The sequence below is a fragment of the Megascapheus bottae genome, chromosome 1, assembly GCF_031878675.1.
Source record: "Megascapheus bottae isolate mThoBot1 chromosome 1, mThoBot2.hap1, whole genome shotgun sequence".
NCBI classification, from domain to species: domain Eukaryota; kingdom Metazoa; phylum Chordata; class Mammalia; order Rodentia; family Geomyidae; genus Megascapheus; species Megascapheus bottae.
The window spans coordinates 29,296,051-29,363,914 of record NC_143509.1 but is presented as its reverse complement, the minus strand read 5'-3'; the positions used below and the strand labels follow the sequence as shown (position 1 = coordinate 29,363,914).

The 67,864-nt window shown below is 56.3% G+C and overlaps 4 protein-coding genes across 5 annotated transcripts in view; 2 read left to right on the top strand and 2 right to left on the bottom strand.

The window, feature by feature from the left end:
• Positions 1-4,306, bottom strand: part of Gna11 (G protein subunit alpha 11) — a 13,815-nt gene extending 9,509 nt beyond the window's left edge. Inside the window, exon 1 of the mRNA XM_090341211.1 lies at positions 3,904-4,306. Coding sequence (XP_090197337.1) covers positions 3,904-4,039 — 136 coding nt within the window. The 5' untranslated portion in view covers positions 4,040-4,306. The remainder of the gene's footprint in view (positions 1-3,903) is intronic.
• Positions 4,307-18,111: 13,805 nt separating this feature from the next.
• On the top strand, positions 18,112-25,997 carry Tle5 (TLE family member 5, transcriptional modulator). Its single transcript, XM_090341178.1, has 7 exons — positions 18,112-18,376; positions 19,429-19,526; positions 23,220-23,283; positions 24,136-24,180; positions 24,647-24,709; positions 25,004-25,078; positions 25,188-25,997. Exons 1-7 carry the CDS (start codon positions 18,350-18,352, stop codon positions 25,407-25,409), a joined length of 594 nt encoding a protein of 197 aa, XP_090197304.1. The 5' UTR covers positions 18,112-18,349; the 3' UTR covers positions 25,410-25,997.
• An 11,444-nt stretch (positions 25,998-37,441) lies between these two features.
• Positions 37,442-56,781, top strand: Tle2 (TLE family member 2, transcriptional corepressor). Of its 2 annotated transcripts, none has more exons than XM_090341200.1 (20): positions 37,442-37,810; positions 37,932-38,029; positions 38,295-38,358; positions 38,774-38,818; positions 42,281-42,343; positions 43,575-43,649; positions 43,848-44,028; positions 44,620-44,639; positions 44,952-45,059; positions 47,218-47,262; positions 47,562-47,711; positions 49,627-49,765; positions 50,152-50,312; positions 50,965-51,041; positions 51,657-51,906; positions 52,638-52,885; positions 52,999-53,146; positions 54,472-54,622; positions 55,495-55,571; positions 56,501-56,781. In XM_090341200.1, the coding sequence occupies exons 1-20, from the start codon at positions 37,787-37,789 to the stop codon at positions 56,606-56,608; spliced, it is 2,232 nt and encodes a 743-aa protein (XP_090197326.1). In that variant the 5' UTR covers positions 37,442-37,786; the 3' UTR covers positions 56,609-56,781. The 2 variants fall into 2 exon arrangements, with proteins under 2 accessions (XP_090197326.1, XP_090197316.1); XM_090341190.1 differs by having other exon boundaries at positions 43,845-44,028.
• Positions 56,782-57,722: 941 nt separating this feature from the next.
• Positions 57,723-66,189, bottom strand: Tle6 (TLE family member 6, subcortical maternal complex member). The gene is made up of 16 exons (XM_090329260.1): positions 66,118-66,189; positions 65,885-65,935; positions 64,541-64,566; positions 64,153-64,210; positions 63,468-63,509; positions 62,265-62,327; positions 61,942-62,182; positions 61,808-61,827; positions 61,392-61,562; positions 61,278-61,315; positions 60,737-60,986; positions 60,221-60,489; positions 59,215-59,356; positions 58,271-58,421; positions 58,030-58,106; positions 57,723-57,934 (listed from the first exon to the last, which is right to left on the bottom strand). Exons 1-16 carry the CDS (start codon positions 66,127-66,129, stop codon positions 57,830-57,832), a joined length of 1,716 nt encoding a protein of 571 aa, XP_090185386.1. The 5' UTR covers positions 66,130-66,189; the 3' UTR covers positions 57,723-57,829.
• Between the last annotated feature and the right edge of the window lie 1,675 nt (positions 66,190-67,864).

Sequence of the window (67,864 nt, the reverse complement as noted above, 5' to 3'; positions counted from 1 at the left end):
GCGGGGACCTGTGTGACTGCCATGAGCAGGGCACTCCTGGCATCCACGGTGCCAAGGGGAGAAGTCCCACATAAATGCTCTCTGGAATTCCCCTCCCAAAAACCCGGGGTGCAGGAAAGCCACAGCAAGTCATTCCAACAATAGTGTTTCCAGGGTGCTCCCTGTGCTCTCAACCCCACCTGGGCCTGGGGAAACTGAGGCACCTGCAAGCACACTGCCAGCCATGGCAGCAGGGAGGCTGGGCACTGGTGGTTGTGAGGTGGCTGGGGTGGGGTCTGGGCAGGGGATGCAGCCAGGCCTAAGTGACAGGTGTGGTGGCTGCCAGGAGGGCAGGATGGACCAGCCAGTCACTGCTCAGAGCTCAGCCAGAACCCCACACTCACAGCAGCCCTGCTCTAGGACACCCTGGCGCCTTACTGTCCCCATTCACAGGAACACGAGCACCCCGCCGGAGACTCAGAGGGGGCCAACTGCCACCCTGCTGTCTCCCCTGAGGCCACCTGCCTGGGGCCAGCACAGCCGATGCCACAGTTGCCCTCCCAGGGCCAGCCAGGCTTCCGTCCAGGCCAGAGCGGGGCCCCACCTCGTAACTCCGCATGTGACAGCCTCTGGCGGGGAGGCGGGCACTTCCTTCCTCGGCAGCCAGCTGGGGCACGGGGCAGGAGGCCACGGGAGCAGCCACAGAGGCCCTGGGTGACCTGTGGGTGCACAGCTCAGATGCTGAGGACACCCCAAGTCCTTCACCAGGCAAACTGTCTTTTCCCAGGGGATGCCTCCAGGGGCTGGGTCTCTCTGAGACAAGCAGGGAAACTGAGGGAACAGCGGATGTTAGAGCTCAGGGCTGAGAGCTCACAGGTCCCTGGGGCGCCTCCAGGACTACGCCCTGACAGGGGTTTAGTGATTTAGCATAAACAGAGCACAGCTCAGCTTGGAGGGAAGGGGGCCAGGCCCTGGTGTGGTCTCCGGCTCCCTCCCGTGGTCTGTGGAGACTTGGCTGGAAGACCCAGGCCTCCTTCCGGGTAGGGCATGGGAGACACACCCAGCCCTCTGGCCGCCCCCTGGGCAGATCCGGCTTGGGCTGCCCAGCCAGCAGCACGGGGGACAGGAAGCCTCCAGGACTGACCACCCTGCTTTATTTAGAAAGCCGCCAGCAGCCGGCTCAGCCCTGTGCACACGCCAGGCCTTGAGAACAGGCATTCGCAGCAAGGCCTCGCCTTTCTCCAGCCAGAAACCTGGGCACCTATCGCAATAATCTCCTAGGTAGCAAGGCTAGCGAGTGACAGGAGAACTCCGAGGGCCTGTGGGGACTCCAGCAGCAACAGTGGCAATGGGGGAGGCTGGAGGGCACATCCACCAGCTACACACCCCACGTCCCTCCCAGCCCATGGCTGCTGACGGCTGCCACCGACAGGACAGAGGACACTAGCCTGGGCCAACTGGGAATAACTCTGAAGACCCTGGAGCAGGCTCACGTGGGCCACACACACCACATGCACCGCACACTGGCTGATCACTCCGTGCCAGCTTCGCGGTGGCCAGGAAATGCTGAGCTGCATCTGTGAGGAGTGGGCTCCTTGCAGGGTATGGGTGGAAGGCAGAAACCATACAAGGTCCGTTCCGTGTGGGGCATCTCTGCAGAACTCAGGACACCCCAGAGAGAACAACTGGCCCAAGGCACCATGATCGCCGGCAGCCAGGAGGACTGCATGTGCACTGAAGAGGACAAGGCCCTTTCCTAGCTGGTGGCAGACTCCGCTGTGAAAGCAAACCCCAGGAGCCTGGCTCTGCCTCCCAAAAGGGAGCAGGGACAGCAGAGCTGTACTCGCAGACGAAGGGATGGGGGGGGGGGCTAGTTCCAGAGGAGAAACAAACCCCAGCCTGGGGTTATTCCTGACCACAAGCCCTGAACACAGGGCACTGGTCCCCCTGAAGCCCTTAGCCCTCCCTACCCCCAACATGCTAGCTGCACAGGACTCTGCTTCTCTGCTGGCTGCTGCTGTGACACTGTCCCCACAAGTGACTAGATGACAAGCCCTTCTTCAGGACCAAACCCTAGCCCCTGCACACCAAGGACCCTAGCAAAACCCTCAGCATGGGACAAAGGGTCTGTGAGGTTGTACAAGGAACCCCTGGCTGACAAAAGCCCCCAAGGCCCAGGCCACCTCCTCTGTGAAGCCCTCCCAGCACACCCAGGGCCTCAGGGCCTCCTTCTCCGCATTTTCACCTGTTCTCTTTTACCCACCTGCCATGCTTACCTCCACACCACCCGCCTGAAACAGGGCAGGAGGTGAGAGACTACAGACCCAGCATCTGGGCCTCCACTCCAGTCTCTAGGCTGGTGGCCAGCCCAGCCCTACTGCAAAACTTAAGTCAAGTCAACCTAAAGCCCAGGTGCAAGACAGGAAGAGGAAACCTAAGGTCACTCCAAACAGCTCCAAGACCTGGCACAGCCCAAGCATTTCTTTTGTGTGTTGTGCTGGGACCTGGACTTGAACTCAGGATCTCATGCTTTATTTAGCTTTTTTTTTTTTTTTTAGGCTGGCATTCCACCACTTGAGCCACAGCTCCTCCTCCAACTCTTGCTGGTTAATAGAAGACAAGAGTTTCTTGAGTGGATCCACTGGGGCTGGTGAACCTACGATGCTCAGACCTCAACCTCTGGGAGAGCTGGTGTTACAGGCCTGTGCCACCAGTGCTCAGCATCACCACAATTTTCAAGGCACACAAAGTCTCCTACACTGGGCAGAAGCCAGTCCATGCCAGCCACGGGGCACTGAGGTTCCGCCAACTGTGGAGCCATCACTCCAGCCTGTCCACTGTCTTCTCCTGGGGGGACACCCAGAGCCCTTGGGAGAAATCACACCCACTTTGGGAAAAAGTAGCAGGAAACTTTTGCCACTGAGGCCAGCCCCTCTGTACCAAACCCCTCCTCACCAACACCTTCCACCTCAGCCTCTCTGCACCCAGGTTCTCTGCTCCAACCCCCTCTATACCCAAAGTCCTCTGCCCCAGCCCCTCTGCACCCAGGTCCTCTGTTAGCATGCTCAGTCACTATGTGTCTCTCACATCAAGCCTTACTCTAGATGTTGTCAGCAGACCCCTATCTCAGTACTTCTGTCACAGACCCCACTGCACCCAGTCCCCTTTCCATCAGCCCCTCCCGCCTCCAAGACAGCCCCTGCCACCCCCACTTGCTCTGCAACTCTTGGAGTCTGAGGTCTGTGCAGCCTGCCTTCCCAGCCTCCCCTGTCCAGGCGCGGGGTGACAGGGACACAGCTTCTGTTTTGTAAACCACTGCAAGGGGTGTTCCCTCCCTGCTCTCACTTGGGCCCTTATTTGGGGTGACAACACTCTGCCAGCTGGGCCTGGGTGGCCAGGCTTGGGCACCAGGTGTGCTCGAGGGGCAGCGGGAGCTTCCATAGAACGGCAGGAGGCCCAACCAGCCCAGCACACCCAGTGGAGGGAGGGGGGCAGGGGACGCCTTGGACACCCCCAGTGGCGTCCACCCAGCCTCAGTCGGTCGGCAGAGGGACCGGGTCCGAGGATGGCTTTGAAGGGACGGGAGATGGGGTGTGCGGGCGGGGGGGGGGGGGGGGTCGGGGGACACCGGACGGCCAGGTAACGGCTGAGATCCACCTGGTGCCCTGCGAGGGGAGGGATCCCGCGGGTCACAGCCCGGAGCGGCGTGGCCTGGAAGAGATCGGGTCGGGGAGGGGCAGAGGGCGGACGACCCCCCCCCAGGCCCGGGGCCGGCTCGGGCGGAGGCGCGAGGGCCGCGGCCAGGCCGCCAGGCCCCGGCCGGGCCCCGCGGGGATGGGGCTGGGGCAGCGGCGCGGGGCGGCCCCGGAGCTCCGGGCGGCGGGGTCCGGGCCCTGGCCCGCCGGGCCGGCCGCCTCCACTCACCGAGCAGCAGCAGCTTCAGCTCGCGCCGCGCGTCGCGCTTGTCCCGCCGCAGCTGCTTCTCAATCTCGGCGTTGATGCGCTTGGACTCCTTCACCTCGTCGCTCAGGCAACACGCCATCATGGACTCCAGAGTCATCGTCCCGGCCCCGGCCGCCGCCGCCGCCGGCCCCCGGCCCGGCCCGGCCCGCCGGAGCCGCCGCCGCCTCGGCTACACCGGGCCCCGCCCTCGGCTCGGGCCGCCGCTCGGCCGCCGCCGCCGCTTCTCCGCTCCAGCGGCCGCGCCGACGCGGACCCTGCCGCCGCCCGCGTTGCCTGGCTGCCGCCGGCACCGCCACCGCCACCGCCGCCACCACAGCCCGCCGCTGCCGCCGCCGCCGCTAAACCGCAGCCGCCGCGACCGAGCGACAGCGCCGGACAACCTAGCGCCCTGGACGCCCACGACGACTGGCAGGCCGCACGGCCAATGAGAGCGGCCGGCCGCCGGCGCGCGCACCGCGGGGGTGGGACTAGCGGGCCGGGCGTGGGGGCGTGGCCTCGGCGCTGGAGGGCGGGGCCAACGAAGTCGGGAGAGGGCGGGTGGGGGGGGCGCGCGTGTAGACGCGCCGACGTGGGAAGGGGCCGCGCAGCCGGGAGCCGGGCGGAGCCGCCCGGGATTGTGGGAATGTGGAGGACTCGGCCAGGGCTCAGAGGTGCTGGGCCGGGCGGCACGCACCTGGCCTCTCCGTGCACCGCCGCCTTCCTGCACAACGCCAGCCAGGACCTGCCGGTCCTGCAGGAACGAAGTGTCTACTGCGTACTGCACCGGAGCTGAGCATTAATGCATCGCCTGCTGTCTACCAGGCATCGGTGCACAATGCATTGCACACTTGCAGTGTGCAGCCGGCACGGGGCCAGCCATGGAAAAGTCGCTGGCTGTGTACCACACATAAAACTCAGTGTGCACGCAGTGTGTGCACAGCAGAGCAGCCATGGAGGAAGTGCCTTCTGTATACGAGGCATAAACGCACAGCCTGCTCCCGCTGGGCTGGAAAAAAACATTCCTAGAGTGCCTTCTGTATACCAGTACTGCCACATCGATGTATTGGCCTTTACTCTCCCCCGACTCTACACTCCAAAGTCGGGTGTGAATGTGTGCGTTTGTATACAGCAGGCTCACAACCAGTGGCCTGTCTGGCATGGGTGTTCCTATGTTCTGGGTGACTCAGTTTCTCTGCCCCTTTCCACCCCGGGGCTCTCTAAATCAGACAGCAGGACTGAGGCTGTCTGATTTCACAACAGGAACTGGCCGCTGATCAAATCTCACCTATTATGGCCAGGCCATAAATTGGATTTATTGGGATACAACCCCATCTGGGTTTGGAAGCCCAGGCCTCACTCACGGTAGGCCACCAGCGCCCACCACAGCACTACATCAGACCCCTAAAATACTTTCTCTGGTGCCCCTTAACCCTACAGGGAGGGGGGCAATGGAGATAAAGGGGTCAATTCCAGATAACTCAGTAATCTAGAATATTCTTGGCAGAGGAAACCAAGATGCATTGTACTTTGTGGAGCATGAACCCTGCCCTGCCCCACCCGGCTGTGCCCAGATTCCTGACCCTGCCCTCCACTATACCTCACCCCATCACCCTCCCTCCCAGCTACCCCTGGATGTGGCTCTTGGCCTCTAGATAAGGGGCGAGGGGAGGGCCAAACTTTCCCTAAGCCGAATGGGGGCTGGGTGCACTGTCTTCCCTGAATCCTCTGACTGTGCCTCAGTTGGACATAGCCAGGGTAGGGGCTCCCTGCGTCCCCCACAAAGAAGTCCAGGCTGGCTTTCCAGATGGAATACATGACAGGGGAATCTAACAGGGTGAAAACATTTCCACTTAAGTATTAGCTAAGGGATGCCAGGGTCACCCCTGTAAATGTCACCCCATTTCATCCCTTACCCCCACTCAGACCTGCTAATCCTACTCTGCCACCAATGCACAGTGCTGATTCTTTTCTTTGGGGTGCAAAGACCCCTTGTCTTCACTCCGTGTCTGGATCACAGGCTAGTACATAGTAGTTGCTCAATAAATAACAAAGAGAGCTGGATGCCAATGGCTAACTCCTGGCCTCATGTGGCTGGCCTCAAAATACACCCACCACCACTGTGTGATGACCTTGGGCATTTTTGTCCCCTTAGAAGAAGGGAGGCCTCTTCCCTCCTCTGACTACACCCCTCTAGCCTCCTTAATTCTGTCTACCTGCCAGGCACCAATGCTTGGCACTTGTATTCTCTTAGTTATTCAGGAGGCCAAGACCTCAAGGATTGAGATTCAAGGCCAACTCCAGCAGAAAAGTCCTCAAGACTCCACCTCCAAAACAATCAGCAAAAAGCAGGGCTTAGCCAGGCACAGTGGTTCACACCTATAATCCTAGCTACTCAGGAGGCTGAGATCTGAAGATCAAGGTTCAAAGCCAGCCAGCAAATAAAAGGACCTGAGACTCTGATCTCCAAGTTACCCTTAGAAAACAGGAAATGGGGCTTGGCTCAATGGTAGGGTATTAGGCCTGGAGTTTGACCTAGTGGTGGAGTGCTTGCCTAGCATGCATGAAGACCAGGGTTCGATTCCTTAGTACCACATACATAGAAAAAGCCAGAAGTGGTGCTGTGGCTCAAGTAGTAGAGCTCTAGCCTTGAGAAAACCCAGGGACAATGCTCAGGCCCTGAGTTCAAGCCCCAAGACTGGCAAACAAACAAACAAAAAAGGGAGGGTGTTAGCCTTGAGCTGAAGAGCTCAGGGACAACGCCCAGGCCGAGCTCAAGCCCCATGGCTTCTCCCGTCCCTGCCACACACACACACACACACACACACACACACACACACACACACACACACAATCTGTCCTAACCAGAGGAGGTAGTGCATGCTTGTAATGCAAGCTACACAAAAGGCTGAGACTGGAGGATCTTGGTTCAAAGCCAGCCAAGGTGGAAAAGTCCGTGTGACTCTTGTCTCCCATTAAGCAGCAAAAAGCAGGAAGTGGAGTAGTGACTCAAGTGGTAGAGCACCAGCATTGAGTGACAAATATTCAGGGACATTGCCCAGGCCCTGAGTTCGGAGCCCAGGACCAGCACATACAGTAAAGAAAGCTTCTGTGATAAAAAAGGGAAGCTGAGGCCAGGAAAGAGGGGTCGGCCTAGCATAAGGGCCCATCTGGGAGGAGAACTTGAACTATGTACCCCCGATCCCATCTCAAGAGACAAAGTGCAGGCCCAGCCCTCCCTCTTCCCAGCCTCTGGCCTTGGCCTGCAGGCTTGAAGATCAGGGGGTTTTATGACACAGTGCAAGGTGGGGACAAGCCAGGTCCTGGCATGGAGCCCCAAGGGAGCCCAAAGGTAACTGGGGAGGAGAGGGCAAAGATTTGGGGGGGGTGATACCAACTTGTGTCCACTCCTGTCCTCCTAGAGAGCTAGGCCTGTGGGACTGGCAATAAGTGAGCTGTAGGATTTTTGCTGCTGTTTGTTTGTCAGTTGTGAATGTGAACTCAGAGCCTGGGTGCTCTATCACTTAAGCCACAGTGCCACTCCCGGTGACAGTGCTCAGGACCTGAGTTCAAGCCCCAGGTCTGTCGAAAGAAGGAAAGAAAGAAAGAAAGAAAGAAGGAAAGAAAGAAAGAAAGAAAGAAAGAAAGAATCTCTTAGATTTTTCCTGGCCAGGTTGGCTTTGAACCGTGATCCTCAGATCTCCCTCCTGAGAGGCTGGGATGACGGGTGGCCGCTGGCACCAGCTTGCACTGTGGTTCTGTTTGGGGGGGTGCAGACCAGGGCCTGGCGTGTGTTAGACAAATGCTGTGCCTGTGCTGCACCCCTCCGCTTGTTAGCTCGGACAATTAACGAAGCTGGGGTCGGGTGGCCCAGGAGGCAGCAGGAAGAGGCCGGGCAGCTCAGGTACACACCTTCCAGCCTCCTCCCTTGCTTGAGGCTCCCAGAGCACTTTAGGGGCCTCTGGGGATGGGTGGCTCGCAGGCGCAATCAGACAGAAACTCTCTCCCTATCCTGCCATGAGCCCCACCCAGCTCTCAACCAATGGTCCCAGGCTGCTGATTTCCACCCCCCCTACACTCCTTCTCCAGGTCACTCAGTGCACCCAAGAGGACTGAGTGGGTCCCTGGGGGTCTCCTGGCCCTTCTGTGCTACACCCACCATGTGACACTCTGCACCCTGATCCTCTGGGGAGCGTGTGAGCTAACCAGCACACACCACTGGGCAGGGTGGGGGAGCACACGCCTGCAATCCTAGCTAGCTGCTCTGGGGGTCCAAGACCGAGAATTGCCACCCCAAGCCCAGTTTGAGTCACACTGTGGGAGTGGGCTCCGAAAATCAGGGACTGGGGCTGAGAGGTGAGTGCTTGTCTAGTGTAGACAAAGCCTTGAGTTTGTCCCTAACAGCCCAAACAAAAAGAGTGAGGGCAGGGGTGGGTTTGGGGGTGCGGGCAGGGAGCAGTTCCAGCTTTAAGGGGGGTAAAATACCCGTCTAGCAACTGGGAGGTCGTGAGTTCAAATCCCAGTACTGTCAGAAGGAAAGCCGGGCACCAGTGGCGCAGGGTGAGAACCACCCAGAATCCGGCAGCAGAGGCAGGGTTGGTAAAACGTGCTCTGTCGGTGTGGTGAGGTGGTACTTGGCCATCAAGATGGGCGGCCCTTTGCGCTGTGAGAGAAGCAGACACGGAAGGCCCCACAGGCCGCGCCTCCACACACCGGAACCTTCCGGAACAAGTGGATCCAGACAGGACATGCATTTGGGGGTGTGGGGATGGGGAAGGGGGCAGGTTGGGGCTCATGAGGACTGGACTTCTTTAGGCGTGATGGAATGTTCTAGCACTAGGCAGAGTGGAAGCTGTGCACCCTGTGCGTATACTAAACTATAGATCAGTGACTAAAACCAAACTGGACACTGGGTTGGTTTTCCGTTTTGTTTTGTTTATTTATGCTTTTGGTCTGTCCTGAGACTTGAGCTCTGTTCCTGGGCGCTGTCCCTGAGATTCTCAGCCACTTGAGCCACAGCAGCACTCTTTCCATTTTCTGGTGGTTCATTGGAGCAAAAAGCCTCACAGACTTTCCTGCCGAAGCTGGCTTTGAACTGCAGATGTCGGATCTCAGCCTCCTGAGCAGTTTGGATTACAGGCCTGAGCCACAGGCTAACAGGACATTCTGACCTGGCCCAGCACACAGATGGCGTTCCAGCATTGCTCAGGATAATGACTATGGATAGAGTAGACCCAAGAGAACCAGATTTGTATTTAGTAAACATTTATTTATTTTTGGCCAGTCCTGGGCTTTGAACTCAAGGCCTGAGCACTGTCCTTGGACTTTCTCAAGGCTAGAGCTCTACCACTTGAGCCACAGCACCACTTCCAGCTTTTATCTATGTATGTGGAACTGAGGAATCGAACCCGGGGCTGCATGCATGCTAGGTAAGCACTCTACCATTAGGCCAAACTCCCAGTTCTCAGCAAGCATTTATTGAGCACCTACTGAGTGCCAGACAGGCTTTAAAAAGTCCTGCCTTATCGAGCTGACATTCTAAACTGGACTAGAGAGAAAAAAGAGGCAAATACCAAACAATTAGAATCTGTTAGGTGCTCTAGAGACTGAGAGAAGCGAAATAAGAAACAAGCCAGAGCTGGGTGCCAGTGGTGGTTCCTGCCACTGGGGGTTGAAGTTCAAAGCCAGCCCGGGCAGGAAAGTCCCCACAAAACTCTTATCTCCAATGAACCACCAGAAACCCAGCAGTGGTACTGTGACTCAAGGTAGTGGAGCACTAGCCTTGAACAAAAGAGCTCAGAGACAGCGCCCAGGCCACAAATTCAAGCTCCACAACAGGAAGGAAGGAAGGAAGGAAGGAAGGAAGGAAGAGAGGGAGGGAGGGAGGGAGGAAAGAAAGGGAGAGAGAAAGTGAGAAAGAGAAAAGAAAGAAGGTAGGGGAGGAAGGGAGGGAGGAAGGAAGGAAGGGAGGGGACAGTCTTAGAAGTGAGACAGCACAGCCTGTGCAAAGGCCCTGAGGCAGAATGAAGCTGGGCATGTTGGAAGAACAGTGTCTGGAGTAGAGAGAGTGATAGGGAGAAAGGGAGAAGGGTGACGGGGTGGGTCGGGGCAGGCTCTATAAGTAGGACCACAGTTTAAAGCCAAGCTGAGACAACAAGATCCATAAGCTTCCACCTCCAGAATAGCAGGAAAAAGGAGGGCTGGAGGCACAGCTCAAGAGGTAGAGCACCAGTCTAGCAAGCACAGATGGCAAACACACAAATGACTGCTTATTTTCTTCTTATTTGTACAAGTTATTTTGCCAAGGGCCAGCCTAGCACTGGAGGATGCTGGGGCGACACTGCCCCGTGTGGACATACCTAGAACTGCATGTCACTGCCATTTCCTCCAGGAACCACGCCCCCCCTCCCTCCCAGGGGCCTGGGCCCAGCTCACTGTAATCTGTGGGGCTCACACCAGGAATCTCAGCTGCCTGGGAGGGAGACTAAGGTCCAAGGGTAGCAGTTCATAGCCAGCTTGAGCAAGAAAGTCTGTGAGATGGCTTATCTCCACTAAACTACCAAAAAAAAAAGGGGAGGAACTGGAGAGCTGTGGCTCCAGTGGTCAAGCAGCCAGCCTTCAGCTTAAAAGGCTCAGGAGCAGCACCCAGGCCCAGAGTTCAAGGCCCACAACCCACTCAAGCCTGTAATGGTAGCTACTAAGAAGGTAAAGATACAGGGAATTGGGGGTTCCAGTCCAGATCTGAGAAGCACTAGCTTTGAGCACATAGGCCCTGAGTTCAAGCCCCACGACCTACAACAATGAAAGTAACTAATTGGCTTTATTTCAGGCTACCATTGCACAATACCATAGCCCAGATGGTTTCTACTTCAGAACTTTTCCCAGTGGGGTGGTGCTTGCTTGTAATCCCAGCTCCTCAAGGAGTAGAGTTCAGTGGGACTGATCTGAAGCAGGCCCTGGATTATGTCTGCAAAATAATAAAGGGCTGGAGGAGGGGACCATACAATACAACTGTCTAGCAAAAGGTCTGAGTTCAAACCCCAGGGCTGCAAAAAAAAAAAAAATCAACAAAACAAAACAAATATGGCTGGGAATGTGGCTTAGCGCTCGAGTGCTTGCCTAGCATGCATGAAGCCCTGGGTTCCTCGATTCCTCAGTATCACATATACAGAAAAAGCTGGAAGTGGCTGAAGTGGTAGAGCTGTAGCCTTGAGCAAAAGAAGCTCAGGGACAGTGTCTCCAGGCCCTGAGTTCAAGCCCTGGGCATGGCAATAAATATCTAAACAAACAAACAAATAATAAAAATAAACACAAAACAGAAACCTAAATTAAACACACACCTAAATTAAAACCAAAAGCCCTGTAATGTATCAATGTCACAGTTCTGGAGACTGGGCCCCCCCCCCATCTCCCCAACACACACCTGAATTGCTTTGTCCCCTATGGTGTTTTGAAGGAACATTCCCCCCCAAGCCTGTGTGTTGAGTGCTCGGTCCCTAGGTGGCGCTGTTGAGAAGCAATGGAGCCTCTTCAAAGAGGCGTGGCCTAGCAGGAGGAAGTTAGCTCATTTGAGGGCGGGTCCTCGAGATGGTTTTATGGGTCCCGCCCCTTCCTGTGGTCTTTCTCACTCCCCCCCACACACACACACACCCTTCCAAGTTTTTCCTGTTCACAAGCCCAAAGCCACAGCACCAATCATTCTGGAACCAAACCTCCAAACCATGAACTAAATTAACATTAAATCTTCCCCCCCCATCTCCCCTTTGAGAGAATGTATCATATCCATGTGGTCCAGGCTGAAAGTGGCCATCCTTTTGTCACCACCTCCTGATGGACTGGGATTATAGATGAGTGCCACAGCCCCTGCTCAACCTTTCCTTTTCCTAAGCTAATGGGAGGGGGGGGGATCAGGGTGTGACTCAGTGGGCCTTGCCTAGCCTGTCTGAGGCCCTCCCTTCATCCCTGGCATGAAGAAATAAAGAGACAAACAGAGGGAGGAGGAAGGCAAGGAAAATGATTTGTCCTAGGCACTTGAGCTGAGTGCTGGATGTTAACAGATCTCCCGGCAGCCTCAGCTCCAGAGGCCGCCGTCCATTTAGGAGATGAGGTTTCTCCATCTGTGAATGCGGGGACACACAACACTGCCCTACCGTTTGTGCAAAACACAGAATCACGGGCCTCGGTGTCATTCTATTGTGTGGTTGTTATTATTGTTGTTGCTATAACAACATGTCTGCTATCAGGAAATTCATAAAGAATAAAAAATATCTCAGCTTGGAGGTGAGGGGAGTGTGACTTCTATGGTAAGGGACATTGCTCAAGGGGTAGAATCATGGCTTGGGGGTAGATCCAGAGTTCAAACTTCAGGATTGCTGGAAAAGGTTAAAAAAAAAAAAAGAATAGAAATTACAAGTGGATTCTAATGTAGACCTAGAATCCCAGCATAGGGAAGCTGAAGCAGAAGGGTTTCAAATTCTAAGTCAGCCAGAGCTGCATAAAAGGCCCCCCTTTGGGGCTGGGAGTTTGGCCTAGTGGTAGAGTGCTTGCCTAGCATGCATGAAGACCTGGGTTTGATTCCTCAGTACCACATACATAGAAAAAAAGCCAGAAATGGTGCTGAGGCTCAAGTGGTAGAGCTCTAGCCTTGAGAAAGTCCAAGGACAGTGCTCATCTCCTGAGCTCAAGCCCAGGACTGGCAAAAAAAAAAAAGTCCCTCTTTTTTGTTTTATTTATTTATTTTTGTTGATTGTGGAGCTTGAACTCTGAGCGTGAGCATTGTCCCTGAGCTCTAGCTAGCATTCTACCACTTGAGCCACAGCATCACCACCGGTTTTCTGCTGGTTAATTGGCGATAAGCACAAGCTTTTTGTGTCCAGGTTAGCTTTGAACCATGATCCTCAGATCTCAGCCTTCTGAATAGCTGGGATTATAGGTGTGAGTACCTGGAATAAAAGATCTTTTCTATTCTTTTTTTCTTTTCTTTTTGCCAGTCCTGGGGCTTGAACTCAGGGCCTGGGCATTGCCGTTGAGCTTTCTCAAGGTTAGTGCACTACCACTTGAGCCACAGCACCACTTCTGGCTTTTTCTGTGTATGTGGTACCAAGGAATTGAACCTAGGGCTTCGTGCATGCTAGGCAAGCACTCCACCCCTAGGCCACACTCCTGGCCCCTTTTCTTTCTTTTTTCTTTGGTGTGTGTGTGGAGCCGTGGGGTGTGTGTGTGGGGGAACAGGTGCCAGCCCTGGGGCTTAAACTCAGAGCCTAGGCACTGTTTTCTCACTCAAGGCTGGTGCTCTACCACTTGAGCCACATGTCTACTGTAGGTTTTTTGGTGGTTACTTGGAACTAAGAGTCTCATGGACTTTCCTGCCCAGGCTGGCTTCAAACCACAATCCTCAGATCTCAGTCTCCTGATTAGCTATGATGACCGGTGTGAGCTGGAGGCAGCCAGCTCCAACCTTGCCTTAAAAAATGAACAAACAGGGACCGGGAGTGAGGCCTAGTGGTAGAGTGCTTGCCTAGCATGCACGAAGACCCAGGTTCGATTCCTCAGTACCACATACATAGAAAAAAAGCCGGAAATGGTGCTGTGGCTCAACTGGTAGAGCTCTAGCCTTGAGAAAGTTCAAGGACAGTGCTCAGGCCCTGAGCTCAAGCCCAGGACTGGCAAAAAAAAAAAAAAAAAAAAAAGAACAAATAGGGTCGGAAGCGTGGCCTAGTGGTAGAGTGCTTGCTTAGCACACACCAAGCCCTGGGTTTTATTCCCTGCAACCACATACACAGAAAAAGCCAGAACTGGCACTGTACCTCAAATGGCAGAGTGCTAGCCTTGAACAAAAAAATATCCAAGGACAGTGCCCAGGCCTTGAGTTCAAGCCCCAGGACTGGGGGAAAAAAAAAAAAGTGGGCAGACTCCGGAAGAGAGTCCAAGACTGGCAAACAAAACAAAACAGAAAGGAGTTTCAGCGGATACTGCTGGTGATTTTACAGGGGACTGGGGTGTTTTGAGGGTACTACTTGGGACCAGGGAACCAAGACAGAACTGCAGTTTTGGGGGGTGCTGAGGTTCCTTTGCATGTGTCCATTAGACAGGTGGGAAAGCAGAGGCCCAGAGAAGAACTGCCACTAGGTCAGTGACACGCAGCCAGCCAGAGTCCAGAGCTGGGGCAGGCCTGGGTGTCTGCATGGAGTCCACCCGGGTCTCTAGAGGACAGGCAGGTAGCAGCCATGTCTCCTGGCTCCCTAAAGCCCCCAAGTATTTCCCCAGACACATGCCCAGATGGAAGCAGTCTCCTAATTACCACCCAGCTCCAGGAATTCGAGGCCCCCACTTTAAAAGCATTAACTATCCACCCCAGGGACCCCAGCCTGAGGATACCAAGTTCCCTGGGGTACAGCTGAGGCTTAGGGAAGGAAAGCGCTGGAACAAAACAGTCCTCCTTTGGAGGCCCCTGGGTGTGGTACCAGCACTGAGTTATATTCTCTCTCTCTCCCACTCTCTCTCTCCCTCTCTCTCTCTCTCTCTCTCTCTCTCTCTCTCTCTCTCTCTCTCTCTCTCTCTCTTCTCTCTCTCTCCTTTGTTGGTCATGGGACTTGAACTCTGGGCGCCGTGTCTGAGCTCTTCAGCTCAAGGCTAGAGAAGCACTCTCCCACGTTAGCCACAGTGCCACTTTTGGTTTTCTGGTCGTTAATTGGAGATTAGAGTCCCATAGATGGGGCTGGGAGTGTGGCCTAGTGGTAGAGTGCTTGCCTAGCATACATGAAGACCTAGGTTCGATTCCTTGGTACCACATAGATAACTGTCCTTCCCCAGAGACCTTCTCTGCCTGGGGGACTCTCATGTACCAAGGTTGGCGAAAGGAAATAAAAATAGAGTGATCCAATTTACATCCCCAGCCTGCCTGGGCTGGGCTTAGTGACTGGAGTTGGTGTTGGCGTAGCAGGTACTGGGGACCTCAGTCCTCCACTGGGAAAGGCCATTAGCCCAAGCCATCAGAGACATACAATGGTCAGCTGACTGGGTCATCACCCTGCAAAATTGAGTCAACTCTCCTAGCTGTGATGCTGTGGAGCCCAGGCGGGCTGGACTTGCTGAAGGAAGGGTGCTGCTTCCCTGTCAATGAGCTGGGGTGGAAGGCATCCTGCAATAACAAGCCTGACTGGAACCCAGGAGAGGCAAACACACAGAGCCAGTGGGGCAGGGCCTGGGGTTGGGCCTCCAGGCTTCTAATGCGTCTCATACCTTCAGCCATCATCTTCCTCCTTTCAGTTTTCCTTCTTTCTGGTTTTTTTTTTTTTTTTTTGCCAGTCCTGGGGTTTGAGCTCAGGGCCTGAGCACTGTCCTTGGGCTTTCTCAAAGCTAGAGCTCTACCACTTGAGCCACAGCACCATTTCCAGCTTTTTCTATGTATGTGGTACCAAGGAGTCGAACCTGGGTCTTTGTGCACGCTAGGCAAGCACTCTACCCTAAGCCACACTCCCAATCTCTGATGACCATCATCTTAACTATTAACCCCACGTACCCCTGAGCCAAAAATCCCCCTCTCTTGTCCCTTTTTCTATCTAGCCAGATATCTAACTAGCACAACACCCCCTGTCTTTTTATTACCCCTTCAGGGTCTCAAATGATGGGAACTCTGTGGTCCTGAGATGCATTCTTTGGGTAAAAACCCCAGTCCTGACCTTTTCTCAGAACAGGATGTGCAGTTCAGACCCATCAGGGCGTGATGAACGAACACCCCCTGCCCTGGCTTGCCAACAGCAAGTTTCCTGCTCCTGGCTTCCATTTTAACCTGCTGCTCTCTATTCAGGTTATATTTGACGACCCTCTTCAAAGCTAAATAAAGGTTCATCTCATCTGTTCAAGTTGGGTTCTTTTTTTTTTTCCCCCTCAGTCTCCACCCCGCCCTCCTTCATAAATCCTAACAGCTAATGTTCTAGCACCTGAGCACAACTCCCCTTCCAGTTTGTTGGGTTTTTTTGGTGGTTCACTGGAGGTGAGAGCCTCCTAGGCTTTCCTCCGTGGGCTGGATTCCAAACTTGATCCTGTAGATAGCAGCTTCCCGAGTAGCTAGGATGATGGGCAGAAGGGCTCCGAGTTCCAGGGCAGCAGAGTTAGATCCTGTCTCAAAAAGAAAATAGAAAAAAGCCAGGAGTGGTACTATAGCTCAAGTGGTAGAGCCCTAGCCTTGAGAAAGCTCAAGGACAGTGCTCAGGCCCTGAGTTCAAGCCCCTGGACTGGCAAAAAATAAAATAAAGGGCCGGGAATATAGCCTAGTGGTAGAGTGATTGCCTAGCATACACAAAGCCCTGAGATCGATTCCTGGGTACCACATACACAGAAAGTGTATGCTGTGGCTCAAGTGGCAGAGCGCTAGCTTTGAGCAAAAAAGTGTCCAAGACCAGTGCCCAGGCCTAGCGTTCAAGGCCCATGACTGACAAAATAAATAAGTAAATAAGCTTAAGGGATTGCACCTAGGCCCTGTGTTTATGCCCCAAAACATTCACACACACACACACACACACACACACACACACACACACACACAATTAAAGAAAATAAACCTTCATTTAGAATAGGCACATAGTAGGTAGGACGTCAGGGTGGGTGCAGAGATAGCCAAGTACCTGACCTAGTGCCTACTGTCAGGTGCTCAAAACCCCATCCTGACAGCCAAGGCCCAGGCTCCACCAGGCCCCACCCCTCTCCCTAGCCCTGGGAGGGCTGGCCTGCACTGCCCTGCTTGGTAAGTGGGCAGATTGGAGACCAGGGTGAGGCTGAGATGGAGCTTGCCCTGAGAAGGTGTGTGCGGACTTGAATTCAGGGCCTAGGCACTGTTCCTGAGTGTGTGTGTGTGGGGGGGATTGTGGGGCTTGAACTCTGGGCCTGGGTGCTGTCCCTGAGCTCTACAGCTCAAGGCTAGCACTCTATCACTTGAGCCATAGCGCACTTTCTGTTTTCTAGAGGTTAATTGGAAGTAAGCGTCTCACAGACTTTCATGCCCAGGCTGGCTTTGAACCTCCATCCTCAGATCTCAGCCTCCTGTGTAGCTAGGATTACAGGTATGAGTTACCCTGACTGTTTTTTTTTTTTTTTCTTGAGGTGATGTGTCCACATGCAACCCCAGCAGGCCTAGAATCTGAGATCTTGCTTCCTCAGGCTCCTGAGTGCTGGGGTTAGAGGCAGGAGCCACAATGCCTAGCAGCATGGAGCTTTTTTTTTTTTTTTTTTTTTTTTGCCAGTCCTGGGCTTGAGCTCGGGGCCTGAGCACTGTCCTTGGACTTTCTCAAGGCTAGAGCTCTACCACTTGAGCCTCAGCACCACTTCCGGCTTTTTTCTATGTATGTGGTACCGAGGAATCGAAACCGGGTCTTCGTGCATGCTAGGCAAGCACTTTAACCACTAGGCCAAACTCCCGGCCCAGCATGGAGCTTTTGAAAATGAAGTTGCATTTTCAAAAGTATTAGCCAAGTATAGTGGCACAGGTCTCTAATTCCAGCCCTGGGCAGGAAGATATTGAATTTCAGTAGTGGTGGGGGGTGCACAGCAAAAAAAAAAAAAGGAAAATGAAAGGATGACCTTGTCCTAAAATAACTGTACTCTTTACCTGATTTATGTAACTGTAACCTCTTTGTATATCACCTTTAAAATGACAATATAAACCAAAGAAGAGGAGGAGGAGGAGGAGGAAGAGGAGGAGAGAAAACATTTTATTTGTACCAGTACTGAGGCTTGAACTCAGGGCCTGGGCTCCAGGCCAGCTCTCCACCACTCTGAGCCACAGTGTGGGAGAGTCCCACGGACTTTCCTGCCCCGGCTGGCTTCGAACCGCTGTCCTCAGATCCCGGCCTGGGCAGTAGCTGGAATGTCAAGCATTCCTCCAAGGCCGGAACCCCAGGGGCCTGGCTCGGTGGGTGTGGGGGTTCGGGTGGGGCATCCCGCGGCAGGGGCAGGGGGTCCCCACCCCCCTCCTGCTCCAGGGGCGGGGCGCGCCAAGGTCACCGCGAGGGCGGGGTGGGAGGGTGGCGAGGCCGCGCACGCGCGTCCCCCCTCCCGGCGGCGCGCACGCGCATCCTCCCGCGGCGGCGCGCGGCGCGTCCCCCTGGCCCGGCGGCGCGCACGCGCGTCCCACGTCCCCTTGGGTGGCGCGCGCGCGCGCGGCGGCGGCAGCGGCGGCAGGTGGAGCCCGAGCGTCCGCAGCAGCCGAGCCGCGGCCTCCGCCGGCGTCGCCGCCATTAGACAATAGGAGCGGGCGGGCGGGCGGCGGGCGGGGCGCGGGGCGCGCCGGGGCCGGGCGCGGGAGGGGGCGCAGCGAGCGGCCCCCGGAGTTGCCGATCGGCGCCGGGACAAAGGCGCGGCCGCCCGGCGCCCCGAACAGCCCGAGTCGGGGCGCGCAGTCGGGGCGCAACCCGCGCCCCCCGCCGCGACTGACATGATGTTTCCACAAAGCAGGCATTCGGTAAGCGGGGCCCCGGGCCTGTCCCCCGACCCCCGGCCTGCCTGCGCCGCCGGCCCTGCGCCCCGATCCTGGGCCCAGAACGCCCGTCCCAGGCCCTGCAGCCCTGTCCCGAGCCCTGCGCCTCCAATCCGGGTCTGCACCTCCGTCCCGGGCCCTGAACCCCAATCCGGCCTGCGCCTCTGTCCCGGCCCTGCGTCCCCGATTCCGGCCGCGCGCCCCCATTTCGGGCCCTGCGCCCCCCATGCCAGCCACGCACACGGATCCCCGCCGTACACCCTGTGTGTTCCCCTCCCCACCTCCAGCCCCCCAGTCCCGGGCCTGCCCCCTCATCGCGCTCCGGGCCCCGCGCCCGTCCCCTCCCGAGAACCCCCTCCCAGCTCGGCGTCCTGAACCCGGCGGCCCCCAAACTCCCAGGCCCCGCGCCGGCTCCCCGACACCCCAGCACCCCGTCTTCCGGGCCCGGCGTCCCCAGCAGCTCCCCTTACAGGCCGGGTCTCCCCCGGACCGGGCCTCGCAGCGCCCCCAGCCGCGGCCGGGCTTGGGCGGCCTTGGCCTCGGCCTGGGCGCCCCGGAGCCCCGCAGGCCCTTCGCGGGGCGGAGCAGGTCGGGGTGGGGGGAGGCGATCCGAGGGGTGCGCGCCCTCCCTTTCCCGGACGAGCCCATGCGGAAGAAGGGCGCTGGAACCCCGGGATGGGACACCCCCTCCCCGCCCCGGAAGATTTGGGGTGCTGGGCCAGGCGCTTATTGCCCGGGGCTTCGCAGGGCCTAGGTTCCCCCCCTACACGCCCGCAGACCCCTCCGGAGGTTGTGGGATGCTGGTGCGTGGACTCCCCGGGGGGCTCCCTAAGGGGGTCACCCCCCACCGCGGCCTACGGCGCACCCCCAGCCTGGAGGCCGGGCCGGCGCGGTGGGAGGGCGAGGCGGGCGGGGCGCCCCGGGCGGTAAACAGCGGCCCAGGAAGTGGGGCGCGGGGGAGGGGCGGCAGGCAGCTGCGGGGGGGAGGGGAGCGGGGGGAGGGGAAGGGGCCGCGCTGACCCCCCCTCCCGCCGCAGGGCTCCTCGCACCTCCCCCAGCAGCTCAAGTTCACCACCTCCGACTCCTGCGACCGCATCAAGGACGAGTTCCAGCTGCTGCAGGCTCAGTACCACAGGTGAGCCCGGGCCTGGGCGCGGGGAGACCGGGGTGACCGGGGGGGGGGGGGGGGGGGGGGGGACACCGTCCCAGGATCTGGGCCGCAAGCGCACCTCGGGTAATCCCAGGTAGGAAAGGTGAAGGTGGTGGCTCCCACCTGTAATCCCAGCTGTAGGGGGGCAGAGAGACCCCCGAGGTCAGAGGCCAGCCCTGGGCACCAAGGTGCAGAGACGGCAGCTCAAGCCGCAGGAGGAGTTGAGACAGAGAAGGGGCCCAGAGCAGGGAGGGTTGGCAGCCGGCCACCCTGCCAAAAGGCAAGACGGTAAATAGAGCAGGGGCCCCCAAAGTTAATCCTTTCCCAGAGCCGCAGCCCAGCTTTGGGGGAAGGGCTCCCTGGCATTCCACAGACTTTCCGGGCACAGGACCACAAAGGGAGGAAAAACTATCCCTGACTCAGAGAGGTTGGGGAATTCACACAGGTGCCCAGCAAGACGGCCAAGCTGGGGCTCCCACGTGGTCCCCTCTTCAGAAGGCAAATCCCCACAGCAGGGGTGTGGGGAAGGGGTTGGCCTAGGTTTTGTTTTGTTTTTTGCCAGTTCCGGGCCTTGAACTCAGGGCCTGAGCACTGTCCTTGGATTTTTTTTTTTTTTTTCTCCAGTCCTGGGCTTGGGCTCAGGGCCTGAACACTGTCCCTGGATTTTCTCAAGGCTAGGGCTCTACCACTTGAGCCACAGCACCACTTCCGGCTTTTTGCTACATAGGTGGTACCGAGGAATCGAACCCAGGTCTTTGTGCATGCTAGGCAAGCACTCTGCCACTAGGCCAAACTCCGGGCCCTATCCTTGGATTTTGAAGGCTAGAGCTCTACCACTTGAGCCTCAGCACCACTTCCAACTTCTTTTTTTTCTGTGTATGTACTGTCAAGGAATCGAACCCGGGTCTTCTTCCATGCTACCACTAGGCCAAACTCCCGCCCTGGCCTGGGTTTTATCTCAAGGAGAAAGGGAAGATTAATTAGACATCCATGGCCTTTTGGAATATCTGGCCTGTTTTTTCATGTACCAAGAAGTACTTTGGTCTCCTGTGCTTAATATTTGAGGACCTTATTTATTTTGTCATTTATTTTGTGCAGGTTCCTGGGCCTTGAACTCAGGGCGTGGGTGCTGTGTCTGAGTTTTTTGTTTTTGTTTTGTTTTGCTCACGATTGGGGCTCTATCATTCTATCTTCCACTTGAGCCACAGCACCCCTTCTTGGCCTTTTGGTGACACATTGGAGATAAGAGTCTCACAGGAATTTTCTTGTTCAGCTGGTTTCGAACCAGGGTCCTCAGATCTCATTTTCCTGAGGAGCTGGGATGACAGGCATGAGCCACCAGCGCCCTGGTCATTGAGACTCTTTTAAAGATGAAAAAGCTTAGAGATTGATAAATGAGGCCCCTGGACCCTGACTTACCGTCTGCTGTGGAAGCTTCTAGGCTTTGCCCAGCAGATCTCTGGCTCCTTGCCCACTTCCTGCTAAGCCCTAAGCTTGTCCTGTCCCACTGACCACACACTGCTTTGTGACCTCCAGGGAACAAATCACCTCTGATCTCTGAGCCTTGTTGTGAAACCCCCCCCCCCTTGCTTGTGTGAGAAAAGGGATCCTAAAGATTTGGGAGCACAGAGAGGGGACCTCGAGAGAGAGAGAGGCCCAGGGCAGTCAGAGTCTTGTTAAAACAAGACCAGAATTATAGGATGGTGGAGTGAAATGGTCTGATTTTGTGTTCCCCCTTCCGTTTTCTGGTAGTAAGACATGATGTGTGTGTATATCCATGTACATGTGTGTATGTGTGCTTGCCTGTGCCCCCCTCACACACCCCACACCCCTATGTGCACGCGCGCGTGCACACACACACGCGCACACACACACATATATATACATATATATATATATATATATATGTATATATATATATATACACGGACAAGCCCAGGAAGCATTCAACAGTGGTTTTTTGTTTTTTGGAGAAGGACTGTCAGTCTTGTGGCTTGAACTCAGGTCCTAGGTGCAGTCTCTGAGCTTTTGTCCTCAAGGAAGGGCACTCTACCACTTAAGCCACAGCTCGCCTTCCAGTTTGTTTTTTGTTGTTGTTGTTGTTGTTTTTTGCCAGTCCTGGGCTTGAGCTCAGGGCCTCAGCACTGTCCTTGGACTTTCTCAAGGCTAGAGCTCTACCACTTGAGCCTCAGCACCGCTTCCAGCTTTTCTTATATATGTGGTACCGAGGAATCGAACCTGGGTCTTCGTGCATGCTAGACAAGCACTCTACCACTAGGCCAAACTCCCAGCCCCCAATTTTTTTCTTAATGATAGTAGATGGAAAAAAAACTATGGGGGCCTCCCACACCCAAGGTGTGGAGCCTTCCATTGTGGCCTGGCTAAGCACAGGCCATCACCCATCTTTTAATCTTGCTTTCTTGTTACGCTTTATATAAATGTACTCCAAAATCCAGTCCGGAGGACAGTTTCCAATCCTGCAGGAAGATCTGTACCGCTCGCTGTTTCTCAATCCTTGCCTATAAAAAAAAAAAAAAGAAAATTAGGCCGGGAGTTCGGCCTAGTGGTAGAGTGCTAGCCTAGCATGTACCAAGTCCAGGTTCCACTCCTTGGTACCAGCGTAAACAGAAAAGCCAGGAGTGGCACTGTGGCTCAAGTGGTAGAGCTCTCGCCTTAAGAAAGCCCAAGGACAGTGCTCAGGCCCTGAGTTCAAGCCCCAGGGCTGGCAAAAACAAATAAACAAAAAAAACTATGGGGACCAAAAAGGACCCCAGCTCTAGCTCCCCGCTGTGCGGTGCAGAGGATGGGCAGGCTTCTGGGGTGTTGCTCACCTCAGAGGTGGTTGGGGCCACGCTGCATAGAAGAAATAGCAACTGGAGCTTTGAACCCCTAGAGCTGGGGGCCGGGAGTTGCCTCTCCCCGATTTTAAACTCCTCCAGGGAAATCAGGCACCACCCCCTCTCTCCCCCAGTGAAGCCGTACTCCTCCTCCAGGGAGTCCAGCCCAGAGGTGAACTCACCAACCCGGCCGCTTCTATTTATGTCTGAGCACTGTGTGCCCTTGAGTCACCTGCTCTCCCTCTCTGAGCACCGCTTGCGTCATCCGGGAATGAGAGCATGACTACAGTAACTCCCATTACCTATTTCTATGCTTTTTCCACTGACAGATCTCCGAGGGTGTTCCCTCCTTCCCCCCTCCGCCCGTCCCCTTCTCCACTGTGTGGGTCTTGAACTCAGGGCCTGAGCTCTATCATGTTGAGCCACAGTGCCACTTCAGTTTTCTAGTGGTTCACTGGAGATAAGTCTCATGGACTTTCCTACCCAGGTGGGCTTTGAACTGTGATCCTTAGACCTCAGCCTCCTGGATAGCTAGGGTGACAGGTGCGAGCCACTGGTGCTCCGTTATTCCCTAGTTTTCTGAACTAGATCCCCAATGCTGGTACAAAAAAAGAAAAAGAGGAGAGGCAAAAAGTTGTGCTGGAGGCATGACTCAGTTAGTGGAGTGCCAGCCACAAGCAAGAACGCCCAGCAAGTGCTAGGCCCTGAGTTCAAACTTCAACACCATAAAAGCAAAGAGTGTGAAAGTCTCAACTCTGTAAGAGGTGGGGTGACTGGGCTTGGAGGAGGGGAGCGGAAGAGATGGGACCCCCCCCAACTTTCTGATCTGTGTCTTCCCTAGCCTGAAGCTGGAATGTGACAAGCTGGCCAGCGAGAAGTCGGAGATGCAGCGACACTATGTCATGGTGAGGCCCTGGGGTCCAAGGTGGGGGGGCTTGGCTGCCGCTGCCTCCCCCAGCTGTGTGCACTGTGCCACCCCTGGCCCCTTGCCAGGCCTGGCCCCACGCCCAGGCAGTGGTTGAGGTACCAAACCGCCAAACCTGGGCTGTTGGCTGCCTGGCTGGCCTTGGTGGCCGAGGGGGAGGGGCAGGGATGTCACAGCCAGGAAGTGATGTGGGGAGGGCAGGGGAGGCATGGGGAGGGGCAGGGCCACCCCCCCACACACACTCATCCAGCCTGCTTGCTGCTTAGCCCCGTGGGCCCCTCAGAGGCCCAGTGGGACTCCGTGTCTCCCTTTGCCAGTCCTGGGGCTTGAACTTGAGTCCTGGGTGCTGTCCAGTTTTCAGTCATGGCTAGCACTAGCCAGTGGCAATGGGACTGGGGTCCCTCAGAGGGACCTGCAACCCCAGGATGAGGGTGGGGGAGCACTATCTTAAGGAAGGTTTTGTTAAGCACATGGGACATGGCAGCTGAAGCTTTAGGGTATAAGTAGGAGCCTGCTTGGGTGGAGCCTAAAGAAACCACGTACAACAAATTGCTGGGAAGGAGGGTGACTTTCTGTCCCAGGAGTCCTGAGGAACCATGATTGGAGGGGGACAGGACCAGAGCTGGGGTTGAGGCTTGGTTCCTGCCTTGTTGGTAAGAAAGGGGAAGGCAGTTTATGCTCCAGCAGCAGACAAGACATGGCTAGCAGATCAGGTGGCTGGAATGTGAGCAGGCCCAGCCTGTACCATTGTATCTGTGTTTCTCCCCACTGCCCCCCGCCCGTCCCCCCTCTCCTGCCCTTACACACCCCTTCATCTGTCTCTCCAACACAGTACTACGAGATGTCCTATGGCTTGAACATTGAGATGCACAAACAGGTATGGCTAGTTTCCTGTCCCACCTCTTTCTCCCTCTCCGCCCCTCCTGAGCATGGAGCACCTGCATCGTCCATCCTGTTAGCCTCTGAGCTGGCCAGGCCCTCTCCTCCCCTCTCTTACTCTGTGCAGTGCTGGGGTGTAGCCTAGAACTGCGATTCTCCTGTTCCAGCTCTCTCCATGCAGGCCCTACAGGCCTGTGCCACTGTGCTGGGCTCCCCTGGGCTGGGGGGGGAGGGCTTTCCCCCCCCACTGAGACCCCACTTTTGTTTGCCTTGTTCGCTTTATGGTACTGGGGCTGCTAAACCTGTGGCCACTTGCTGAATGACCCCCCCAAAAGCCCTCCTCCGCCCTGTGGCCTTGTGTCTGCCCTCGATCCTGACCTGGCCCTGCAGACTGGATGGTGACTCCCTCTCCCCACCCCGAGCACCCGTGTGCTCTGTTCCCACGGGATCCTTCTGTATTTCAGGCCGAAATTGTAAAGCGGCTTAACGGCATCTGTGCCCAGGTCCTTCCTTACCTGTCCCAGGAGGTAAGCAGAGCCCCCCCCCCCCCCCAGTATCACAGGACTGGCCCACCCCCTTCCCATTTTGGCTTTCCTTTGAGAACGAGCTTCCTGGTAGCCAAAGCCAAAAGGGGAGGTCAGTGGATCCTGTTCAGAGAAAACTATACAAGGGGAAAAAAAAAATCTCTTGAACCTAGATGCATACCCCAGATCGTGGTAGCGTTCCCTGCAGGGGGGCAGATGTGGGGAGCTGAGAGAGAGATCTAGCCTCAGAACTTTCAGTCCCCCCCCCCACACACACACACTTCTTTCCCACATCAGCATCAGCAGCAGGTTTTGGGAGCCATTGAGAGGGCCAAACAGGTCACAGCCCCGGAGCTGAACTCGATTATCCGGGTAAGTGCCAGGGAGAGATGGGCGGGCAGGGGGAAGCCAGGGGAGGGGAGTGGTGCCCCAACAGCGCTGAGGTGCCTGTCCTCCCCTCCATCCCCCCACCCCTGAGCAGCAGCAGCTCCAGGCACACCAGCTGTCACAGCTCCAGGCCCTGGCCCTGCCCCTGACGCCGCTGCCCGTGGGGCTGCAGCCCCCGTCCCTGCCTGCCGTGAGCGCGGGCACCGGGCTGCTGTCGCTGTCCGCGCTGGGCTCGCAGGCACACCTGTCAAAGGAGGACAAGAACGGCCACGACGGAGACGCCCACCCCGAGGACGACGGGGACAAATCTGACTAGCAGCAGCCCCCGGGGGCAGGGGGGGAAGGGGAGGGGAGAGTGGGCGGGGAAACTGAGGCACAGGCGGGGAGCACGGCCAGCTCTGATGGGCTCCAACCTCCGGTTTCGTATTTATGGTCATTGTCATGTTCACCTGGCACCCCGGCTCCCCTGTCCTTCCCTCCCCTTTCAGCCCCCCTCCCCTTCTCCCCCATCCCTGGAGCACCTGGCCAGCCCATGGGCAAATGGGGGGGATCAGGGTCTCAAAAAATCCCTCGACGCTCAGCACCCCCACTCATGTTCAGTCCTGGCACACTGTTGGGGGATAGTTGGCCACGGCGCCCCCACGCTGGCCCTGCATGTACATGATGGTAGCTGCCCACGCCCCCCTCCCACACGCACCCAGGCACCCCAGATCTGCCATCCCCGCCCCCACCCCCTCCTGCACCCCTCCCTCACTTCTTCTGCTAGCTTCAGATGCAGCGCCCCTCCCCCCAGCCCACCTGGTTCTCCTCCTCACCCGCATAAAAGAGAAAAAGATGGGGGGCTGGAGTCCAGCACCCCACCTTGTCCCTGCTCCCCTTCCCCAATAAAAATGAGGGTTCTAAAGTTGTCTTGGTTTTATTTTGCTATTTTGTTTTGTTTTCTTGCTTGCCTGCCACCCTTTCTCAGCACTCTAGGTTGTCTTCTAAGAAGAGATGGGTTTTTTGTTTCATTTTGAAGTGATCCCTGCGTCCCCACTCATGTCTGTATTTCCACCCCTGCCGCGTGGAAGTCTGTACTGGCTGGCGGGGCTTAGCTGTGCCTTGCAAATAAACATCCCAGAAGGTTGGCCAATGTGAGTGTCTGTGTTGAGGGGACCCCTTTCTCCAGGGGTGGGGGGGCTCCCACTGTGAGGCAGCCTTCAGGACAGGGCACCCCCAGCCTTGGCATGTTGTGTCTCCTTTGCCTTTCCATACCTTGCTCCTAGAAGGTGTTGTGGAGACCAGAGGTCACACAGCAGGAAGTTCAGTGGAACTTTTGTGTGTGTGCCTGGTTTTTTGTTATTTCATCTTTTTGCTCGAGGTTGACGCTATATCACTTGAGCCACAGCTCTGCTTTTCTTTTTATGGGGATTTGTTGGAAATCAGTCTCACAGATTTTTTTTTCTGGGCTTTGAACTGTGGTCTTCGAGTCTCAGCCTCCTGAGTAGCTAAGATTTCAGGTGTAAATCACCAGTTTCTGGTTCCAGCCTGGCTTTTTCTTGTTCTTTTCTGCTTGATTAATTGGGGATGACGGAGTCCTCAGGATTCTCCTGCCTAGGTTGGCTTCCAATCTCAATCTTGCAGCTCTCAGCCTCCTGAGTCTGATAAGAGATGTAAGACTGACTCAAAACACAGCCCAGGCTGATGGCAAAGGCAAGGCATCTGCCTCAGTCCTCAGACAAGGACTCATGAATCTTCCCCTCTAAGGGCACAGCCTTCAGAATACCCACTTGTCTACCTGGGCCTGGACCACTGGACCTGGGGCTGGCCACCCAGGAAACAGGCAAGGGTTGCAGGTCTAGGAGCCCCCATCTTGGTGCTTGGGCACTGTGAGAGTGAACAGCTGGCCAAAGCACCTGTGAACTGTGATCCCACGAAGGTGGGGGAGGGCGAGGGAAGTCCATGGTGGAGATTCATCTCCAGTGACCCATCAGAAAACCTGAAGTGGCACGGTGGCTCAGTGCTGGAGTGCTAGCCTTGAGCAAAAGAGCTCAGGGACAGTGCCCAGGCCCTGAGTTCAAGCCCCAGGACCCACAACAGAAAGAATCACAGAATTCAGGCATGATGCCATCATGAAGAAGCTGGTCACTTTCTCATAATGCAATTTGCTCATTTTTTTTTTCCCCCCAAGTTTGAGTCCTAGGCCTGGCTGTCCCTTCCATTCCTTCACTCAAGGCTGGCACTCAACCACTTCCGCCACAGTTCCACTTCCAGTTTTTGGGCCGTTCACTGGAGATGAGAGCCCCATGGACTTTTTGTGCCCTGCCTGGCTTTGAACGGCAATTCTCAGCCTCCTGAATAGCTGGGATGATGGCTACTCAGCTAGGTGGAGACCCCAGCCTCCGCCCTGCATCCAAACGCTTGCTGTCCGGGCCTCTGTGCTGGGCCTGGGGACCTGCAGGGCAGGGTCTGGCCTGCCAGCGTGGGTTCAAATCCTGCCTCTGCCTCTTCACAGGGCAGCGCTGTGGGCGCCCATGGCGTTGTGCTGAGCTCTTCTTCCTGTGGAGGTCGGTTTGATGTGGATGCAGGGCTGAGCCCGACTGGGGACCCTCAGCCCAGCCTCAGGGCCTAGGCCCCGCTGCGGGGTTCAGCGGGAGGGGGCGTGGCTTGCCCCCACTGCCCTCCCCTTCCCCCTCTGCGCCCCCCTTCCCCCCCCATAGGCCCTGCGGGGACAGCGGCTAATTGATCCACTAATGAGCCCGGTAGTGCAGCCTAATGAGGTGTGGAAGGAGGGGAGGGGAGAGGAGGCTTGGGAGGGTGGGAAGGGGGAGGGCTGGGCAGGTGGGAGAGGGGAGGAGTGGGGCTGGGGAGAAGGGGAGGGGAGGAGGCAGGAGCTGCGTCCCGGCTCTCAGGGGAGGGGCCGGGAGTTTGGCCTAGTGGTTAAAGTGCTTGCCTAGCACGCATGAAGACCCGGGTTCGATTCCTCGGTACCACATACATAGACAAAAGCCGGAAGTGGTGCTGAGGCTCAAGTGGTAGAGCTCTAGCCTTGAGAAAGTCCAAGGACAGTGCTCAGGTCCACAACTGGCGAGGAGTGAGGACACCCCTGGGCCCCGCCCACTCCGCACCAGACCCCGCCCAACTCGCCAAGCCACGCCCCTTCCGGATGCCTGGGCTGTAGAGGCTCCGCCCTAACTCCCAGTCCCCGCCCCTTCCTGGTGCCTGCTTTGTGAGAGGCCCCGCCTCCTCCTCTCCCTCTTCGGATGGAGGGGTGTCTAGCCACCCCCCAGCTCCGGGTCCCCCGGTCCCTTACCTATTCCCAGCCAGGTAGGGGATCACCAGGCAGGTGAGACTTAGCATGGGCCCGGATCTCAGGGCATGTCCGCCCTCCTGGGCTGGGGCTGAGAGCTGACCCAGCCCTTCCTTCCCATTGTGCAGATGGGAAACTGAGGCCCCACTGGGCATCAAGGCCTCAGCGGGGTGCCTGCTTTCTGCTAGGGGACTGCTGTCCTCTTGTGAGCTGCCAGACAAATTGGGGTGTCTAGGCCAATCCTGAGAAAAAAACCAACCCACTATGGACTGAGCATGGCCCCATCAGCTTGGGCTCAATTGTTATTAATAATCATTTATCATGACTGTTCTTATTATTTTGTACTAGTACTGGGGCTTAAACTCAGAGCCTGGGTGCTGTCCTTTAGCTTTTTCACTCTGCCACTTGAGCCACAGCTCCACTTCTGGCTTTTTGCTACTTAACAGGAGAGAACAGTCTTAGATATTCTTGCATGGGCTGGCTTGGAGCTCCCATCCTGAGCTCAGCAACCGCATATTTTCATTCCATTCCCACAATGTAGGTGAAGGGAGGAAAGGAAGCTCAGAGACATGAAGCAACTTGTGACTGGTCACACAGCAATCGAGGTCCAGTGAAGATAAAACCATTTGGTGAACAAGAACAAAAGAGGAGTTTCTGAACCCAGTGTTGGGTGGATAAGGGAGGAGGGAGGTCCTGAATGTTAAGGCCCCAGCCTGATTGTAGGAAGCCAGCTGAAGCAGGGGTGAAGATGGGAGCCCTGTCCTGCCTTCCTGGCTTCTTTGTTCCAGCGTGTGATCCAGTAACCTTGTGCGGGCTGAGCTGAGCTTCTGACCTTGCCCTCTGGCTGGAACACACTATTCCTGCAGCCCTGATCCTCCCCGCCAATCTCTGTCCTGCTGTCTCCATCTCCCAGCCTGGGTCTCCCTCTGCACAAAACAGCCTAACAAAAGTTCATGGCTGCTCACGCCTTTCATCCTAACTCCTCTGGAGGCTGAGATCAGAGGATGAGGACTGCAGTTCAAAGTCAGCAGAGGCAGGAAAAGTCTGAGACTCTTATCTCCAGTAAATCACAGGAAAAAAAAAAAAAAAGCTAGAAGGGGCGCTGTGGCTCAAGTGGTAGAGCACTAGCTTTGAGCAAATGGAGCTCAGGGACAGTGCCCAGGCCCTGAATTCAAGCCCCAGGACTGGCAACACAGGAAGTGCCTGGCTCTAGATTTCTCCTCTGGTAGACTCTGCCTTCCCCTCCCCCCCCCCCCCCCCCCCGCCCCGCCTTTGCCCCCATTGGCCTCTACTGTCTTAGGGTTGTGTCTCTGTCTTCCCCCCTTCTCCCCAGCCTGTCTCTCTCTCTCCCTCTGCCCTTCATTGAAGGGCTGTTTCTCCCTCTGGTCTCTTTGCTCCCTGGCTGCCCTTCCTGTGTCTCCGCCCACCCCAGTGCCCCAGGCCCCCCTGTGCCCTGTTTGCTGGCTGCTGGCCAGGCCAGATTGTGCCCTTGAACTTGTGCCATGGCCTCCTCCTCCCCCATCTTTCCCATCAGTACCCATCACCCCCCATTCTCTCCTCCCGGCCTGGCTCCCTCCCCCGAGTCCTCTGTCAGGCACACCCAGGGCCGTTGGTAACTCAATGAGCCAGCGGCATCCTCGTGGTTAATGCTGGGCTCCCCAGCTATGGTTTAGAAGTGGCCTGGTGACTTGGCACTAGGCCTGGGATGTGGCAAGAATGGCTTTTGAACCACAGGCACAAAGCAACCACCCCCAGGGCTTTGCTGGGTGACTTCTGGCAGCCCGCTAGGTGTCTCTGGGCCTGGAAAGACGGACTGGCTACTGGTGGACCTACCTGGGAGAGGCAGGAGGGAAAAGCTCAATATTTTATTTTGTTTTATTTTTTGCCAGTCCTGGAGATTGAGCTTCAGGGCCTGTGCACTGTCCTTGGACACTTTTTGCTAAAGGCTGGCTCCCTGCCACTTGAGCCACAGTGCCACTTGCAGCTTTTTCTGTGTATATAATACCAAGGAGGGCTGGGTGGTGGATGGGGGGAGGGTAATGGGGACCAAGACATGTGAAAGGGTATCAATGTATGTGAATTAATGCACCTTCTATCTGGCAAATATCATGTAACCCTTCTATTAATTACAATAAAAATTAATAATACCAAGGAATCGAACCAAGGGCTTTGCATGCTATGCAAGCACTGTACACTAGTCCAAACTCCTGGCCCCTCAATATTTTATTATCAGGCTGCTGTGTGTTACGTTAAAGTTGGGTGCCAGGGGATCCCCAAACCCACTGACCTTTGGAGAGAAGAAAGGTTGGAAAGCAAAACAAAAGAAATGAACACAGCAAATGAGACCAGCCCTGATGGCTCATGCCTTTAATTCCAGCAACTAAGGTGGCTGAGATCTGAGAATTATGGTTCAAAGTCAGCCAGGGCAGAAAAGTCTGTAAGAGTCATACCACTGAAAAAGCAGAAAGTAGAGTCTGAGAATGAGGCTTAGTGGGGGAGTGCTTACCTAGCATACATGAAGCCCTGGGTTAGATTCCTTAGTACCACATAAACAGAAAAAGATGGCAGTGGCACCTTGGCTCAAGTGGTAGAATGCTAGCCTTGAGTAAAAGAAGCCCTGGGACAGAGCTGAGTTCAAGCCTCAGGACTGGCAAAGAAAAAAAAGCAGGAAGTGGAACTGTGGTTCAAGTGGTAGAGCACCAACTTTTAGTGAAAAAGTCAGTGAGAGTGAAACCCTAAATTCTAGTCCCAGTATTTGCACTCTCTATCTACACACACACACACACCCTGAGCAGAGGGGACAGCTTGTGCAAAGGCCCTGGGATTAGACCTAGATCAAGGCCAGACAATAGAGAACTTGGGATGTCGTTGAGGTGGAGAGGAATGGGATCTGGTTCACATTATAAGTGGATGAGCAAAGATGTGGGGAGAGCCAGAGTGTGGTAATCACACCTGCAATCCCAGCACTTTAGCTCGACGACAGCCTGAGCTTGAAGCCCGTGAGGTCAGCTACCCATTATGAACAGTTACCAGGAACGGTTGTGAGCATTTTCTGGGCCCTCACTTGGGGGAGAATTCTATTCCAGCCTTGTTTTCCAGGTGAGATGACCCAGCTGTGTGAGCACACTTGGCATCTGGCCCCTAGGTTCACATGAGGCCCCTTTGCTTTGCCCAGGTGCCCCGTTTCTGTCCAGCAGGACTCTGGTACCCTAACAATCCTCAGGGTTCCCATCAGCCATTGGCTGTGGATTCCGACACCTGTGAATTTAGGACGAAAGGCAGAGAGGCTTGGTCACTCATGTGTCCAAATCTCCCACATTCCTAGCCCAAGAATGCTCACGGACCGCCCCCCCCCAAGCAAAATCAAGGGGTCAGTTCAGTTCACTGCACCCCTTCTCAGACCAGGACCTAAACTTACCCCCTCATCTTCCTCTCCTTGGGACGATATAAATGCTTGAATGGCTCAAACAAAACCGAGGCAACTCCTGTGGGATCTGTAGAATCCCAGCTGAAACACCCACCAGGACCCAACGTCTAGGGGATGTTAACATGGCTTCCCTGGCAGGGCTGTCACTTCAGGTTCAGCTAGCATCTGGGTCTGTCCCTCCTTCCTTCCCTCCCCCCAGGCATGACCTCAGGAGGTTTATTCTGCCCTCTCCCCACCCCACCTCCCAGAATTGGGGCCCCTCTTGGCCTGGTCCCTCCAATGTGACCTGGCCTTGAACTGCTCAGGCCAGGCGCCCAAGCCAGTATTGATTTAGTTTGGGAAATGAGTCTTCACCCACCATCATCCGGTACAGGTGAGTAAACTGAGTCTCCAGTTTGGGGGGGATGGGGTGGAGCACAGGGGACTCCCTCTGTTCTGAGGCAGGTATGTGGGGGCCCCCTGCCAGGCCTGGAAGGGGAACTGAGGCCCAGCGGTCACCCGTGAGCCCCCGGGCCAGCAGGAGGGGGGGACAGGCCTGGCTGGTGGCCCAGCAAGCTCGGTTGGGGGGCGCGGGAGGCCGAGGTTGGCGGTGTCGGAAGCCAAAGGCTTGGCCTCCCCGAGGGAGCCGCTTTCCCGGCCCGGGTCGGATCAATGGGCTGTAATTATACCGCGCCGGGCCCGGAGCCGGCGGGGAGGGAGCGGGAGCTGGCAGCCGGGCCGCGCGGGCGGGCGGGCGGCGGGCGGGGGCGCTGGCTGCGCAGACCCCACGTTACTTTGATTGACAGCCCGCGCCGAGGCTGCGCGCGGGCTGCTGGGACTCGTAGTCCACAGCGGAGAGGCTCCGTTCCGGGGTCCCCAGGCCCACGCGCTGGGGAAACTGAGGCACACCCTTCAACCACCCACCCCTCGTCCCGTCACCCCTCCCCTCCCATCTCCATGGAGACCGAATCCTCGCGCAACATCCCCAGCCCAATCTGTGCCCGGGACCTCGGGGAAGAATCTCAAGCTCTTAGGCGTGCGGCGATAGTGTGGCTCCTGCCTCAGTTTACCTATCTGTAAAACAAGGCGCAAGTGGGGGGGCCTCTTCTTGTTCTTGAGGGGCGACCCGGCAGGCTGTGGCTCCCTCAACCCCCGCCCTCTGTGGACAGATAACGACCGGGCCGCAACGCCCCCCCACCCTCGCTCCTATCCAACCAGGCTGGGTGTCCACGAGGGTCCGAGTTACTCCCAGGGAGGGGGGAGCGGCCCCCTCGTTTTCCGCCCGCGCCGGGAGCCGAGAGCTGCCTTCCCATTGGCTTGGCTGAGCTCAATGGCCTCACGCCATTGGTTGCCTCTATCTTGATTCTGATTGGTCAGTTGCCTTCGTGACGTCACGGACCCATGTGGGAGCTCGGCGAGCGGATTGGCTGGCACCCCCAGCCAACCACCGCGGAGAAAGGAATTTCCACAGTAGCAGGGGCGGCGAGGCTGATTTAAGGTGGTCTGAGCAATCCCGAGTCCCAGCGCTGCTTCTCGGCTTTTTCTTTCTCTCTCTCTCACTCTCTCTCTCTCTCTTTTTTTTTTAAACCCACATGCACATCATAAAAACTCAGCCAGAAACCAGAGTCTGAGCCTTTTCTGTAGAGTTGGAAGGAGAGATTGGAAGGAGCTAAGCCTCTCATTTTTCCCAAAAACCCCTTTCCCCATTTTGCAAATGGGAAACTGACATTCCCAGCCATCCAGTTGTGATGTGCATTTCAGGGAGGGGGGGTTTAGGCTGGGAAACCTCTCCTGACATCTCAGCTGCATCCTTCCCCTCCCCCAAATCCCAGCTCACTGTTGGGGGTGCCATAGTTGAGAGTAAGAAATGTACCACCTTCTCCCAGGCAGCTCTAGTGCACCCCAGTCTGGGTTTGTGGGGTGTGAGTGTGTGGTCTTGTGGCTTCCCAGATTGTCTGGCTGGGAAAAGACCCCCGCCTCTAGGAAGACTCCTTGGGGACTCCCACAGCCCTGGCTTCCTCCTTTTGTCTTGCAATGCATGGGGCCTGGCAAATGTGTTCTTCGGGTGTCCTTCCTTCCGCCCAGCCATCCAGGAAACCCCTTCCAGGCCTGGGCCCAGCTCCCCACATCCTCTTAACAGAAGGTGGATCTAGAAGTATTTGCATTCAGGGTGCTGGTGCTGGAAGGCGACCTGAAGGCCCTGGAGAATTGGGGCTGGGCCTTGAATGCCAGGCTAAAAAGGAGGAGGAATTCCCGTAAGAGAGCGATAAGACACCGAAGAAAAGCCCTCCCCACCCCCGTGGGAAAGAATATAAATTAGATCATCTAGTGAAGGCAGCAGGAGGGGGGGTTCCAGGGGGTGTGGGGAAGTTGGCTGGGCCCAATAGGACTGTCACCCCCATTCCCCCCCTCCACTACACTGCACTAAGCTGCTAATGCAGCCCCCCCCCGCCCCTCCCCGCAGTGGGGGAAACCATGGGAGAATTTAAAAAGAGGGACTAAACTAAATTAAAGGGGGAAATCATCTCCTAGAGATGAAATGGTTTTTGGCCTGGTTAGAAGAAGAGGAAGGGAGGGAGGGAGGTGGCTTGCCAAGCTAAGGCCCAAACTTGGTGAGGAAAACTTATCCCTTTGTCCAGGTGAGCAGAGCCTGGAGAAGGGGCCCTGAGTTTGAGGTCAGGGGCTTTGGCAAGAGAAGATCCGGAGAAGTGAGGGATTTAGTGGTGAACCAAATAGAGATGTCATTATTTGACCCAAGGAGGAGTGATATTGGGGTCCCTGGTGGTAGTTTGGAATGAGGATTTCCCAGACACAAAGGGCCTGGAACTACAAACTTGTTATTGGGGATTCAAGTGGGAAACCCCATTTCCTAGATTGACAGGAGTTCTGGAGGAGAGAGCTGTGACTGGGCATTTCTGGTTTTAGCTAAAGAAGTTAGGGTCATGTTCAATCTCTGGGTTCACACCCTACAGAGTTTGGAGTGAGGGGAAAGAAACAATTTGTAAGTAAATGTAACTAAAATATCTTTTTTCTTTTCTTTCTTTCTTTTTTTTTTTTTTGCCAGTCCTGGGATTGAGCTCAGGGCCTGAGCACTGTCCTTGGATTTCTCAGAGCTAGAGCTCTACCACTTGAGCCTCAGCACCACTTCCACCTTTTTTTTTTTCTATGTATGTGGTACCGAGAGATCAAACCCAGGTTTCATGCATGCTAGGCAAGCACTCTACCACTTGGCCAAACTCTCAGCCCCAGCTAAAATATCTTTTAAAAAAAGATAGGAACCAGGAAGAGAGCAGGGCAAGAATCTGTGTTTAAGCCAGGTGCTGGAGGCTTACTTCTGACATCCTAGCTACTCAAAAGGTTGAGATTTGAGTAATGAAGTTCAAAGCCAGCCTAGGAGGAAAGTCTATGAGCCTCTTTCCTTCAGTGAACCACCAAAAAGCCAGAAGTGGAGCTGTGGCTCAAGTGGTAGAGTGCAGCCTTGAGCAAAAGAAGCTCAAGTGCCCAGGCCCTGCCTTCAGTCAAGCTCCAGGACCTGAACCAAAACAGGAAAAGAGATAGCTGGATGTCGGGGCTCACATCTGTCATCCTTGCTACTAAGCCAGCCTGGGCAGGAAGTTCTGGGAGACTCTTATCTCCAATGAACTACCTAAAAACCAGATGTAGGGGCTGGGAGTGTGGCCTAGTGGTAGCGTGCTTGCCTAGCATGCACAAAGACCTGGGTTCAATTCCTCGGTACTGCATACATAGAAAAAGCTGGAAGTGGTGCTGTGGCTCAAGCGGCAGAGTTGCTACCCTTGAGAAAGACCAAGGACAGTGCTCAGGCCCTGATTTCAAGCCCTACGACTAGGGAAAAAAAATATGTATTTAATATGAATAGGGTGAAGGGTGCAAGTTGATTAAAGGGATGATCAGGAAGGGAGCAAGAAACAAGGGACAAGAGATCCAGGAACAAGAGCGAAGGCTGGACCCAATCTGAGAGAGTAGAGTCTATCTGTGACTCCGATAACTACAAGTAGGCATTAGGAGAGGAAGAAAAAAGGATGAAGGTTCAGGGTTCCTTTTCTTTTTGTCGGTCAATCCCGGGATTTGAACACTAGGCCTGGGCACTGTTTCTGAGCACTTCAGCCTGAGGCTGTGGCCCTACCCCTTGAGCCACCATGCCCCTTCCAGTTTTCTAGTGGATAATTGGAGCTAAGAGTCTCACGGACTTTAGTGTCCGGGCTGGCTTTGAACCTCGATCCTCAGGTCTCAGCCTCCTGACTAGCTGGGATTCCAGGCGTGAGCCATCAGGGCCAGGCTTTAGATGTGATTTCTGTGGCAAGAAGGAGCCATTGAATACTTAGCACACCCTCCTGTGACAAACCTCAGCGTCTTTCTTCCTCTTCTCACAGCTGCCCATCTCCAACCTGCTCAAGAACAACCTTCTCCTCCATGCACCAAAATGCAGTCCCCATTTGGGCAAGCTCTAGAGAAACTCCCTAAATTCTTTGTGCACAAATAACTGTAAGCCTGGGACTCTTCTCTGCTGAGCCTAATCATCTGGGATCAGTTTCCCAGCTATCCTGAACCCCCTGGGACCCAGAAGACTGGCATATGTGTATATGTGTGTTAACAGCCTTGTACCTTTTGACTTGCCTACCTGGTGATATCTAATTGTGGCCACGGTGGCTGAAATTGCCCTGCTTTTTCTTTGCCTGGTGCTCAGTCCTGATCCCAGCCATTCCCAGTGTTCGCTGATTGGCTTGACGAATGACTCTTGGGTTTCTCATTGCAAGACAGGAACAAGAACTGCCCGGCCCATGAGGGCTGCTCTGGCTTTCAAAAGCTGGGCTATCCTCTAGCCAGCCTGTACTTGTAGATATTCAGGAGGCTGAGGTCTAAGGATTGAAGTTCAGAGCCAGTTCGAGCAGGAAAATCTGTGAGAGTTTTATCTCCACTTCACCAGCAGTGGAAAAGTCCAAAGTGGAGCTGTGGCTCAATTGATAAAGAAATGAAAAAGTTCAGAGGAAGGAACACCCAGGTCCTGAGTTCAAGTCCCAGGACTGGAACACACACAAAGCCCACAGCCTGAAAGAGGAGGCTGTCCAGTCCGATGGTGGTGGTGGCCACAGCAGCTGACCCACGTCTGTCAGGGGACACTTACTGAACGGAATGGCTGACCACTGAGGCCCACAAGCAAAAGCCAGAAAGGACGTGGGAGGTGGGGGGGGCTGGACTTGGCGCACCGGAGGGAGCCTGGCTGTGTCCCCAGCACTGTCCCTTGCCTGGCAGATGGCCCTGTTTGCAGTTTGGCAAAAGCCACTACCTCCTGACCCTTCCATGCCGCCCAATGTCGAGGGAAAAGCCATGGCTGACCCCTCCACCCGCAGGCCGTCCCGCAGGCCCGGGTGTTGGTTAAGTTGCGGTGGTTCCGGGGCGGGGGTAGGGGGTGGGGGAGAAGAGTGGGCGCCCGCGGGCCGGGCGCAAGCCTCAGTTTCCCCGGGGGGGGGGCGCAGCGCGGGGGCGCGCGCGGGGGGCGGGGCGGGGGCGGCGGCGCCACCTTAAGGCGGCTCAGCCCGCGGCTCCCGGCCGAGCCCCGCCGGAGGGAGGCGGCTCCGCGCGGGGTCCGCCGCCCGCCCGCCCGCGCGCGCCCGAGCGCCCGCCCGCACCCAGCCCCAGCCGGGCCGCGGCCGCCCCCGCCGCGCCGCGCCCCGCGCCTGCGCCTCCCGGCCCGGGGAAGGGGACCCCGCGACCTGGGCGCGCTCGCCCGCCGGGGGTGCGGCGGGAACGGCCGGGGACCCCCGGGGCTGCTGCCCCGCGCCCGCCCGCCCGCCTGCCTCTTTCTTCGGGTGAAATCCGCCCCCTCCCGCCCGGTTCTCCCTCCTCTGACCCCCCTCTTCTACTTCCAGCGTCCCCGGCCTCCGCGCCGCCCCCTCCCAGCTCCTCTCCCCAATTCCACCTCCCCGCTCCCAGCCCCCCCCGCCCCGGGCGTGGGGCGCCGCTCGCTGGGATCGGCAGGATGTACCCCCAAGGAAGGCACCCGGTGAGTAGGGCGCCCGGGGCTGCACGGGGACTGGCCGGGGCGCCACACTTTCTCGCAGCATCTTGGGGCACTCACCCCCCCGGTGTGCCCGCACCCCGCACCCCGCACCCCGCACCCGCAGGCCCCGCTTCAGTCGGGCCAGCCCTTCAAGTTCTCGATCTTAGAGATCTGCGACCGCATCAAAGAAGAATTCCAGTTTCTCCAGGCTCAGTACCACAGGTGAGGGGGTGCGGGGGGGGGGGGGGACCCCGCCCTGGGAGCGGGCTCACCTGGAGCCGGGAGGGGGCGGGGCCTGGCCGAGGGGCGGGGCCTCGGGGGCCGCGTTCCCGGGAGACCCAGCGAGGTAAGTGGGGAGTCTGGGGGGACCCCTCAGTGAACCCCGGAAATGTGGATGGCGTTGTTGGGTGGGTGGAAGAAGGAGCAGAGACCCCAGCCTGTCACTTTGTACACCCCCTTGTCCCCCACCCTCGCTGCTCCTGCCCAGCCTGAAGCTGGAATGTGAGAAGCTGGCCAGCGAGAAGACGGAGATGCAGCGACACTATGTCATGGTGAGGGCCGGGAGGGGCTGCCCCTGCTCAGGTTCACTTGGACCCCCCCCACACACACACATAAATACACATATACCTTGAACCTCACTATTCCTGCCTGGAAGCTGGGCAGGCTGGGATTCCAGACTCTCTCTGTCCTGTCCCCGTCACCCAAGCCCCATCCCTCCCTGGAGACCACTGTGTGGTGTGTCCACCCAGGTCCCTGGGCCTGGTCTGTCTGGGGGGTTGGGAAAACCATGTAAGACCCTGTCCTGGCCCATCCTGTTACCCTTGCTGGATTCTCTTTCCCTGGACCACAGAGCTGGGGAGTTGTTCTTTGTCTTGCTGAGATCCCCCCAGCCTCGGTGCTCTTAGAAGACCCCATCACTTAAGCATATACCTGCTGGTCAGACGTTCTAATGTTCTTTCTTTCCAGTACTACGAGATGTCCTATGGACTGAACATTGAGATGCACAAACAGGTAACCAGGAGAGGGGCGTTGGGGTGTTTGTGTTGGAAGCTGTGAAGGGGCTGAGCGTGAGCGTCTGGAGGCTATGCAGGCTTGGGTAGGCAGTCTTGGGTCTTGGAGGTCCCTTCCAGCCTAGAGACTGAGAGGTTTGATGATGGAGGCCTGAGGTTCTCTTGTAGTTTTGGTTTTGTTTTTGTGTGGGTATTGTGGCTTGAACTCAGGAACTGGGCCTTTTGGCTCATGGCTAGCACTCTGACCGCTTGAGCCACCGTGCTACTTCTGGGATTTTTGGTGGTTAATTGGAGAGGAGAGTCTCACATGTTCCCACCCAGGCTGGCTTTGAACTGCAGTCCTCAGATCTCAGCCGCCTGAGTAGCTAGGATGACAGGCGTGAGCCAACAGCATCCAGCTGTCTTAGTTTTGAGGGTTTTGGAGATTGGTCCTGGTGGGACCGGCCAGTTTGTGAATCTGTTGCTGTGATTCAGACGGTTCAGACCGCAAGCTTCTGAGCCTGTTCCCAGGCTCTGAGTTTAATCTCAAGGCTGGATATTTCTGAAGTTCTCCTGAGTTCGCTCTCTGTCTCTCTGTCTCTGTCTCCGTCTTCCCTGCTCCTGCCAGTAATGGAGCTTGAATTCAGGGTCTGGTATTATCCATTAACCTTTTCACTCAAGTCTGGTACTCTACCACTTGAGCCCCAGCTCCCCTTCCTGCTTCTTATTGGTTCATTGCAGCTGAGTCTCACTGACTTTGCTGCCCTGGCTGGCTTGGAGCTGTGATCCTCAGATCTCAGCCTCCTGAGTAGCTAGGAATACAGGCGTGAGTGACTGGATACTCCTAGCTTTTTGAAATAGATCCTCAGGGCTCTGAGATTGACCAGAAGGCTGGGTGACCCCCAGGCCAGTCCTAGGGTTCTGAGTAACACCTCAGGTTCTGAGATAAACCCCTATCAGACTCTTAGATTCTTCTCTCTGGAATATTAGAACCAATGGCAGAGTCTCATCCTGAGGGTCCCTGGGGGTGTGGAGAAGAGGGGTGGGCTAAGAGTATGGGTACTTGGGGTGCCTGCTCCGGCATGCTTTCCAGGTATGTGTGGAGGATATCCCCTCCTCCTTTCCTCCCTTCTTCCTTTCCTCCCTTCCTTCCTTCCTTTTTCCTTCTTTCCTTCCTTCCTTTTTGTTGGTTGTAGGGCTTGAACTCAGGGCCTGAGTGCTGTCCCCAAGCTCTTGCTCAAGGCTGGCACTCTAACATTTTTGAGCCACAGCACCACTTCTGGTTTTCTGAGGGTTAACTAGAGATAAAGAATCTTACATGATGGCGCCGGGAGTTTGGCCTAGTGGGAGAGTGCTTGCCTTGTATGCACGAAGACCCAGGTTCGATTCCTCGGTACCACATACATAGAAAAAAGCTGGAAGTGGTGCTGAGGCTCAAGTGGTAGAGCTCTAGCCTTGAGAAAGTCCAAGGTCAGTGCTCAGGCCCTGAGCTCAAGCCCAGAACTGGCAAAAAAAGAATCTTACATGACTTTCCTGCTTGTGCTGATTTTGAGTAGCTAAGGCCTGGGGGATGTCCCTTAGCTTTTTTGCTCAAGGCTCTATCACTTGAGCCATAGCTCTACTTCCAACGTTTTGGTGGTTACTTGTCTCAACAGACTTAGCTGCTGGAGTTGGCTTTGAGCTGCAGTCCTCTGATCTCAGCCTCCTGAGTAGCTAGGGTTGCAGGTGGGAGCCACAGAGCCCAGACCAGATCCTTCTGTTTTTCTTCAGTTGTTACTTTTTTTTTCTTTTTCTTGTTCCAATCCTGGGGCTTGAACTCAGGGCCTAGCACTGTCCTTGGGCATTCTCAAGGTTAGGACTCTAGCTCTGAAGCCACAGCACCGCTTCCAGCTTTTCCCTATGTAGGATCTACTGAGGAATCGAACCTGGGTCTTGTGCATGCTAGGCAAACACTCTACCACTAGGCCAAACTCCCGGCCCTGTCCTTGAGCTTATATTAGAGATAAGACAGTCTTGTGGACTTTTCCTGTGTAATCCTCAGATCTCACCCTCCTGAATAGCTAGGATGACAGAAGTGAGCCAGGGGTGCCAAGCTTACAGGGAGAATGTTCTGGGTGGAGCGTGGTTTGGTATCATGGATGCAGGTGATAGACTGCTGATGGGATCGAGGACACAGGTCAGGGCCTAGGCCCTGAGAGCCTGGCTACATGGCTTGCATATGTCCATGCAAACCCCTACGCATGTGCAGAGTGTGCCTGTAACAGGCAGAGACCAAGTGCCAGGCCCTTCACAATGTGTGGTTTCTGCTCTAATTGTGTGGGGTACCCAACACAGACCCCTCATTGTCTGGAATGGCCCCTTGCTTCTGCACGTAGGGTCTGCACCTGCGTCCTGCATCCTGTCTCCCAGGCTCCAAGCCTTTCCCTGGGCATTCAGCGAAGGCAAAGACTCCCTGGTCTCAGTTTCCCCATACCCTTAGATTTTCAAATGCTTCTTTAAAAAAAAAAAAAAAATCTAGGTTTGGAAAGTAGGGCTTAGTTCAAGGGTAGGGCGGGTAGCCTTAAGCTGAAGAGCTCAGGGACAGCGCCTAGGCCAAGATCAAGCCCCATGACCCACTAAATAAATAAATAAATAAATAAATAAATAAATAAATAAATAGGGCCGGGAGTTTGGCCTAGTGGTAGAGTGCTTGCCTAGCATGCACAAAGACCCGGGTTCAATTCCTCGGTACCACATACATAGGGGGAAAAAAAAGCTGGAAATGGTGCTGTGGCTCAAGTGGTAGAGCTCTAGCCTTGAGAAAAGTCCAAGGACAGTGCTCAGGCCCTGAGCTCAAGCCCCACGAGTGGCAAAAATAAATAAGTAAATAAAATAAATCTCAAGGGCTATGGGTTTGGCCTAGAGGAAGAGTGCTTGCCTAGCAATGCATGAAGACCCAGATTCGATTCCTCAGTACCATATGCATAGAAAAAGCCAGAAGTGGTGCTGAGAAAGTCTAATGACAGTGCTCAGGCCCTGAACTCAAGCAAAAAAAACCCCCAAAACAAAAAACTATCTATCAAACCTTTAAGTTGTTGTACATTCAACAACTCAGTTTATAATAAATACAGTGAGCTAGATGCCTATGGCTCACACCTGTCATCCCAGCTACTCAGGAGGCTGAGCTCTGAGGATGGAAGTTCAAAGCCAGCCTGGGGCAGGGAAGTCCTTGAAATTCTTATCTCCAATGAACCACCAGAAAACCGGAAGTGGCGCTGTGGCTCGAAGTGGTAGAGTGCTAGCCTTGAACGGAAAAAGCACAGGGACAGGGCCCAGGCCCTGAGTTCAAGCCCCATGACCGACAAAAATAAATACAGATTCATTTTGATCCATGTCACCTGTTTCATCATTCTCTTCTTGCAGACGCTTCTTACGTTTGGGGTGAGGGTGGAGGGTCTTCTGTTCTCTCTTCAGCTCCTGACTCATCTCCTTGCTTCCCCGCCAGGCTGAGATTGTGAAGCGGCTCAGTGGAATTTGCGCGCAGATGATTCCCTTCCTCACCCAGGAGGTGAGTGGCTTGGCGAGGGGGGGTGGGGGGAACCTGGGTGATCCTTGGGTAGAGGGGGCGGAGTGTCCATGTACCTGGCATGGCATAAGTGGAGAGTAGGCGGAGCATTATGCAGTGGGCAGGGGTATGTGGAGAGAGGGCGGGCATTGCGCAGTGGGTGTGGAGAGTAGGCAGGGCATGTTTTCTGGGTAGCTGGGCACTGTGGCCAGGGATGAGGTAAAGGGAGATGGCTGCCCCGGGGATGAGGCCTTGAGGTTTTTCCTCTTGGGTCTTGGGTAGAGCTGACCCTTCAGCGTGATAATACAAACGCTGGCTTCCTGGCCTGAGGCAGGAAGTGTGTCTGTGTGCTGGCTTCCTTATCTGTAGTGCTGAGGTCTCAGTGAGCTCACAGGAGCCTTTGGCTGCTGTGCTGGCAGCCAGGTACTGAATCTCAGGTACTCGCCCAGGGCAAAGGAAAGAGCGGGTATTGCAGAGGACTGGGTGACTCAGAGGACACAAGGGGTGTGCCCTGTGGGATGCACTCTCACTCCTGAGCTCCTGGATCCTCAGATCCACAGGGACAGGGCTGGCCTGACCCTGGATCCCCAGATCTCAGCCTCCTGAGTAGCTAGGATTACAGGTGCCAGCCACCGATGCCAGTCCCAGCCTATTTTTTAGGTTTATATTCAGCAGGTCCAAATAAGGGGGGAATGCTTGCCTAGAATGTAGGAAGCTCTGGGTTACAACCCAAGTACCGACAGAGAGAAGTGGGGAGAGGAGGAAGAGGGGGAAGAGGGGGAGGGAGAGGGTGGGAGAAGGTACCAATGGCTAGTCTTATAATCCTAGTCACTCAAGAGGCTGGGATAGGACGATCATAGTTCAAAGCCTGCCCAGGGCAGGAAATTCCCCGACACTTTATCTCCAACGAACCAGCAAAAAGCCAGAAGTAGAGCCTTGGCTCAAGTGATAGAGCATCTGCCTTGAGCAAGAAAAACTCAGGGACAGCAGCACCCAGGCCTTGAGTTCAAGCTCGAATATTGCCACAGAAAGAAAAGGAGACCTGGAGCAGGGATTAGAGTGAGGACCCGGATGGACCAGGAAGTGGGGGCTCCTGCGGAGGGCCAGTGCCCAGCCCCAGGGATTAACCTCAAGACTAGCAAAGAACAAACAAACACACATTTAAAAAGACAGGAGCAGAGCATCATGCGGGGTGCCTGGCTGGGCCCCCCCTAGCCTGGGCTTTGTGTTTTAGCACCAACAACAGGTGCTGCAGGCTGTGGAGCGGGCCAAGCAGGTGACGGTGGGTGAGCTGAACAGCCTTATTGGGGTGAGTGGCCTGGCACCCAGCAAGCACAGGCTGGACAGGGCAGGTGGGTGGGTGGGCAGCCTTGACCTTGGCAACTCTGCAGACCCCCAAGTGGGCAGACCCTCCGCTCAACGTGATCCCCGGCGATCCATGGGTCAGCTTGGGGTGCGTGGATGCCTGGCCCGCCCGCCCTGGCCCATCCTTTCTGCCCTCTAGCAGCAGCAGTTCCAGCCCTTATCCCACCATGCCCCGCCCGTGCCCCTCACCCCGAGGCCAGCCGGGCTGGTGGGGAGCAGTGCCACTGGACTGCTTGCTCTATCGGGAGCGCTGGCTGCACAGGCCCAGCTGGCGGTAGCAGCGAAAGAGGATCGTACAGGCCTGGATTCGGAAGGATCCAGAGGTGTGTGGGGGGACCGCTTCCCAGGGGGGCTTTGCTAGAGGGCCGGGGGGGGGGCATGAGACGTGTAAGGGATGAAGGGACCAGGTGGGGCTGCACTTAACCCGCAGTGCTGTGTGTCCCTGGGGAGATTGCTGACCGTATCTGTGCACGCATGGGTTCAGGACACTCCTTGCAGGGTTGTGGGGGGTGGATATGGGAGTTTTGGGGGGTTTTGTATTGGTCCTGGAGCTTGAATTCAAGGCCCAGGCACTGTTGCACTTGAGCCGCAGCTCCACTTCTGGCCTTTTTGGGGGTTCACTGGAGATAGGAGTCTCGTGGATTTTCCTTCCCTGGGCTGGCATGGAACTGTGATCCTCAGATCTCAGCCTCCCGAGTAGCTGGGATGAGAGGCGGGAGCCACAGGTGCCTGGGCTTGGATAATGGAGACTCTAAGCTGGGAAGAAGGTTCAGTCAACTGGCTTGTACCGTACATTCCAGCATTGTGGAGTATGAAACTCATATTCAACCTCTCTCTCTCTCTCTCTCTCTCTCTCTCTCTCTCTCTCTCTCTCTCTCTCTCTCTCTCTCTCTATGCTTCCTACTATCCTCTAGTGGAGAGAGCTGCAAGCAGGGTAAGTTGAGGCCTGGAGTGAAAGCCTAGTTGTCCTGAGCCTAGGGGTGAGGAGGGGGAGAGCCTAGAATGAGACTGGAAGTGTCACCTTCACCCCGTGAACTTCCAGTGAGCGAGATGCCCAAGGCATGGACTCTTCTTTCCTTAAAATGTCCAATCTGGAGTCAGATGCCGGGGGCTCACACCTATCATGCTACCTACTCAGGAGGCTGAGATCCAAGGACCACTGTTCTGAGCCAGCCTGGGCTGGGATACAGTCAGGGAGCCTGGGGCTCTCACCCCTCGTCCCCACCCATCCCTTTTCTTCCTGCAGAGTGTGTCCCCTTCGCCCCCTGAGAGCCTGGTGGAAGAGGAGCGACCCAGTGGCCCAGGAGGCAATGGAAAGCAGAGGGCCGAGGACAAGGAACTGACTGGACCTTATGTGAGTGGGGTACCAGGCCTGGCCCCTGGGGAGCCTTCCTTAGTCCAGGGCAGCCTGTGACCCTCACTCTAGAACCTTGCATAGCTTCCCATTAAGCACAGAGCTTGGGCCAATCAGGAGAGACTCTGTCTTGCATTCTGGATTCTCATTGTCCCTGGACCAATCATTGGCTCAACCTTCCTTCCTCCCTCCCTCCCTCCCTCCCTCCCTCCCTCCTCCCCACCCCTTTTTTTCTTTTTTTTTTTTTTTTTGCCAGTCTTAGGGCTTGAGCTCAGGGCCTGAGCACTGTCCTTGGATTTTCTCAAGGCTAGAGCTCTACCACTTGAGCCTCAGCACCACTTCTGGCATTTTTCCATGTATGTGGTACCAAGGAATCGAACCTAGGTCTTCGTGCATGCTAGGCAAGCAATCTACTACTAGTCCAAATTCCCGGCCCCCTAAGACCAAACTTTTTTTTTTTTTTTTGCCAGTCCTGGCTTGAGCTCAGGGCCTGAGCACTATCCCTGGACTTTCTCAAGGCTAGAGCTCTACCACTTGAGCCTCAGCACCACTTCTGGCTTTTTTCTATGTATGTGGTACCGAGGAATCGAACCCGGGTCTTCATGCATGCTAGGCAAGCACTTTAACCACTAGGCCAAACTCCCGGCCCCCTTTTTTTCTTTTGTGCTGGTTTTGAGGCCTGAACTCAGGACTGTGGTGCTGTCCCTTAGCTTTTTTTTTTTTTTTTTAACTCAGTCTGGGCTCTGTCCCTGAGCTCTTCAGCTCAAGGCTACTGCCTTACCCTGGAGCCCAGCCCAACTTCCCATTTTCTAGAGGTTAATTGGAGAGGACCTTTTGTGCCCAGGCTGGCTTTGAACCTTGATCCTCAGATCTCAAGCCTCCTGACTAGCTATGATTACAGGCATGAGCTCCCTGAGCTTTTTTTTTTTTTTTTTTTTTTTTTTTGCCAGTCCTGGGCTTGAACTCAGGGCCTGAACACTGTCCTTAGACTTTCTCAAGGATAGAGCTCTACCACTTGAGCCTCAGCACCACTTCCAGAATCGAATCCAGGTCTTCCTGCATGCAAGGCTAGCACTCTACCACCAGGCCAAACTCCCAGCCCTCCCTTAGCTTTTTTGCTCGACTAGATCTCTATCTGTTGAGCCACAGGCCTTTTGGGTGGCTAGTTGGAGATAAGAATCTCACAGATGGGCTGGGAATGTGGCCTAGTGATACAGTGCTTGCTCAGCATGCATGAAGCCCTGGGTTCAGTTCCTCAGTATCACATACACAGAAAAAGCCAGAAAGTGGTACTGTGGCTTAAGTGGTAGAATGCTCGCCTTGAGCAAAAGAGGCTCAGGGACAGTGCCAAGGCCCTGAGGTCAAACTCAGGACTGTCGAAAAAAACAAAAAGTCTCACAGACTTTCCTGCCTGTGCTAGCTTTGAACTGCGACTCAGATCTCAGCCTTGTGAGTGTGGCTGGGATAACAAGTGTGAGGCACTGGTGCCCGGCTTGCATTTTGATTTTCTGTCTCCCACACTGAGCTGGGCTGAGTTGTCGCTCAGGAGTCGGGGGCACGGCTAGTGTCTTTGAAGCCCTGGGGTTATCCATAATCCCGCCCGATCAAAACCAAAACTGAAACAACAACAGAAGTGAAGCCAATCCCCTGCCTTGGCCAGAGGCCCTAAGAAGGCATGGCACACATGGAGCTTGTGGCCTGGGCACTGTCCCTGAGCTCTTTGTTCAAGACCAGTGTTCTACCACTTTGAGCCACAGCACCACTTCTGGTTTTCCAGTGCCTCACTGGAGGTAAGCCTAGGTTGGCTTTGAACCATGATCCTCGTATATATATCTCAGCCTCCTGAGTAGCTGGGATTACAGGCCTGGATCTCTGGTTCCCAGGTGAGCTTGGTCTTTCGTCCCAGCGTAAGGGAACCATAGAGAGGCCTTAGGGTAGCTTTCCCTGGATAGCCGGGTTGGAGGCCAGGAGCCCAGGGGAAGGTGGGGAGACTGACCAGCTCCATAGAAGAGGGAGAAAGGAGATAGGGAAGACTCCCATCTCTCTTTCTCACTTCCCCTCCCAAAACAGAGGGGTACACTGAGGCTCGGAATGGGTGTTGAGGGGCAGGAGGCCGGGCATGCCCACGGTGGCTTCCCCTGCCCCGTGTTTCTTGCAGGAGAGCGATGAGGACAAAAGCGACTATAACCTGGTGGTGGATGAGGTAAGTGTGGGGGTTCCGCCCCTCCCGGCATAGAGAAGACGGATAGGACTGTGGAGGGGGAGCCCAGGAAGTGGATCCTGAGCCCTCCTCTATGGCCCCACATGGGCCAGGAAGAGTGGGAGACCCCAGGCTAATTTCTCTTAGGGCACAAGTGGGGAAACTGAGGCGTTGCCCTTGCGTAGCTGTCTTGATACTTCCGGGACTTGTATCTGAGGAACCTGGAGGTTCATTCCAGGTCCCCAGGGCCAGCACGGGGTCCCCAGCTAGAGGATGACCACTCCCCACCTCCTCGAACCCAGGACCAGCCCTCAGAGCCCCCAAGTCCGGCCACCACCCCATGTGCGAAGATGCCCACTGCCGTCCCTGCACGGAGGGACCTTGTGGACAGTCCAGCCTCCCTGGCCTCTAGCCTTGGCTCACCGCTCCCCAGAGGCAAAGAGATTGGCCTGGTAAGGAGGTTGGTGGGGGTGAGGGAGACTTGAAACTCACTTTATCCATCCTGCAGAGGGGGGCCTGGAAACTGACACAGGACAATAAGAATTCCAGCTAGGCTGGAGCACTGTACATTTTTTTTTTCTTCCCTTCCTGATTCTTTTGCCCCTTGATTTTTCCCTGCGCTCTTTGGAATGTCAGTAAATATTAAAAAGGTAACTTTGTCACAAAGCTTAGGAAACACATAGGAAGCCAGCTCACTGCCTTACATGGAAACCAAAGAGCTCTTGAAATAAATAGGAAATAAACACAGGGAAGGAGATAGAGAGAAAAGCTCAAGAATGCAAGGCTAGTGGGACTGGATTTGAGAGACCCAGCAGGCTGGCCAGAGATGACACCCCATCATCTGAAAAGCACCCTTGATGCAGCTCCACTGGGAACCCCTCCCCTCCCCAAGGCTCCCCCAGACCCCTGCCTGGCACTCACCAGCAGAGACCTTCAGCTTCCAGCCCTCCCTCCCTCGCTCCCTCCCACCACAGCACCGTTGCCATGGCAACTGCCAGAGGTTAGAGCTCAGGCTGTAGTGGATTTTGTTGTTGTTGTTGCTTTCAATTTTACTTTAAAGGGCTTTTATTTTTTTTCCTATCCTGAGGCTTGAACTCAGGTCCTGGGTGCTGCTCCTGAGCTCTTTGGCTCAAGGCTAGTGCTCCACCACTTAAGCTACGAGCACCACTTCCAGTTTTCTGGTGGTGCGTCAGAGATAAGAGTCTCACAGACTTTTGTGCCCAGGCTGGCTTTGAACCACAATCCTTAGATCTCAGCCTCCTGAATAGCCGGGATGACAGGCGTGAGCCCTTGGCATCCAGGCTTTTGTTGGTTTTGGAACCAGACTCTGGCTCTGCAGCCCAGGCTGATCCAGAACTATGGCTCCTCCTCCTCCTCCTCCTCCTGCTCCTGCTCCTCCTCCTCCTCCTCCTCCTCCTCCTCCTCCTCCTCCTGCTGCTGCTGCCTCACAAGTGCTGGGATGACAGACACGTGCTACCATGCTTGGCTTCCATGTCTTTTCTTTTTTTTTTTGCCAGTCCTGGGCTTGAGCTCAGGGCCTGAGCACTGTCCTTGGACTTTCTCAAGGCTAGAGCTCTACCACTTGAGCCTCAGCACCACTTCCGACTTTTTTTTCTATGTATGTGGTACGGAGGAATCGAACCCGGGTCTTCATGCATGCTAGACAAACACTTTAACCACTAGGCCAAACTCCCGGCCCCCATGTCTTTTCTTAAAAGCTCTTCTCCCTCCCTCCAGGGATCTTCTGGGGGAAGGCACGCTGGGTGGGTTTGTTCTGAAGCACCCAGAGGTCTCCCAGACTCTCCCTGGGGTGCCTTCCAATCTCTTTTGAGCACAGGACTCTGATAAGATGGTGACACACATGGGGCCGAGAGCATGGCCTAGTGGTTAAAGTGCTTGCCTAGCATGCATGAAGCCCCGAGTTTGATTCCTTGGTACCACATACACAGAAAAAAGCTGGAAGTGGTGCTGTGGCTCAAGTGGTAGAGTGCTAGCCTTGAGAAAAACCCAAGGACAGTGCCCAGGCCCTGATTTCAAGCCTAGGACTGGCTAAATAAATAAAAATAAAAGATGGTGACCCACAGAGAAAAAAATGTGTGTATGGGGAGGGTGGGGGGAATTGTGCTTGCCCTGGGGCTTGAACCCAGGGCCTAGGTGTTATCTCTTGGCTGTTTTCTCTCTCAAAGCTAGAGCTCAACCACTTGAGCCTTGACTCCAGGCCAGCATCTTGCTGGTTAATTGGAGATAAGAATCTCCTCAAGGACTTTTTCTGTCCTGGCTGGCTTCAGAAACGGTCTGGTTTCTGAGCCCCTAGCAGCTGAGCGCCAGGTGCCGAGGGCCTGGCTTTCAGTCCTTGCCTTTCCACAGAATGACCTTCCCACCAGTACTTCTGCCTGCAAGTCCTCTGACTCCTCCCCACCCCAGGACGCCTCTACGCCTGGGCCCAGCTCCGCCAGCCACCTCTGCCAGCTGGCCGCCAAGCCTGCGCCGTCCACAGACAGCATCTGTGAGCCCCTGTGCATCCTTCTTTCTTGGAGCTTCCAGAAAATGGTGGGGAAACTGAGGCCCTCTGCCTAGTGCCCAGAAAGGACAGGCTCCAACTTGGCTGTGTCACCTCTCTGAGCTTCACTGCACTTCCTTCCTTGCAAATCTGAATTGGGGTTCTGTGATTGGCTTTAGGACCCTTACAGCCCCGTAGATCAGGACTCAAAGAGGAGAGGGACTCAACATGTGAGTGTGGGTTTTGAAGTATGTGTAAGAGATCGCAAGGCAAAGGTGTGTTAGTCGCAGGACCGCAATGTGGTGGGGTGGTGTCCCTGGGTGTGGCTGATGTGTATGAACTGGACAGGGGGTACGGAGCGCCTGAGGCCCTGTCCTCCCCATGTCGCTTAGCCTTGAGGAGCCCCCTGACTCTGTCCAGCCCCTTCACCGCCTCCTTCAGCGTGGGCTCTCATAGCACCCTCAACGGGGACCTCTCCATGCCCAGCTCCTACGTCAGCCTCCACCTGTCCCCCCAAGTCAGCAGCTCTGTGGTCTATGGACGGTCACCCATGGTGAGTGCCCGGGGCCAGGGGGCCCCTAGCCGGAGCCTAGGGAGGTGGGGGAGACCAGGAGGGGTGGGATTAGGAAAGGTCAGGACACCCTGGCTTCCCAAGGCAGACGGGAAGACCATCTGAGGGTCCCAGCCCCCCTCTTCCCAGAGCTTAATCCTTCATGAGAGTCACCTGGTGAGGAGGCTGTTTGAGGAGGGAGGCGGGACATGGCCTCGCACTCCTGTTATCCCAGCACTGGGGAGGCTGAGGCAGGAAGATCTCAAGTATCAGGTCAGGCCTGGCGCCCGTGGCTCACACCTGGCATCCTAGCTACTCAGGAGGCTGAGATCGGAGGATTGCAGTTCAAAGCCAGCCTGGGTAGGGAAGCCTGATAGACTCTTCTCTCCAGTGAACTACCAGAAAACCAGGAGTGGAGGCTGGATTTGTTCTGGGGGCTTTGCAAACCCCAGGTCTGCAGTAAAGTCTGGGGTTCTAGACTCACTGGATAGACACTTGGCGGGGTCCCCTGGGACAGAAACCTCCGTGCTCTTATCTCTGCTTCCTGGCAGATAGGTCTAGGGTCTTCTGATGCGAGAGTGCTGGGGCCCAGTGAGCCTGGGAGGGGACAGGACAGGGGCCGCTAGGGTCCTCACGTTTTTGTCATTTTTGGCAGATGGTGTTTGAGTCCCACCCCCACCTCCGGGGGTCATCCATTTCCTCTTCCCTGCCCAGCATCCCCGGCGGCAAGCCGTGAGTACCAGGGTCGTCTCCCCACTTGGGGGTCACAGCTGTCTCCTCTCCTCCTGAGGGGTTGGTGTGGGGTGGACATTAGGGGTTCCCCAGCACTTCTCCTTCCAGAAAGTCCCTTCTATGATGCAATCAGGTAATTCCTTGCTAAGTTTCTGGAAGAAAAATAGCAAAATCCAGACTTATACTTTCATGGAGGGGGAGCAGATACTGTCCTGAGGAGAGAGTTGGCTGTCTCTGGGGACTTGTGTGACTGTCAGAACTGGGGGGCTCCTGGCATGGGGTGGGCAGAAGCCAAGGATGACCCCAGAAAACGACCGAGTGGGAAGAATCACTCCAACTTTCTGCAGTCTGAGAGTATTTGGTTGTTGTTGGTTGTGGGGTTTGAACTCAGAGCCTGGGCGCTGCCATCTGAGCTCTTTTACTCAAGGCTAGCACTCTACCACTTTGAGCCACAGGGCCACTTCCAGTTTTCTGGTACTTCATTGGGGATGAGAGTACCCAGCTGCTTGCCCAGGCCCTTGGCCACCTCCCCCTGGTGATCAGAGGCACCCACGGGAGGGAAGGAGGCAGGGAGGGAGGCCTCCAGTCCGCCTGGGTCAGCCCCCCACCTTGCAGGGCCTACTCCTTCCACGTGTCCGCCGATGGCCAGATGCAGCCGGTACCCTTCCCCTCGGACGCGCTGGTGGGCACGGGCATCCCACGACACGCTCGCCAGCTTCACACGCTGGCGCATGGCGAGGTCGTCTGTGCCGTCACCATCAGCGGCTCCACGCAGCACGTGTACACGGGCGGCAAGGGCTGCGTGAAGGTGTGGGACGTGGGCCAGCCTGGCACCAAGACGCCCGTGGCTCAGCTGGACTGCCTGGTGAGGGCGGGGTTTGATGCGTAGGGGGCGGGGCACGCACCCAGCTTGGAGCCAACCAGGAGAGTTACATGGCGGCAGGGGTGGGGCTTATGGTAGGAATGTGGGAGGAGCTTGCGTGTACGCCAGTCAGTGGGGCCTGTATCCCTAGAGGGGTGGGGCTTAATGAGTGGCCTGCCTTTCAGGCCAAAGGGGTCGGGTTACAGCCAAACTGGGGCAGAAATGACTGTATGTAAATCAAGGTGAGACTTGCAGGCCGAGGGGGTGGGGTTTCCAGGCCATGGGGGCGGGATTTTCAGGCTGGTGGGTGGGGCTTATAGGTTGGGCGGGGCTTGCAGACTGATGGATGGATTTATAGGCCAGTAGGAAGGGCTTGAAAGTTGGTGGGTGGAGTTATGTAGCCATAGGGCAGGACTTACAGGTCAGTGGGCGTGGGTGAAGGCTGATGGGGCCAGGCTTGTTGGCCATTGACGTCGTGGGTTTGCAGGATATAGGAAGGGGGTTGCACAGCCACGGGGCAGCAGTTCTCAGGGCCCCAGGATAAGGCTTCCAAGCCCATAGGGCTGGACTTGAAGGTCAGTGGGCAGACTTGATGCGGCTGGGTGGAATTTGCAGGCCCATGGGGTGAGGTTCCGGCCCTGGGAAGATGCCACCACTTTAGAGGAGGCCCCCTCCACCCAGGGCTGGGGCCCAGGCCCAGTGCTGCCCTTACTTCTGTCCTCTGCCCGCTGCAGAACCGGGACAACTACATTCGCTCCTGCAAACTGCTGCCTGATGGCCGCAGCCTGATTGTGGGCGGCGAGGCCAGCACGCTGTCCATCTGGGACCTGGCAGCGCCCACTCCCCGCATCAAGGCCGAGCTGACCTCTTCTGCCCCGGCCTGCTACGCCCTGGCTGTCAGCCCCGACGCCAAGGTCTGCTTTTCCTGCTGCAGCGACGGCAACATTGTAGTGTGGGACCTGCAGAACCAGACCATGGTCAGGTGGGTGGACCGTGCCCTGGACAGCCCCTTCCAGTTCTCGGGTGTCCACCCGATGGTGGACTGGAACTCCGCAGTGGACACCAGGCCCGTCCTCCCCCCACCCCATACCCTAGGCAGTTCCAGGGCCACACGGACGGGGCCAGCTGCATCGACATTTCTGACTATGGCACCCGGCTGTGGACAGGAGGCCTGGATAGCACCGTTCGTTGCTGGGACCTGCGGGAGGGCCGCCAGCTTCAACAGCACAACTTTAGTTCCCAGGTGCGGGCTGGGGGGCTTCCAGGGGCGGGAGGGTCTGAGGGGGGAGGTGCAGGAGTCCAGCTAGGATACACCTCAGTGCCAAAGTCAAGGGTCGATCTTCAGGTATTATACATGGGGTTTATCAACTCTTGGATGTCCCGTTCAGTGTTTCTGCAGGCTAATCTCTTTCTGTCACACACACATACCGTCGCTCTGTTGTACCTTGAGATTTCTGCTTGTACTGTTCTTCAGAAAAAAGAATGTTTTTCCTTTGTTCCCTCCCTTTCTTTTTGGCAAACTTCTACTCAACCTTTAAGGCCCACCTGCATGTGTCCTTCCTCCTGAGAACCTGAAGGCCAGCCATTCTCTTAAGCTCCGTGTCTCCTCTCTGCTCTTATTTTTGGCGTGAAGATTTCTTCCATAGGGAAATAGAGGTGCAGGTCTCCATCGCCCATCCCTCAAGGTTTAACTGGGCTGAGAGTCCCACTGCCTGTTCCCATTTTATATGGGACCATTGCCTAGCGGTGCATACTTGTTTTTTCTTTCTTTTTCATTCCTTCTTTCGGTCAGCTTAAACTCTGAGCCTGGGCACTGTTGCTGAGCTCTTCAGCTCCAGGCTAGCGCTCTACAGCTTTGAGCCGCAGCACTTCTGGTTTTCTGGTGGTCCATTGGGGAGTTAACAGTCTCACAGAGTTTCTGGCCAGGCTGGCTTTGAATCACAGTCCTTAGATCTCAGCCTCCTGAGTGGCTAGGATGACAGATGTGAGCCACCAGCACCTGGGTCTGCGGGACTCTCTTGGCTTCCACTCGTCCATCATCGAGACTAGCAGAGGTTGGCTGGGAGTGGGGTGTCCTTCCTCGGGGTGCCTGATGTGGAGAGGTTCAGCACAGAGCCATGATGAGAACCATTTGTGCTTTTCCAATACAAACAAACCCAGAGCCCTAGCAGAGCTCCAAGCTGGGTCTCCCAAGTTCTGGCTCCCAGACCTGCTCTTCCATAGTCTCCTGTGACCTTGAGTGTGCACAATGACCTTGAGCCCAGCCTCTGCCAGGGTGGGGGGGCAATCCACTGCCCTCCCCCCGCTCCTCTCCTCCTTCCCTTTCACCCCTTTCCACAGCAGAAAATGGATGTATAGCCCCGGGGTTCTGTGTCGTTCTGATTCATATTAATGACGCGACACGTACAGGGCCCCGCTGCGCACCCGGCCTCGAGCCAGCTGTCCGTCTCCTGACTCCACAGGGGCGGGCATGGAGGAGTGGGGGAATGCCACTGTGGTTTCTGAGGATCCCCCCTCCCGGTGCCCCCCAAAAGGGTACAGAAAGGCCACTCTTCTCTCTTCTCTCAGATCTTCTCCCTGGGCCATTGTCCCAACCAGGACTGGCTGGCCGTGGGGATGGAGAGTAGCAGCGTGGAGGTCCTGCACGTGCGCAAGCCGGAGAAGTACCAGCTGCACCTGCACGACAGCTGCGTGCTCTCGCTCAAGTTCGCCTCCTGTGGTATGGTGGGCCCGCCCCCTCCCGCCTCCCCCACCCCCTCCCTCCTCCCCTGCCTCCCCCCAAAAAAACAGTGACATTTGGTGACTAGCAAGTGGTTTGCTGGCCTGAGTAGATCAAGTATCATCTGCCTGGTGCCGTGGCTCATGCCGTCATCCGAGCTACCCAGGAGGCTGAGATCTAAGCCTCATGGTTTGAAGCCAGCCCAGGCAAGGAAATCCATGAGACTCTACCTCCACTTAACTGGGGAAAGGAAAAAAAAAAAAGTGGAGCTGTGGCTCCAGCAGTTGAGTGCTTTTTTTCTCCCCCCACCCAGTCCTGGGCTTGGACTCAGGGCCTAGGCACTGTCCTTGTGCTTTCTCAAGGCTAGAGCTCCACCACTTGAATCACAGCAGCACTTCTGGCTTTTTCTATGTATGAGGTACCGAGGAATTGAGCCCGGGTCTTCATGCATGCAAGGCAAGCACTCTACCACTAGGCCAAACTCCTGGTGATAGAGTGCTAGCTTTTTTTTTTTTTTTTAAGAGTGCTAGCTTTTAATTAAAAAAAAAAAAGTCGGGGCGGGACTAGTGGTAGAGTACTTGCCTAGCATGCACGAAGACCCGGGTTTGATTCCTCGGTACCACATACATAGAAAAAGCTGGAAGTGGTGCTGAGGCTCAAGTGGTAGAGCTCCAGCCTTGAGAAAGTGCAAGGACAGTGCTCAGGCCCTGAGCTCAAGCCCAGGACTGACAAAAAGTCCTTGATTCTTAGAACCCCAGCTGGGCCACCTACATTTGGCTCAGTGAGGCGTGCCGGGGGCTCCCTTTTCTCAAGAGCCAGGAGCCCCATAGAATGTCACCTCTTACACTTCGTCCCTCTGCCTGCCCCAACAGGGCGCTGGTTTGTGAGTACTGGCAAGGACAACCTGCTAAACGCCTGGAGAACGCCCTACGGAGCCAGCATCTTTCAGGTACTGGGCTTTGGGACATCTGGAGGGGGTGGGGCAGAGGGGGCACCCTCCTGTGTTTGACCCCCTCCAAGGCTCTCAGCTCCCAGCCCCTTGGGCCCTCCTCTGGATGTGCCTGTTCTAGATGTTTCCTGTCTCTAAGTACGGTGTTCTCCATGTAGTACGGGTCAAAGCTTGCTTTTTCTTGGTTAAGTTACACTCCAGTGTGAGGATAGACCAGGCTGGGTGTCCACTTGTCTGTCCGTGTCCACTCATTAGCCACACGTTTCCTGTGGACTGGTTTTCTTTCTACTCCAGAGACACCTTGGAGGGTGGGGTGAGGTAAACCTGTTAGACTAGTGAAGCACAGGCTACTCTGGAGGCTGAGATCTGAGAATCACAGTTGGAGGCCAGCTCGGGCAGGAAAAATCTGTGAAACTTTTTCAATGGACAGCCAAAAAGCCAAAATGGAGAGAACCAGTCTTGAGCCAAAAAGCCAAATTAAGAGCACGAAGCCCTGAGGTCAAGCCATAGTACTAGTGTATGCTTGTGTGTGCTTGTGTATGCGCGCACACGCACACACAGGTACCACCAATATGTACTCATCCCATCTCCCACACATCACGCTCACATTAATCACGTCCTGCAACCTGTTTTACTCTGAAGTGTTCTAGCAGGCACAAAACGTGTGCACTATCTTTTCATTTCCCCAGCCCCTGGGTCTTGAACTCAGGGCCTCAGCACTATCTCTGAACTTCTTTTGCTCAAGGCTGGCGTTCTAGTGCTTGAACCACACAGCGCCACTTCCAGCTCTTTTTGTAAATTTGAGTCCTACAGACTGGCTTTGAACCGCGATCCTCAGATCACACTAGTTGAACTGTTGTAAGTGGAGCCGTTGTAAACTGGAAGTCACTGACGGTCCATTCCTCCCCCTCTTCACTTCCCCGTGGCAGTCTAAGGAGTCCTCCTCGGTCCTGAGCTGTGACATCTCCAAAAATAACAAATACATCGTGACGGGCTCCGGAGACAAGAAAGCCACCGTGTACGAGGTGGTGTACTGAGACCGCCTCCAGCCTGATTCCCTGGTATCAGGAGATGGGGACCCGGGCATCCCCTCCCCAGCCAGGGGGTGTCCCCTCCCCAGCCAGGGGGCCTGGAAGCACCAAGTGCCCTGCGCTGACTGTCGTCGCTGCTGGGGTGGGGCAGAGCTTGTGGCTCGGGGAATAAACGTTCTTCTCACATCTGCCTCTCTGTCTTGGGTGGGGAATGGCAGTGTGGTTTACCCTCCTCGGTCACTGCTAGCGGACATAGCTGAGTGCTGGCCCTGTAATAACTTCTATATAAATGGGTGCTGGCTGCTCACCCCTGCCATGCCAGCTACTCAGGAGGCTGAGATCTGAGAATCACAGTTCAAAGCCAGCCTGGGCACAAACATCTGTGAGCCTTATGTCCTATGAACCACCAGAAAACCAAAGCAGAGCTGTGCTCAACGTGGCAGAGTGCTAGCCTTGAGCAAAAGCAGCTCAGGGACAGCGCCCAGACCGGCCCAGAGTTGAACCCCAGGACTGGCAAAAGGAAAGATTTATTGTGATGAGGGGCAGAGGGGGAGCTGCAGGTTCCAGCCTGTGGCTGACTGTTCCTGTTACTTGGTGTAGGGGGTCACTGCAACCACATCCCAACAGGAGCATGAGGCCACATGTGGCAGCAGTCCACGTGCTGGGCTGTTGAGATGGGTCCCCCTCGCCATACCACTGGTGGCTCCTGGGCCCAGTCCACACCAAGCATCTTTACATTAACCCAATGTCTCCCAGGTTGGGAGATGAGAAATAAGTCAGTCGTTCCGGGAGATAAAGGGCTGGGCCCAGGGGAGCAGTGGCCCGTCTCCACACAGGAATTCTGTCCCCTCCCAGGCGCCCCACTGTATTCTAATGGCCGCAGGGCTGGGGCCTCCTCTGGGGGAATCCCAGGAGGGCAAAGCCCAAGGACCTCAACTTCCAATTCCGGCCTCAAGACTCCACACCCAAATTCAGCTGGAAAGCGGGAAACCTGCATACCCCACCCAACCGCAGGTGTGCGCGTGTGTGGCACGCGCGGGTCTGTGCTTCTGACAGTGGCTGTCGGAGCCACGTGCGCACTCAGCCCTCTCCCCGGAGGGCGGGCACCCACACAGCCTTTTCCACATGCTTTATTACCTGTGACAATGGTGGACCCCCCCCCCCACGAACCCCTCCGAAGGGACCCCAAGCTGGAGTTGGGCGGGCGTCCACTGTGGCGGTGGCTGCTCAGTAGGTGATCTGGTACACCGTGGCCTGGTCCTGGGAGCCGGTGACCACCAGACGGTTATTGGAGGACACCGTGCAGCAGTTGATGCAGGAAGTCTCAAGGACCTGGGAAGGCATGGGTCATGGAAGAGTTGGGGACACCCCAGGGAAAATGAGTCCCCCACTGGGGAGCGAGTCCCCTCCAGGAGACACCGTGGTACCTGGAAGGCCTTGGTGCCCGTGGGCAGGGTGTGGATGGTCACCATATCATCGGTGCCGACGCTGACCCACCACTGGCCTGCAGCAGAGATGAGGTCATGGCGGCAGCCCCTCCCCCTTTCCACACCTGCAAAGGCCCTGGGGTGCCCACAGGGCTGGGCAGGGTCTGGTGCTGCTCCAGTAGGAGATTCCCAGGGGTCTGGGGCCCCTAGAGTGGATTCCCACCTTCTGCTGGCCACTCACCATATGGGGAGAACTTCACCCCGAGAATGGTGCCCCCCTTGCTCCCCACCATGTGTGCGGGGCCTCCGGTGGAGGGCTGCAGCCAGTGCTGACCATTGGCCAGGCCCAGGATTATCTGGTCTCCCTGGGGGTTCAGGCTCAGGCTCATGATCTGGAGGAGGGCAGAGAGGACTGATCAGAGCCAGGGGGTCCAAGGGGGGGCCGAGGGGGCACAGGGTGCGGCCCTGAGGCCGGCTGCCTGGGCACTTCTGGTCACCATGGTTTGTGGAACACACTGTATTTACAGCAGGGGCAACAAACAGAAGCACCTGAAACTTGTGCGTCAGTACCAGGGCTTGAACTCAGGACTTGGGAGCTGTCCCTGAGCTTTGTCACTCCAGACTGGCACCCTACCGCTTGAGCCATAGCCTCATTTCTACCTTTTTTTTTTTTTGGTGGGCTGCGGGACTTGAACTCTAAGCCTGGGTGTTGTCCTTGAGCTCTTCAGCTCAAGGCTACTGCTCTACCACTTTGAGCCACAGCTCCACTTCCGATTTTCTGGCAGTTAGAGATAAGAGTCTCAGATTTGACTGCCGGGCTGATTTTGCACGGTGATCCTCAGATCTCTGCCTGAGGAGCTAGGATTACAGATGGAGTCACCGCACCTGGCTCCCATTTCTAACTTTTTGTTGGTGACTTGGAGATAAAGATTCTCATGGACTTTCTTCCCCGGGCTGGCTTCTAACTGCTGGATTTACAAGGGGGAGCCACCAGTACTGGGTTTGAGGACATTGTGCTGTAGAAGCCAGGGAGGCCTGGTACTAGCTGCCCTTCCCTCTCCCTCCTCCCCCACTCAGATCTGGCATGACAGGCCACACACACAGCAAGGCCAATGTCCCCATCCCTTTGGGAGGACGCGGTCACCCCAGGCAGCTGGCGAAGCCAAGCCCAGCCCCATCTCCCACCTGAGAGTTGAACTGCAAACTCCTCACTTCCCCCGGCACCCTCAGGTCCCAGCAGTGCAGGTTGGCATCCATGCCCCCAGCCCACAGCCTGTGGTTCATCAGCGCCAGGCTCCGGGCTCCGTTGGGGTGGCAGGAGATGTCCCTAGAGGGAGACACAGGGGAGGAGGAGAACTAGACCCCAAGAATGTGCCCCAGGCATTCACTGCCCTCATGAAGGGTCAAGTCCCATAATGGGAGTGCCTGGCAAGAAGCCTTGACTCCAGCCACCTCCAGCAGGCTCCCTGCGAGCCCCAGCCTCTGCTACCTGTGCTGCCAAATGGGCCCACAGAAATCTCCCACAGCCAGGTCAGGCCGCCATCTTCCAGTGACATCTACGCAAGCATGTGCCTCAGAACAAACTGCACCTTCTGGGAGTTCAAATCCCAGTACTGCCCCCAAGCCCACCCCCCTCATCTCAGCAGGGCACCGATGCCTCCCACCTGTCATCTTACTCAGGAGACAGATCTGAGCTGCGGCTCAAAGCCGGCCCAGGCAGTAAAGTTCCGGAGACTGTTATTTTCAATTAATCAAATGGCCAGAAATGGAGTTGTGGCTCTAGCTGTCGTGTGCTAGCTCTAAGCAGAAGAGCTTAGGGACTGGGGCCAAGCCTAGTACCGAATTCAGACCCCAGCACTGGCACATAAGACGAAAAACTACTTCTGAGCTGGGTGCTGCTGGCTCACACCGGTCATCCCAGCTCCTCAGGAGGCTGAGATCTGAGGACTGTGGTTCAAACCCAGCCCAGGAAGCCAAATCCATGAGACTTATCTCCAGTAAACCCCTGGAAAACCAGAAGCGCATCTGTGGCTTCAAGTGGTAAAGCACAAGGGCTCAAGACTGCGCCCAGGCCCTGAATTCAAGCACCATGACCAATCAAAATAAATGTTATTTGGGAGGGGGGAGGAGTGCGGGGAGGGGGAGGCCAGGATGGGGGGGTTGGGGAGGGAGGTCCCTGATCAGGTCGCACCTGATCATGCTGCGATCCCTCAGGTCCCACAACCGGATGACTCCCTCACTAAATCCAGCCAAGACCAAGCTTTCCTCCATCTTGGCGGTCAGGGCCTGGCAGGTGAGCCCGGGGCAGGGCAGCTCGGTCTTCAAGTAGAGCGAAGGTGCTGACAGGTCCCACAACTTCACACCGGCTAGGTTGCGGCCGCCGGCCAACAGCGTGGTGTTGTCAGAGGACAGCAGGCAGGTGCCCAGTGAGGGGCAGCCCCGCGAGGACGCCAAGGCCTCCTGTGTCTGGTCGAGAGGAGCCAGGACCAGTGAGGACACCGTGGCCCCGCCCCCGAGGCGCTCGGGTGGGCGGGGCCACAATGAGTGAAGATGTTGGCCCCGCCCCCCGAGGTGCCTGGGTGGGCGGGGCCACGGTGAGTGAAGATGCTGGCCCCGCCCCCGATCCCAGGGCCCCGCCCCCGACCCGCCTCCACCCCTGCTGCCGGCCCCGCCCCCTGCTGCCGGCCCCGCCCCTCACCTGGGTGACTGGCCGCAGGTAGCTCTCAGGGCACCTGTCCTCAGCCACCTGGCCAACCAGACTCCACACCTTGATGCCCTCCTTGCTGCAGGTGAAGGCGTGGCGAGAGAAGCTGCTCACCGCGGCCGACAGCACGGACCCCCCGTGTTTTAGCACCCGCATCTTCTCCACTTTGTGCGGGACGGCGAACCTCTTGGACCGACCCGGCTCTACTCCTGTCCTGTCCCAGGTGTCTTCGAAGTCCTCCGAGTCCCAGGTTCTCGGGGAGGCAATGTTGGAGATGAGCCACCTGCCCATGCGTCCCATTCTTCCCAAAATGTCGGGGCTCCCACGGAACATCTAATCCTGCACTGGTCCTGCCTGGAAGGCTTCCCTTTAGGAGAGCCAACTCCTACTCATGGTTCAGGCCCTCACCATTGTGTCTAACCTTCCGGAAGTTAAACCAGCACTTCTGGTACCGCTTCCCTGACTTTGAGGACAACAGGACAGACAGACATCCCCCCCATTCCCAGCCACCATTTCTCTCAGGCAGCAAGCTGCACACACTTACAGGAGCTTCAGGAACGGAGCCCTGGCACCAGACTCCTCCTGTGGGGTGGAAGAGCTCAGCTGCCAGGCGCCCTTCCTCCTCCCGACCAGCCCAGCCCTGCAGGTGGGTGTTCACCTGGGCCTCGAGGGACTTTTTCAGGGGATGCAGGATGGACTTGGTCACCATGGAAACTGGCTGCTGACCACAGAACTGTCCAGTTTTGAAGCGGACCTTTTTACCCAGGGTCAGCATCTCCTCTTCCTCCTCCTCTTCCTGTTCCTCACTGGGTCCCAGCACCGAGTTCCCCTGCCCCGAGGGGGTCGTGAGACACAGTCAAGATTCCTTGGTCCCACATTCGAGCCCAGGGACTGGAAAGCCATGGCCAGGCAGCCAGCAAGGGGCTCCAGCCTGGGACCCCAATATCAGTGGGGGGCCAGGCTACAAGTCCCCAGCACCCCAGTCCTCTGGTGGGGTCCCCCATCCCTGGGGAGAAGGCAGAAGAGGCCCTCAGCTCACACGATGACACAGCCCCCAGGCCTGCAGCCACTCACCCTGGACTTCTGTGCAGTCTCTATGGCAACAGCAAAGGAGAGCATGGAGAAAACGGGGGGGGGGGGTTGTGAGCTGTCGCCCCCTCCTGCACCCCAATCCAACCTAACCTTGTCTTCCCCTCCACCCCCCATACCTTCCCAGTTGAAGCAATGGACGAAAAGGCGAAACAGTTCCCGAGTGAGGGTCTCATTCCAGAACTGGGGTTCCTGGCTGTGGGGCAGGCACGGCAGCATCCTGTCCCCGCCCAGGGCCTGGTGCAGGCCATCGGAGGACCTGGGGTCTCCTGTGTCTGTAGGCCTCTGTGGGCACTCCGCAAGTTGGGGGGCCTTGGGGCTCTCAGGCTCCTTCACAGCCCTGAGCAGGCTTGGCTGGAGCTGCAGAAGCCATGTGTGAAGATATGCAGGGGAACCCCGTCCGGGAGTGTCCCCACACACACCAGCAGGGCCCGAGGCTGACCTCTATGGTCTGGCTCCTGGGGAGTTCGTTGTACTTCTCCATCTGCTTCAAGAAATTGTTGACCTACAGGGAGAGACAGCCTGGGATGAGAGACCCTGAACAGTGGGATAGCCTGGGAAGCCTGCCGGAGACCCACACCTCAACCAGCAAGCTGGACAATGGAGGCTCACACCTTCCATCTCAACTAACCTGAGGCCATGCTGGGAAATTCACCATCTAGTGTGAGCCCCGGCGGTGGGGGGGTATGTGTTATAAACAAGACCAGTCCTGGGCTCAACCCTGCCCCACCCTTGTAACCACTGCACTCCCCTGGCCTTACACCCAGCTCACCAGACTCCCCCACCCCCACAAGACTGGGAGGCCAGGCCTGCTAGAGTTTTGCTGGCTGGACTCCCGGCTGTCCACAGTGGGGGCGGACAAGTGGGTGATGGATGGAGTTGCCATGTTCCAGCCGCTCCCCTGCATAGCTCACCCCAGGCTGGGCCATTACAGACGCACCCTGGCCTCTGGCCCACGCCAAGGCCTGCCAGGACCCCGAATGGGCCAGGTGGTGTTGGGGGGGCAGGGGAAGCACACTGGCACCGGCAGATGCCTTGGTTTGGCAGCTGAGAGACAGGAGCCCCACGTGACCCCCTGCAAGAGAGGGGGGCAGCCCTGGTGCCTGCACAAAACTGGCCACACAGTGGAGTGGGGGTTACCCTGCAAGGGGCTCAGAAAGGCCGGTGAGGAGGGGAGCCGTGGCTCACGCCTGTCATCCCAACTACCCAGGAGGCTGAGATCTGAGGATCAGGGTTCAAAGCCAGCCCGGGCACGACGCATCTCTCTCTGAGACTCATCTCTAATGAACCGCCACAAAGCAGAAGTGGTGCTATGGTTCAAGTGGTAGAGCACCAGCCTTGAGCAAAAATTGCTCAGGATTGCATCCAGGCCCTGAGTTCAAGCTCCAGGACCAATGAAAGAAAATAGACAAGTGAGGGACCCCAAGATGTGGGCGCCCCGGGGTCTCAGAGGGCTCCCAGCAGGCCCCTCCTTCCTCTGCCCACAGCCTTGCTGGCACCCATCTGCCTCAAGTCACAGCCCCAGGGTTCCCCGAGTCCTGCAGACAGGCTCTGGCCCCTTCCCGACCCCCATACATCCTGCTTTCCCAAGAGGGGTAAGTCTACCCCCTGCACCCCCAATTCCCTTGCCAATCTTCGCACTCACCTGATTATGATGCTCTTGGATATTCTGATGGATTTCCTTGAGCTAAAACCAAGACATGGTTCATGCTGTGTGACCCCAAAGAACAGACTCCTCTCCATTTCTCCTCCTGGATCTCCCAATACAGCGGCCATCACATGCTGGCTCCAATTAGGGACACTGAGTCCTACCCCAGGACACTTGCACAGGCTGTACCTGTCAGACCCTGCAGGACCTTCACTATTCCTCAGGAAGGGAAAAGCCACTTCCTGTGGGATCACCTGCCAAAGACACGGCTGTGGGCACATCCTGGTCCCTTACGTCTTGTCTGTACCCCTGTCCTCGCAGGTGGCCACAAATGTGGCTACTGACATTAAATCAAGCTCAGGCTGGGTGCCCATGGCTCACACCTGTAATCCTAGCTACTCAGGAGGCTGAGCTCTGAAGATCGCGGTTCAAAGCCAGTCTGTGAGACTCATCTCCAATGAACCACCAGAAAACCAGAAGTGGCACTGTGGCTCAATGTGGTAGAGCGCTAGCCTTGAGCTGAAGAGCTCAGGGACGGCGCCCAGGCCCCAAGTTCAAGCCCCATGACTGACAAACCACCACCACCACCCCCCTCCTATGAAGAAGCCAATGGAAGGGGAGTGAAGACACCCAAACCCCACTCTGACCAGCCCCAAGAGCAGCGGGGTAGGGGAGCGCTCACCAGGTGGTTGAAAGTTTCCAGGTGCTTGGTGAGCTGATCTTGAAGGTGGTCCGGGAGCCTGGGGAGCAAGAGGCTTCAAGACCCCGACCCCCAACCGCCAGCCAGAGCCTCCTCTGCCCCAGAACCCAAGGGAAGCCGGGAGGCCAAAAGTCCTGTTCTTTGTGCAGCCCACGAGGGCCCAACTCCTGAGAGCCACAGCACCGGTGGCTCGTTCAACACCTGTCAGCCCAGCTTGTCAGGAGGCTGAGATGTGAGGACTGAGATGGGCAGCGGCCTCTCCGGCAGGAAAGCCCACGCATTCTCCCCTGAGCCACACCCCAGCCTCATAAAGTGCTCCCCTCAAATGAAACCAGGCTGGGAAGCGCCCCTCACCTGAGGGAGCACTTACCTGGGGAGGCCAGTCTTGAGAAGGACCTGGGTGAGGGGGAAATGGAGAGAAATGGAGGGGGCTGGAACCATGGGAGGGGGTGAGGCAGCAGGACCCACAGTGCCCCCCAGCCACCCACATCACCCCAAATGTTCCTATGTCCTCTTCTAGTGATTCTGTTATTTCTGCTTGTTTTTTCCCCCCAGTCATGGGACTTGAACTCTGGGCCCTAGGCCCTGTCCCTGAGCTCTCAGCTTAAGGCAGCCATCTACCCGGAGCCACATGAGCACTTCGGGTTTTCTGGTGGTTAACTGGAAATTAAGTCTCACAGACTCTCCTGCCCAGGCTTTGAACTGTGATTCTCAGATCTCAGCCTCCTGAGTAGCTAGGACTACAGGCGTGAGCCACTGTGCCCCGCAGACTGTTGCTTGTCTTACTTGTGTTGTTGATAACCTTTCCTTTTTCCTTGTGTGTCTGCCACTCCTAGGATTTGAACTCAGGGCCTGGGCACTGTCCTTTGTTTTGCCCAAGGAAGGTGCACTACCACTTGAACCACAGTGCTACCTACTTCTGGCTCTTTGAACATTAGGAATCTCATGGACTTTCCTGCCTGGCCGACTTTGAACTGTGACCCTCAGAGCTCCTGAGTAGCTGGGATTCCATGCATGAGCCACAGGGCCCATCCATGTAGCTTTCCTTTTTGTTGGGGGGGAGGGAGGCTAGGAAGGGGGGGTCACTGGGGTGGGGACTCAGGGCTCCACAGGTTAGGTAAATGCTCTACCACTGAGCTACATCTCCAAGTCCTGAAAATTAAACTTTATCCCTATGCTCATCAATAAGAATAATATATCCACAGGGGCCCTGGAAGGAATTTCTGGATAAGGGAGCCGGTTTGTTCTATTGTGCAGACTGGCCTAACAGAAAAAAGCCTCATATGTTCCACCTGGCCCTACCAGCCCCGGAGAGGGAGGGAGCTGGAGGCTGGGGAGGAGAGGGCGACTGAAATACTGACACGCCTGGCACCCCAGATGCTCAGGAGCCGGAGATCTGAGGATTGCAGTTCAAAGCTAGCAGGAGCAGAAAAATCCATAGATTCTTATCTCCATAAAGCCCGAAGTGGCACAGTCCCAAGTGGTAGAGCGCTAGCCTTGAGTGAAAGAGCCGAGGGACAGCGCCCAGGCCCCACAACTGACAAACACAAACAACCGACTTGAGAATTGTTAAGAGGCATCACCTGTCCCTTTGCCAGACAGCTCAACTTTTTAAGCAGCTGCCCTCCCCCCAGCCCACGGCCACCAGCTGCCCCCTGCCTCCAAACGGTCAAGACCAGAGGCACCTGTGCCCTCTCCCACCTGCCCTCCTCACCAAAGCCTCCATGATGGAGGCGCCCTGGGGGCGCTGGTCTGCAGAGGTCATCTGAAAGCAAGCACAGACAGGACTCAGAGGAAATGGCAGGCCCTGTCCCTCCCATCCAGCCTGGCTGGCTGCCAGCACCCCTGTGCATTTGGGGGCTTATCTCCACCCACAGGCTGCAGGCTAGGCAGCAGGGGACATCCCAGGCCCTGCACCCCCCCTGGCCCCGCACGCCCAGGCCTCACCCCCTCTGCCATCCAGACTCCCTGTGGGGAGCAGTCAAGGAGGAGGGAGCCCCGAGAGAGACCCCTCAAGTGGAGTCTTCCTAGAAGCAATAAGAGCAAAGGGTTGTGTAGGATGAGTACGAGTTTGCCAGGTGAATTAAGGGAGAATTTGAGAGGGGGGGCGGGGAAGAGGGGGGGGCCTGGTCTACCGAGACGTCCCAGTGACAACTGCATCCCCTCTGCTCTCCGGTCTGCCCCCCACCCGCACCCCTGCACCCCCCCCAGGCCGGGACCCCCACAATTCCCCCTGCAGGAAACAGGCCTGGCAGCCACGCACCACCCCCACCCCCCGAGGGCGGCGTCGAGAGCGGAGCGGAAGCCGCGGGGTCAGCCAAGTTCAGGGCAGGAGGCGGTGCCTCCGCCCCCACGCGGGGGGCCATTTGACCCTCCTGGCCCCGCCCCTGCCGCCCCGGCCCCGCCCACACCACCACCCCTACCACCACCTGGAGCCCGAAGTCCATCAATGAAGGAGCGGCAGCTGCACGTGGGCTCAGGCTCGCTGGGGAGCGGCTGCTGACAGCGTCAGCCAATCACAAGGCGGATGGCCCACGTGGATCACGTTCCCCATCGCTGATTGGCTGGTTCTGCCAGGGCAGCTGGACGGATTGTCAATCAACGAGCCCCGAGCTCTTTCTTAACCCTTTGGATCCCGCTCCAGGAGAAGGTGAGATGCACAGCGGCAGGCGATTGAGGGGGTGGGGGAGTCCAGGCTGGGGCGCGGACGTTGAGGTTTGGAGAAGGGCCAGGTTAGGAGTTGAGTCCCCTTGTGTGGTGACAAGTCGCCGTGTTTTAGCTTTGCTCAAGAGTGACCAGTGGGGCTGGGAGTGTGGCCTAGCAAAGGCTTCATTCCTCAGCACCACATGCACATTAAAAGCCAGTAGTGGAGCCAGGAGTCTGGCCTAGTGGTGGAGTGCTTGCCTAGCATACACGAAGACCCGGGTTCCATTCCTTGGTACCACATACATAGAAAAAAGCTGGAAGTGGTGCTGTGGCTCAAGTGGTAGAGCTCTAGCCTTGAGAAAGCCCAAGGACAGTGCTCAGGCCCTGGGTTCAAGCCCAGGACTGGCAAAAAAAAAAGCCAGTAGTGGTGCTGTGGCACAAGTAGTAGAGAGCTAGCCTTGAGAAAGCCCAAGGACAGTGTTCAGGCCCTGAGTTTAAGCCCCAAGCCTGGCAAAGACTATTACAGAGGTGTACCCCATCCTGAGACCTACCTGTATGAGGTCCCCACCCCACTACCCCTTCTATGCTGGGTCTCTGGGGGAAGGAGCTGAGGGTTTTAACTTGGCATACACAGGTCAGGATTTTGTGGCTGGCTATATGTAAGCTATCAAAAAGGTTTCACCCACCATTCCCCAGCTGGGTCCCACTGAAGTGTATTTTATTTATGGCTTTGTCTTATGGCTAATTGTCTCCCTCTTTGGGTTTTGTTTTGCTCCTGTTCCTGGCTGTTGATTCAGTGGGTCACGTGGATTTATCTAAATCTCACCCAGTAACTACTACTGGATGGTACCCTAGGCTGGTGAGATTGTAATGAATTGAAATTGGGGCTGGAGTGCAGCTGAAAGGCAAGCACTTGCCTGGCTTCTGCAGTGCCCTGGTCTTGTCCTTGGTACCACAGACTAGATGCATTAAATGCCAGGTTCTTGGGCCCGGAATGTGGCCTAGTGGTAGAGTGCTTGCCTAGCATGCACAAAGTCCTGGGTTTGAT

Coding starts and splice junctions, on each gene's coding strand:
- Tle5 (XM_090341178.1), top strand. CDS start 18,350: ATGATGTTTCCACAAAGCAGGCATTCG. Junction 19,527..23,219: donor CTGCAGGCTCAGTACCACAG/GTGAGCCCGGGC, acceptor TGTCTTCCCTAG/CCTGAAGCTGGAATGTGACA. Junction 23,284..24,135: donor TGCAGCGACACTATGTCATG/GTGAGGCCCTGG, acceptor TCTCCAACACAG/TACTACGAGATGTCCTATGG.
- Tle2 (XM_090341190.1), top strand. CDS start 37,787: ATGTACCCCCAAGGAAGGCACCCG. Junction 51,907..52,637: donor TGGCTCAGCTGGACTGCCTG/GTGAGGGCGGGG, acceptor TGCCCGCTGCAG/AACCGGGACAACTACATTCG. Junction 53,147..54,471: donor AGCACAACTTTAGTTCCCAG/GTGCGGGCTGGG, acceptor CTCTTCTCTCAG/ATCTTCTCCCTGGGCCATTG.
- Tle6 (XM_090329260.1), bottom strand. Junction 62,328..63,467: donor TCCAAGAGCATCATAATCAG/GTGAGTGCGAAG, acceptor CTCTCCCTGTAG/GTCAACAATTTCTTGAAGCA. Junction 60,490..60,736: donor CTGAGAGCTACCTGCGGCCA/GTCACCCAGGTG, acceptor GACCAGACACAG/GAGGCCTTGGCGTCCTCGCG.